At 38.5% G+C, this 72,089-nt stretch overlaps 2 protein-coding genes across 4 annotated transcripts; one reads left to right on the forward strand and one right to left on the reverse strand.

Annotated features, from left to right (window-relative positions):
• Nucleotides 1–14,482: 14,482 nt before the first annotated feature.
• On the reverse strand, nt 14,483–46,232 carry GALC (galactosylceramidase). Of its 2 annotated transcripts, none has more exons than XM_058829192.1 (17): nt 46,065–46,232; nt 45,093–45,161; nt 43,152–43,215; nt 41,019–41,132; nt 39,506–39,645; nt 37,342–37,380; nt 31,934–32,064; nt 29,611–29,766; nt 27,464–27,588; nt 26,154–26,281; nt 25,611–25,700; nt 24,286–24,375; nt 23,803–23,947; nt 22,948–23,128; nt 20,544–20,707; nt 18,854–18,930; nt 14,483–17,102 (listed from the first exon to the last, which is right to left on the reverse strand). In XM_058829192.1, exons 1-17 carry the CDS (start codon nt 46,230–46,232, stop codon nt 16,959–16,961), a joined length of 2,025 nt encoding a protein of 674 aa, XP_058685175.1. In that variant the 3' UTR covers nt 14,483–16,958. The 2 variants fall into 2 exon arrangements, with proteins under 2 accessions (XP_058685175.1, XP_058685176.1); XM_058829193.1 differs by lacking the exon at nt 31,934–32,064 and adding an exon at nt 34,045–34,172.
• A 3,963-nt stretch (nt 46,233–50,195) lies between these two features.
• On the forward strand, nt 50,196–57,817 carry GPR65 (G protein-coupled receptor 65). 2 transcript variants are annotated; one of them, XM_058829737.1, is made up of 3 exons: nt 50,196–50,272; nt 51,966–52,061; nt 54,935–57,817. In XM_058829737.1, the coding sequence occupies exon 3, from the start codon at nt 55,056–55,058 to the stop codon at nt 56,088–56,090; it is 1,035 nt and encodes a 344-aa protein (XP_058685720.1). In that variant the 5' UTR covers nt 50,196–50,272; nt 51,966–52,061; nt 54,935–55,055; the 3' UTR covers nt 56,091–57,817. The 2 variants fall into 2 exon arrangements, with proteins under 2 accessions (XP_058685720.1, XP_058685721.1); XM_058829738.1 differs by lacking the exon at nt 51,966–52,061 and having other exon boundaries at nt 50,207–50,272.
• The last annotated feature ends 14,272 nt before the right edge of the window (nt 57,818–72,089 follow it).

A 72,089-nucleotide genomic window follows, 5' to 3' on the forward strand; every position in this document is an offset into this window, starting at 1 on the left:
TGCAAAAAGCAACAGTTAAATCCTTACATCTCAATAGCTGAATTAAGTATGAATCCCCCAAGACAATATTTTGACATCAAAGAAAGGATGCACACCTGTAAAAGGGAGAGAGGCAGACACCAGTAAGGAAATTTACTTTTGTTTGAGGCCCCCAAGTACCAGGACAAGAAGTTCTGATACCTTGTGACTAGCAAAGCAAAAATGTGACATTTTGGGGTATTTTGGGGTAAGAATGTGATGGAAGGCTGATGGTGATTGACTTAGACAAGTACTAAATATAAGGCAAATACTTTCTGTTTGATTAATAAAGCAATAGCTCAGGCCCTAAAATAAAACTGAGCTGTCACATGCTCATTTTGTGGAGAAAAACTGAGTCAATAATAGCTTCAGGGAACTGGAGAGTTCAGTGAGGAGTAAGACACCAGGACAGACTGACCCAGAGGGCTGTCTGGCAATGAACCCACAGAGTCAGCTCAGATTTGATGGTCAGCAGGAGGGTGAGTAGGACATGATGTTTCTCTTCACAAGGAGTATGTGAAAAACGTTAGTACTGAGCACTGTTTTAATAGAGGGAGAGCTAGCAGGTGTGGATTTGACATTTCTGAGTATAAAGCTGGGAAGAGAAGCTTTCTTTGGGACAGCAAGTGGGAATTTCAGGTAGTGAGAGCTAAACATTTCACAAGCCCAACAGGAAAATATTTGAAAGAAAAATGACACAATAAATGTGGCATTTTATAGCCTCAAATAATGAGCAGGCTTCAGTACCTACTGCTCTAACATAATTGAAAACCAGAGCATTACTTAACCTATTTCTCATCAATATAGGTGTTTTATCCTCAAGTTTAATCTCCTTCCCTCATTTTTTCCACTTTGATTAGCCAAGAGTATTTCCTCCTTTGCAAGGCTGCTGAATTCTCTCCTCTGTAAAAAGCAGGACTATTGAATGGAATAACTATCCTTGGGATTTACTTCCATTCCTTGTTTTGATGGGTAAACACCAACTCCCAGTGACTTTTTCCCCTTTCTTCTGTGTCTATATAAAACACATGTACCACTTTTACAACAGCTATCAAAAGTAAAAAAATAAAAAAATAAAAAAAAAATTCCTACAGGCTTTGCAATAGTCCCATTTAGAATAAAAATAGATAAATAGGCAGAATAGACAAGCTAAAGGAGACAAAAGTGCAAGGCATCAGTTTGATGAAATGAAAATGGCACTCCTGTAAATATACATTGTTTTTCTGGGCAAGATGAGGTGTTTCCGGGGATTAATGATCAAAGAACCCAGCCATTTCACTGAGCAAAGCACACTCCAGAAAGCATACTGCCCATTCCTACAAAAGCCAAGACCAGGAGCAGGAAATGCAGCCACATCTGCAAAGTGAAGCAAAAGGAATTTACTTAAGTGTTGTGCAGAAAGTCTGTGGCCAAGAGCAGCTGCTTTGAGACCTGTCAATCCAACAGCTAAGACACAAGATGCTGCTTCCTCTGCAAGCCCAGTCCTGACAAACCTTCAGCTGGATTTTGAGCCTGTCATTTCACTTCACTTTCACTGCTAAAAGTAGTATCTCCCAGGAGGAAGAAAATATTTCTTTGCCTCTCTGAGGTGCCATGGCAATTAAGATGGGCATAACTTTTTAGGAAGCTACAGAAATGGAAGGCACTTAGAAGTTCAAAGCAATATTATTATATAGCTCAGAAAATGACACAATATGCTGACAGAAATTATGCAGTATACTGCTTAATAAACTTACAGCCAGCATAGTAAAAATTCTGTCAGTAATAAACTCCTTTCCCAGTTGACTGCAGTCTTGTGTTGCCAGAAATTATCACCTCCTTGAAGGTCCTATAGCACTCTACCTTCATACTCAGTTATATGGTACCCCAATGACATTGGCAGCCATATTATTTATTATCTACGGTAATTAAAAATACAAATAATTGACCTTGGAATTCTTGGGCTTACTGCTAAATTGACCCATTAAAAAAGTAATAATATTTTATGCACACTCAGGTGAATGTGTTTCCATCCAAGTGAGTATGCCATCAAGATGTGGATCTGCCTGTATTTAATATCTTGGAGGTAACCATTATTCCTTTTTACATTTCTCTTCCTTGCCGCCCCAGATGTAACTTACACTACGTCTTATTGCAGAATCACCTGGGCATCTGTTCTTGTGTCTCTGACTGGCCTACAAAGTAACCAACACACATCCTGAAAGCTTAAAAACAATACCAAACTACCATAAACCATTAGCTGATAATTGTTCTACTTTTAGCACAGCGTCAGATTTTCCTTTTATTTTAAAATAAGCATAAACAATGTCTTTGTGTACATGGGTGATCTGGGAGAAAAAATATGTCACCACACATGCCAGTGGCTAGTAATATCCATGGGACCATTTTGGAAGGCCTCTGATTTACAGCCATAAATGATCTGGACATTGATTATCTGATCAAAAACATCATCTTGTCCACTCAATTGTCAGCACTTTCTAAATGGAGAACAACACAATCTGAGAGTAATTTGTAAATAACAGAGCGAAAGCTGTTCACGTAAACAGATCGATGGACAAATGCATAAAGAGAATGGGGCCTCCTGACAGATTACTCATAAAAACAAGTTATTAAAATTCATTAAATAAGCATTACCCATTTACCAGCTTTAACTATCACACCGCAGCAGATGATGGATTTCAGAAGACATGGCTCAGTAGTCTGACCACAACATATTTGAAGTATTCGAATGCCCATGAACTACTGGTTTGAATCCAGGCATAAGGCATAACGTTTTGTCCCTTTATGGATGATAAGCCACATATTGGGTGTTTACTGAATGTAGATAAGAGTTAGAAAGCAGTCTTTCCTGCTGGGATAATAACAAGCACATATTAGCTTTTCATTAAAGGAAAAGAATTAGTCAACAGTGTCCTTAGTCAATCTCTTCAAGTCTGCTCATTGCCAAGCTTTGGAGAGCGGCTTTTTATTTTACACAAACCACACGTTTCTGTTTCTGTGTAGTCCCTTTCCTTGTAACACTGCTCTGAAAGCTTAGTGCAGACCACAGGAGCTACAGGTTCTGACTTTCCATTAGTAACATCACTAATGGACACAGAGTTAGTTTGCTATTGCCGTCCAAATCCAAAGATGAGCCATAAGTCAAATTCAGGTGAATTCTAAAATACATCCCATAGTCAAAACAAGTGACACACAGAAATTATGGGGTGGGGTGCAGTGGGAGGGGGAGAGGGGAACCCCTAGGACCCTCTGCCACTACGGTTGGAGTCTCTAGTCTCTACAAATAACTTCTGTTTCCAAGGCTGTTGATGCTGCATAATTTTTCCGAGGGACTGCAGCAGGATATGACGACAGAGTGCTTATCACATCCATGGGTGGGACATCCAGATTTGAGAGAAAGCTGCTGTCTGCACCATTTGATTCAAACTCAGCGGGGCAGGCAATGCTGACCATACCTGTAACTAGCCAAAGCTGAGTGCCAGAGTATGCCTGGCCAAACTGTATAAGTGGTGGATTGCAATTCATCACAGAGTACCAGCCGTGCAGCCAGAAAGATGCTATCACCAATGCTAGAGCCATAAATCTTTACCTGAATCCTACCAAAAGGTTTAAGCATCATCCTGATGACATTCTTCTTTTTTGCCTTTGCTATGAGAGAGCACTCATGACTTAAAACTGATCCAGAGAAAAATTATTGTGTGAAATGCACAAATTGTGAAATCAGCCTGGTTCCTTCTTGCACTAAAATTTGATTATGAATCCTTAAAAAAGCACACAAAAAAAAAAAAAAAATAAGGGAGAACTGTGCAAGTCATTTGGCAACAAATATAATGAAGAGGGAAGTGCTTTTCCAACCAGTAATGTCTCAAGAACAACACAGATTCGTTGTAGTGTGGGAAAAATCTAATTTTTTTTTATACATGTACAGTACTGTTATCCTGTGACATGTCTTCTAAGAGTGTGATGACCAAATGCCACAAGGCCTTCTCAGAAATAAATAAGCATAGACCTAATAAATCCATAAATAACCCAACATTTCTTTGACATTTATTGACTTCCCAGGGGCTCATGGAATATGAAAGACCAGAATTTTAAGCAGTGTTGTCTTCTGTAGTTGAAAAGCAAAAGATGGAGGGACATTGTTTACATGTAGTCTGAGATGGAGAGAGGGTATGAGAAGCTGAAAATGGAGAAGTAGCTACTGAGCTTGTTTTGAAGCCTGAGATAACATGGGTTTAGATCTCTGATACAGAGAGCAGAGAGCCCATAAATTAAACCTCATCTGTCAGAGTAAGCTAGGGTTGATGTTTAATATTCATACTCCATAAACGAAGAATTTAAGGTTGAGCACAGTTCAAGATGCCTTCTCATGTCAGAGTACCTGAGATTTCTCCTTTGTCCAGTCTATTAAGATATGGATACTGCCACAATCATTCAGTGCAGAACCAAGAAAAGGAGTTTTTACCCTATACTACTCAACCTTCCTCCCCAGCCAATCATCCATATCAGACACTGGTAAATGGGAAACATATTTTTCCATTATCCAGGTATTTAGTCTTTCTACAAGATGTTTCTTCCAAATGTGGCTTACAAGGTACTCAGTTTGGAAAAGAAGGAATGTACTGAGGAGGATTTTATGAAGCAAAACTAGCTTTATTGGTGATAGCTGATCCAATATTGTGTTGTTTGCTTAAAATGTATTGTTGCTGTAAGCAACACACTGAATTGCAAAACTATAACTGCAAATAGTTTATATGTCTGTGTGTGTACACATCAGCAACAAAGCAGAATGCAAAGATGTTAGAATAGCTCAAACTCTAATTCAGCTATCGTGCTTGCAGAGCTTGATTTACTGTTTTTAATAGGGTGTCTTCTCTGTGCTGGAGCTGTCTTAAGCATCATTAAAATACTAAAATTTGTTGCCAGCTAAGAACATACATATGTTTTTACAACAGCTCATTTCAAATATCATAACTCATCTGACAACAATTGTAAACTAGCATAAGATGAGGCTGAGTCCTGAGTCAAGCTTCATGTATCCCCTCCCAAAATAGCAATCAGCCTCAACATTATGGAAAAACGGACTGTCAGTTTAATTTCCAGGAGTAAAGCACAGAGAACAAGGGTCCAGATCCAGACCCACCAACTCAACTGCCAGGCTGCGTGTTGCTCTGGTGTGAGTTCTTCTTTCCTCTGTCCGAAAAATCCTGCTCTGCTCTGCTCTGGAATGGTAATATGTACTTCTAAAATCAGTATTACAAAGGGCTGCCCATGTCTACCATGAAATACTGATGGGAAGTCATGCCTGAAGTCACTTATTTTGGTGCTTTTGGTTGAACCTAAGACAGGAAGATGAGCCAGATGCACCCCATGGATTCAACAAAGAATCACAATGAAAAATTTCTGTTTTTAAGTTCTTATGCACCTCAAGCATAAGAAAATCTGGGAAAATTATCAGATTTTTTATCTTACTTTTGCACATTTTTTTGTGAACTAGTATGGCTTCTCAGTCTGAATTCTTCCCCAAGTGAGTTGTAAGGACAGATCGCACAAATGCAGCCTAACCAGAAATCATGGAACAATCTGCAGAAGGGCTCGGTACCCTCAGCTCCTGCTGAAGGTCACCCCTGCCTTCACTCCCCCTGGGAGTTAGCTCCATTCCCTCACTCAAAACACCCCACAGCTAGCAGAGGGCTGTTCCTCAGCCAGCTATTCCCAGGAGCCCCACCGCACTCCCCTTGGCCCAGGGGCTGACACAAGCTCTGCTCTTGTGGTGTTTCCCACATTACAGCCCTGCGATGCCTGTGCTCTGCTGAGCGTGGTGTACAGCCCTCTGAGGCACCTGTTCTCTCACTAGAACTCCTCCTCCTCAACTCCACCGCTCTGTGCTCTGCCTTACAGCACAGGGCAGCCCCAGCGCCCACTGGCACTGCAGCACCGTGCCCCAACAGCTGGGTTTGCATCAATGGTGGGGAATCCAGCAACAGGAGCAGCACCAGCAACTGGCAGGAACAGATTTACAGCAGCATCTCGCCCGGGCTCTGCCTTCTCTCTCAGGAGCTAAAGGCTCTGTCTTAAAAAATTCACTCACTAAATAATGCAGAAGGAGCTTTTCAAAATTACTCAAAACATTGCTAACAGGCTGCCAAGCTGCTTGCCTGCACTGGTTATATAAAGCACAGTCATCTTGGTGTTATCCTTCTGGCTGAGACAGGGCCCTATTATTCACCTGCTCCAAAGATAGATGCAAATAACCACTGTCCTCAACAGGCCACATGATATCTTGGGATCTCTCTTTCGGTTTCTTGCATATCCTTCACTTATCCAAGCACGTTTTTGGTAAGCGATTTGCCTTCAAAGAACTGTGGGTGAAAGGGAAAACCTGTCAAAGTTCAGTAACCACATTTCTTTCTCACTTTTGCACAGGAGACTAAAGTTATAGCAAGGAAAAGCAAAATGAAAACCTGAGATGTTCCTGAAGATCACTGTCTGTCAGAGCAAACAAGGAAAAGAGATCCAGAAGCACAGAGCACCTAAAGGCCTGTAAAAATAACCAGCACTCAGAGGAATTTCATAAAGAAAGCAGACCAAAAAATACACAGTGTTAAGATTATAAACCAATAAGCAAAATTTCTGTAGTTTTTAAAAAAGCATTACCTCTCATTAGACAGAGGGTCATGACACTCCTACAGAAAACAATCTTCTTCTCCCACAGAAACTCATGAAATATTGGTCTTATTAGCCACATAACGGAAATAAGCACCAAGTTCCTTGCCTTGTGCATCCTCCCCACCCCACAAATATCCACCCTTTAAGAGAATCAAACCTCATGGATGCCTTACATAAAAGCAGGGCTACAGAAAATCCCCACTTCAGTTTCACACATCCTCTAGGTATTGTAATAACCTCTGTCAAAATCAGAAACACTTCTCATTTTGTTTTACTGAAGAGAAGGCATAGCAGTACTTTTTCATGTCAGGCACGTCAGGATCTTGTGTCTTTGTTTTAGTTTACATAAAGACCTTCTGCTTCCTAGTCCCTGCATACATCCAGGTAGTCTCTTATTAGGATAACCAGGGAACCCATAACTAAGGATTTCCTTGAGTAAGGTGCTGCTGGAGAGGCTGAGCTGAGCTGGCCCACACTGATGTACAGAGCTGAGCTGCCTGACCGCGGCGGTCTGTGAGGGACAGGGAAGGACATCACCTCAGGAAGCCTGGGGCTTAATCCAGAGTGAAAGCAAATAGCTGGCTATTAACCTACAGCACATAAAGCTTTTGAAAACCTGGCATGAGGGAGTGAATTGCTTTCCCGGTAATCACTGCTCATTTACCTCTCCCATATTTCAGATTATGATGCTCTGAGACACTTGATAATGGACAAACCCATCCTCCCCTGCTTTCACACTCTTGACTTCTTTCTTTTCATGAGTTTCTCATCACCCTAAAGTCAGTTCCAATTTCAGACGTGATTTTTGTGTCCCACCTGCACATGTTTACAGGGGTACTGCTATTCCTTGTCTCCAGACCCCACTGAGTAAAGAACTGCCTTGTTGAAGTCTAAGCTGGATGACAATTCCTCTCAGTACAAATATGCTGCTTCCTTCTCACAGTGTCTCCATCCCTTGCAGCTGCCCAAGCTATCAATTTCAAATTTTAAAACTTCAGCAGAAAACATGAGCCCCACACCTCAGAAAACCTCAAACTGCTGGGAAATAACCATCTTGCAGCTGTAGACTGTAAAAAGCTCCTGCACAGCATTCTGCTTCGCTCGAGTCTGGGGTTTCACCCTGTGATCCCACCTGTGCACGAGCACAGCTCTCCCAGGCAGCCTCAGAGCAGATGCAGCTGCACGCGGCTCTCAGGGAGACCTTCTGATAGTGGGGCTGTGGCATGTCAGAAGATTTTAGGATATAGGCTGTAGCAGTGAAGAGCAAACTCATTGTACTCTAAAAATAATCACTGCAGATCCTTTCTTAGCTTGAACACAAGTTAAAAAATACCAAGACTCACACAAAACCTGCGCCACTGGCAGCAATTGGAAATTGGCTTTTTCTTCATTTAAGGGTTTTGATCCAGACAATCCACTGTAGGTAATAGATGCTTTACAAAGCATTTGGGTTTTCATAGGTTAATCTGCCTTAAGGAGATGCAAAATTATTAAAGGAGGAATTAGTATTCCTTGTAAGGGAAGCCTTGAGTTTTGTGCACAGACGGCCGCCCGTAGTCTCAACCTTATCTTTCTTCTCAAGTAAAGCTGCCTTCATTCCTTGTTTTTTCATGGCTCAGAGAAGCTGGCCCCAAAGCCAGCAAGACAGCTCTTTCCTTAGCCGTGCCTCCGCTGCCATCTAGTGCCGCCAGCACAGACCGCAAGGGCCTCTTTTGCTTTACCAACTTGTCACAAAAGATAAAAAGTCCTAAGGTTCATGTCAAACTTCAATTTTTCATTCGGAAACCAATCTTTGTGATACCACTATAGATTTTTTTAGTGGGTTTTTTTTTTTTTTTTTTCTGAGAACAGTTCAGACTTTCTGTAATGAGGTGGGGTTTTTTTGCAGCCTGAAGTATGAGCTACCCCTCCTGACTGTCTGGGCTGAGTGGTGATTTCAAATACTGTGTCAGTCACACTCAGTGAACCGGAATAGCAATGCTGTTAATCTGGTTTTGGTTAGGACTGAAAGACTTTTCACAGGGACTTGGGTCTCCAGAGGAGAAGAAGTGGCTATAGTCACACAATAATGTGAGCAGTTCTCATTAGCTTCAGGAAAACAGCACTGAGGAAAGGTGACTGCAGATAGAAATGTGGACTTGGCATTGCTTTTCTCTCCTACCGTTCTGCTCTTTTGCTGGGTACAATTTACATCATTTTTCTCACTAAAAAAATGGAGAGAGCCTGGACATGAGAGCATATTATGGACTCGGGCTTGTACAGATGCAATAATACTCCTCCTATCTTTTTAAATTGTTAAATACACAGGGACTGATCCAACCCTGAGAAGACACTATGTAAGCTTTACATCATTCCACTGCATGTTTCTGTATCGAACAAAGCTCTTTCCAACCCTGCTCATCTCCATTCTTCTGGCTCCTCAGAAAGGCAGCTCTGTGAAGTACAGCATGTTCCCTTACCTTTTCCAAGATCTCCTTGCAGGTAGTGGGCAGCTGTTAGTGATGTTATGTTTCAGCTCACTGACTCCACCACTCTTGCCTGTTTTTTCTCTACTGTCAGACTGTCAGACTGTGAACCCCCGCAGGATTCCAATGTACACTGAATCAATGGAGTCCTTTCCAAAACTCTGGGAAGAGATCCCCACACATACTGTGACTATCATTAGAGGTAGAGCATTATCCCTGTTCAATGCAGACACAAAGAGTAAAAAAGGCAGCATGTTCAGTGGCAGATTCAAATGAAAATAAAGTCATCCCCTCCAGTCCCCCACCACACCGGTAACGCAGAGCAGAAGCACACCCGCAGTGGCTTGTTCTCAGGGCAGTCATTTCCCTGCAATTTCAACAGGAGGTGACACCGAGCTTTCAATCAACGTTGTCCCCACTAAGGCATTAAGTCTTCTTAGGAAGGAAGTTACAGCAGCAGCTCTGTTTCAGGTCCACTAAGCAAGGGTGCTCAGTGCCATGGTATCCCTGTGTGTTTCCTCATGAGGAAAGTGAGGCATGTGAAGTGAACCCAGGAACAACATTACAATGTACTCCAAACCTCCATCCACCACTCATTTAAAGCTCTGGCAACTATATTAAATTTAATTATTAATTATTTAAACTATAGTGAATTTTAATATGGTGAATTTTTAAAAAGGACTATACACAGTGCTCCATAATCACTTAAAACCAGAAGAGTACATTTTGAAAACACAGTACAGGTTCATATGCAAATTCATTATATTCTGATTTCAGAGCACTGTGCCAACAGAGAAAACCTAGAAAGTCTCTAGAGCATCAGAAAAATGCAACATGCAACGCACATTTCTCTCATTTGCAGTAGAGGACACTGGTAATATTTGCATGGTGCCAAGGTCCTTGCAGATTAAAGCGCAATGTGGCCCACCATCTTTTGAAGTGGTAGAAATTGGAAGGAAAAGATATTTCAGTTACAAAATGCAAGGCAAAAAGATCAAAGGGCAGAAAACACCACCACACTTAGAATCAGAATATTACTGTAGCAGAAAATAACTACTTTTTCAGAGAAACTGCTTTCTGAAATGATTTAGCACAGATAACTAACCCCAGAAGAAGTCTTCAAAGGCATCTGAGGATGCAGTATATGCTCATCAGGGAGATTGCTAAACACAGAATTACTGTAATTAGGTTTGATGTAGTAAAACCAACCAAGCACCCTCTCTGCATCAGGCTTCTTGAAGAAAAAATAATAAATAAATAAATACCAAAGAAACATGGGTCAAAGGAAAAGAAAGAATCTCCTCCAGACTATTATATTCCTGTGCCTGATTACATAATAAAAGTGATCAAAAACCCACCTATATTACACACAAGAAAAAAACCCACCTTCAACCATTGAGAATGCTACCCAGGTAGCCACCCTATATGGCGCTGGAGAGCGTGTGGGAGAAATGAAAAATACAGGTAAGGTGACTTGTGTCTTGGGGACTAAAACACTAAAGAAATTTTAGATGCCTACATGGCCCTTCTGATGCTTCCTTGCATCAGATCTTGGCATAGATTAATTTTATTTATATATTTATTATAAACATCAAGCTTATAATAAGTGATAATATTCAGATTCAGCACAACAAAATATACTTAGCTGCAATACAGCGATAAAAAGATTCAATTGTTCAAAAGATGAAAATTGTTGCATTTTCATGTGGCTAAGCATTTGCTTGAGAAGGGCAACAGATATCTCTAAGTATTAACAATTTTAAAAGTGCAAACAGGAAAGGAGAATGAAACCAAGGTATGTACTGAATGTATTTACATATGGGGAGGCTGGAAATTTTTTTGTGGAGATCTACTAGAACTAATATTTAGAAAAAATATTTTTATCATACTATGGTATTTGAAATGAGTCTCCCATGTGAAGTAACACAGTAAGAGAAACTCCCACTGGCCTGGGGAGTGGGTGCTCACCGTTAATATATCTGTATGAAAGCATTTATGTAACCAAAGTACTTCATCTCTCAAGGTAGAGTCACAGGTGTTTCATGAAAGACTCAATCCATCCTACAAGTCAATACATACAAGATACATTCTGCAGTATCAATCTTGCTTTTTTCTTGAATTGGGAAGAAAAGCTGAATGATCTCCCTGCATCCCTTACACAGATCACAAACAAAAGCAATGATGCTGTTTGTTCCAAAATCCATAGAATAGCCACCTACAAAAGAGAAGTGGAAGCTCTCTCAGCCTTTTGTCTCAGCACTCTACTAAGGCAGGCCCTAAAAACTAATCTAGTTATTTTATATTTTATTTTTTATTTTATAATATATATTTATTAAATAATATAATACTTATATTTTATATTTTATAATCTAGATAGATACAGTCTATCTAGCAAGATGGGCTGAATGATCAACAGAGTATTCTCAGCCTCCTCCTTCTGGTACAGGCTTGCCCTCATGCACTGAGCACGTTTCGTATAATGCTGGCAAAACAATTTATTTAGGACAAAGAATCAGCTGAGCTCATAAGAAAGAAAAGCAAGAAAAAAATTCAGTTGTACCATTAAACAGCACTCTTAGACTGAACAGGAAATAGGCAGCTTATGCCAGAGACGTTGTGCATCCCAGCGAAGCTTTACAGATCTCTGCACTGAGCCATTTGTGTGCGCCTCCGTTCAGCACAAAACCCGCCGATCTCCTGCCAGTGAACACTCCCATTTATTGCTCCCACTACAAGAGCAATCACATCAGAAGGGAATATGGACATCCTTAACAGGATTTGCTGCTAGCCCTTGCCAGCTGCTCCTTCAAATGACTCTGTTAACACCACATAATCAAGGTAAGAGGCTACAGAGTCACTCCTGTGTGATCTTAGATTGGCCAATGTACACAAAACTTCCCAAAAACTTGGAAGGGGGGTGGCAGTAACAGAAATATTTGCCCTTCCCATAGAGCTCTGCTGCTATGTTCACGTGGAAGGAATCTTTTGCAAGCTGGAGCAGGAATGATTCACACATCACAGACATGCCTTTCAGCTGCATAACCTATTCTCATGTTTTCTAACCGTTTCTGATTCTACTGTTTTTGGGAAACAGCAGTGCCTATAATTAGATAAACATTTGCTTTTTAGCAACAATGAAGTCTTGTATTCTCTATAGGCACTTTAACTTTTTAACTGAATCATAGTCCATGGAAAAGAGTAAGGAAGATAGCTGTATTTTCCAGCAGAAACTGAATAAAGAATGCCAAGTTAAATACAGATTGTTCTTTACTTTTCCCTGTACTATTTGGGAGCATGTGTGCAGTTCGGGGTTTTTTTGTTGGTGATTTTTTTTTGGTTTTTCTAATATTCATTTTGGTGTTACCTCCTCTGTTTTAGACCATGAAGGATTCCCAGACCATGGCTGCATTAAATTAGAAGAATATTACACACTAGGTTCAGTTTCTTCCTACATACCTTCAAGTTCATTCTGTATTGAGCCCCACTCTACTACAGTATTGTCTTTGAAATGCATCTGTGAGCACAACAAAACCAAAAATTACTGTTTTCCTGCACTAAGTCAAGTCAAGCTCAGACAGGTACACTTGATACCAACAGAAAAAGCATTAAAAAAAATTAAAAAGTCAACACTCCAACAAATACTTTTAGCATACTTTCATCTCTGCTTTCCAGAGACATGTCCAGGTTTAACCTGGGGTACATAAAAGAGTCAGGTTTAATGCACTCATTGCAAAGGTACCAGGAGCCCCTGACAAAACTGGTGTTGGGTTGTGTCTCTGTTTCTAACCTTATCCAAATATGATTCCTTGAGGGGAAAAGCAGAGTTTCACAGTTGTTTTCTTAGCCATTATGAAAACCGCAGAGAAGTATCTTGGCACACAGAAAAAGCTTGGCAACGCTGCTGCAGCACACATTTTCCTCTGCTCAATTACTAGTGGGCGTTTTGGGCTTTTTTTAGAACACAAGTTCTAGAAACACAACCCTTATTGTTTCAGCGACACTTGGGCATAAATGGAAGGACCACAGCAAGAGGAATTTGCTCATGCTGACTTTTCAATGCACATTACTCTCAGTATTCTAAAAAAGCTACCTTGTGATTCCACTACCAGCCCAGGAAGTCTTCAAAACTAGAGGATTTTTACAACCTGCCTGTCTGCCACTCCCAGCATGTGCTAGACTTGTATGAATGTAGTACTTACAAAGGGTTTAAAAACAAACAAAAACAAACAAAAAAACACAAGCCAAAACCCACAAATGAACCAACAAAAGCCACACAAACAAACAAAAAACAAAGAAAAATACCAAAACATCAAAGAGAGGATAATAAAGTCTCCAAGCACTGTCTGTCTTTGGCCATACTGCTAAAATCATCAAAGACAGCTATAATTATGATGGTTAATTTCATAATACCCACTCCCCTTCAGAAAATGGACTCTGGATAGAAACTTCAGGTAAACCAATGGAAATTTATTAAGTGAAAACAACCTGTTGTTACGATGCAGTAAAACTGATCGTACAAGGCAAAAGCAAACCACTACCACTCAAATCTGGAAGTAGTTTTTTTTTTTTTATGCAAATACAAAGAGGCAGCTGCAAAAGAAGCCTAAAGAGTCTCCTGTAATTTTAAAGCAAAAGAGTCATAGTGTTTTGCAGGAGCAAAAAAAATCCCAACTGCTCATGTCTAACCTCAAAAGGTAGGGTGGCAGAGAAGGGACAGAATTGATTTTGATGCAGTGCTTGTGCAGGTGGTAGCATGTACCTGGTTACTGGAAGGCAATAATTCCTGGCTAAGTCATATCTACTGGCATGGTGGACTGGGAAACATAACTAGCTCTATGGAATTTCTCCTTGTAAAATTAAACCCTAAAATTTAGCTTAAAAAAAACAAAAATAGGGTGTTTGAAGATAGATTCAAAAGGATATTCAAAATAAAGTGGTCTTTAAACAATAGAAACACATCCTTACAACACTGTTTCCAAACCTGACTTTCAGCTAAATCTCATAAGACCTTAGTACTCAGCAGTTTTGTATCACTGGTCCTGAAATACAATTTAATTCCCTTTACTAAATTAAAAAAAAATATCCAAATCATGAAACCAGAAAGAAGCAAAATGTATATTGAGTGGTATAAGAAAATAATTTCATCAATAGCACAAGTCCTAATGCATATGGATTTTGAGATATTTTTAATAAGGACTGGTTAGCTATACTCTTCCAATTCAATTAAGTTAATGCCAAGCATAATTATCAGAAATCACAATGGAAAACTTGTCAGCTCTCTTGCTGAAGAAAACCAAGACCCATTTTACAGAAGCATTCTACACAAATAAAGCATTTTCAAGTGTTTTATTCGTCCATTTGGAATGATTAGCATTTATAATCAACAACATAAATCCACTCCTCAGTGAAAAACCCGACAGCTTGTTATTGCCAAACATATTACAGTCTACTGAAGGGTGAAGAATTACAGACATATAAAGATGAATAACATTATGTCACCATTAAATCACTTACTCTGTTCATAACACTTTAATCCTCAAACCTTGTAAATTAAGATTAGGGAAGAAAAAAAAATCAACATTTCCAGTGATAAAATACATTGTGTTTAGTACACAATATAATGGTACAGTTTATTACACTAGTGCATTAGAAGGTTAAAAAAACGGACAGCTCCTTTGGAATAACTACATCATTGCTGATCTCTCTGCTTGCAGCCACAGAAGCTACCAGGAAGACTCCAAGAAGCATCCAAATGAAAATCCTCACAGCTAAAATAAATTTATTCTCAGATTATTATATTACTTGAATATGAGGACCTAAAATTAGATTCCTTCACATGTGGAGTGACCAGTGACACTCCTTAGGAAATCAAGCAAGTAATGAATAGATCTGCATCCGTACTTGAAAATTATATGGAAAATTGTCTTTCACTTTTCACCCACTTAAGTAAACAGTTACTTCACATTTGGAAGCCTTCTGCTAGTTTTAAAGTTTAGTGGTTTAAACCATTTTCCAGGATTACTGTCATGTATGAAATTTCCAAGTATAAATAAGCAGTATCAATATAACAGCTAAAAGACACAACCATTTTTACTTACTAGAGATGGAATTTTAAGAACTCTTCTCTAAAAATGAAAACGGAAGATCAACTTTATAAAAATTTTCCAGGATTGATCTGTATAACATTAACTTTATATAAGATGACAACTTCAAAGACTGAAGTTAACAATTACTGGACTCAGCCTTCAAAATAAAGGGGATCAGAACAATAATCTCTGTAAATCAAAATACACTGTAAATCTTTTTCTCCAGATGTTGCCTGCTACAAAGGGCCTCATACAGCTAGAGTAGAGCCCTAGCAAGTATGTGGAACAACTTGCTTGTCAATTAAACAGGATGTGAATGCGAAAAGTAGATGGACACAGGAAGCATGTTTCATTATGGGAATAAACATCATCTTCATTCAAACTGAACAATAACAAACATGAAAAATTCTGGGGCTGACTGAACTGCAAATGTATGTGAGGAAAAACCCATTCAGTACTTCATATTCTCAATTAATCGGGTTTTTTTATAACACAGTAACTTGGGAAAAAAATTAAATGAAGCAATAGCTAAACAGAATCCCTCCAATTTCAAGGGTCTGAATTATCCTCTGAACTTCACTCCATGATGGCTAGGAAAAGTTTAAAAACAGACACTCTTGTGTCATTTCCACTGCTTGGCACACTAAACCATTCCCTCTGTGTCCACCATGTCACCTTATGATCAGGTTGCAAACTCTTAAAGGCCAAGACTGGATTTTGGTTTTTTTTTTTCAATTTCTTTTATAGGAAGTGATAGTATCCATATCTCCTGTGTGCCACAGTAATATAATAAACTAAATACCATTGTTAGGCTTTAATTGTTTTCTATTCAAAGCTCTAAAACCATCAAAAGAGAGAGATGTTTGCCCAAGTTTCTAGGAACAAAAGGCCAGTTTCCTGACATGAAAATATCCATGATGCAATGTTTTCACTCTTTGCACTATGCAAAAAACCCCACAATATTATCATCAACAACCTCTAAGTTATAGTATCTTTTCATCCATTTCAACCCTTTCAGTGGAAAGAGGAGGTAGATTAGAAATAAGCCACATCCTGCACTCCCTGATCAGTCATAAGGCACATTTCCATTCCACTGAAAATAGGATATATTTTAGGGCTGCAACGGAAGTTGAAAGAAGTAATCAAATGCACTAGGAGTACTGTAATGTCTAGTCACAGACTGCACCAAAAAAACAGACAAAACATCTTTTTTTTACTATAGGAAATCTAGGTACTTTATCCAAATGAAATTTGAGAATGATAGACCTACAAAAGTATGGGGCCCACTGGCTCATAAGGCTTACTGGCATTTAATTCTTTCTTTCACAGTGAAAGCAATGGACATAACAGTGGAAGTGTTAAAAAATGCAGCTTAAGATGCATCTGTCTTCTGTTAACTTCTAAAGTTATCTTAGAAGTGAGCTGGTAAGTTAAGATGTTGTTATTAAAAGATATCTAAATCCAAGAATTTGTTTTCATCATTACCTTGAACTAAAATTTACCCCTAAAAACTGAAGGGCAAAAATCCCACAGCAATAGGGGATAAAGCTACAATCATGTTGATATCTACTCAAGTAAACCTTTAACAAATAACACGGACTGAATCCAGACTCTTTGCCAAGAGATCAATCACAGTTTGGCAGTCAGCTCTCCTCCAAGTTTGACTTGGCTCTTTTTCAAAGTAACATGAGAACCAGGTTCTCCAAATGCCAAAGCCACCTCAGCAAGCTTCAACCTGGAAGTTGTCAAACTGTGCCAACTCAAACGAGCGAGTTCCGAGAGCAGCCCAGCCGTTCTGCGGTTTAGAAATGGTGACATTCTCCCAGAGTGGATAACCATTTAACAGTCCTGAGGCGGAGTTGCCCTGTTACAAAAAAGAAAATGTTAGCTTTGTTTTCCAGGGTCTGTGTATACACTGAGCCTGCTCACATGGGAGACAAGACAAAGCAGAAGGATGTCAAGTCAACTTTCAACTACATTTCACACATTTTTCATGCAGAGATGCATCTAAATATTGCATAGAATCCTCTGGTGTCTATCAGCTCTTTGAAATAGATCTAATGCCTTCACAGTGAATACATTAAAGGCTCCTCTTCTCCTACTCACAGCTTTGCTAACTCAGTGTAGAACCTGAAGGGTAAACTGGTTTTCTTATTCCTTATATCAGACACTTTCAAAACAGCCCAACTTTCTTAAGGTGATATGATACACTTGGCACTGATTCTGCAGAATTAGGCAGAAGTCAAAAGTCAAGAAAGATGTAATTTAGTCATTAAGCCAAAAGAAAGGGGAGATAGCAGAACCTTCAAGTATCACTCAAGCCACTTCGAGATGTAGAAATTAAAAGCAGTTTCAGGAAAAATTACAGTTTATCTTTTGTGTGTTCCACTAAATAGTATTTAGGAAAAAGTACTTCAGTTTACCTGTATTTCCTCATCTGAAAGACAATTACAGACACAGGTAAAAGCCAAGAATGTCTTTCAAGGACTCAGTGTGTGAATTATAAAGATGGCTCTGTACTTCACTCATTACATCAAAGGCATCCTAGGTACAAAATACTTTAACAACACTGATGAAGTTTTGAAGCACTGTGATTTTAAAATTCCCAACACTGTTTTAAGCGATTAATGTTCATCTTCAGTAACCCAGTATCTTGGCCCATTTTACAGATGGAAAGCACTGTCATAAATGTAGGTGTACCAAAGCCAAAACTGAACTACATCCATTCCAGTGAATGCCTTAGGCACAAGTGTCCCTTTGTCTACAAAAGTGATAGTACAAGAGACAAAAATCAGCTTCTAATACTCAGTGGCATTTTAGCGTGAGGGACTCAGTGCATAACTTTAAAAGTGTTACCTTCCGTAGTAAATCTCCCCAGCTAGGATTCAAGCTTCCCCACATTTCAAGTCAGTTGCAGTTGCAAAGGTTACATTAGACAAAGGCATTCAGAAGAGGAACTTAAAGCCTTTTAGGTGCTTGCACCAGTGTCACACCCATCAAATCGCACAGGGATATTTAAAGTACAGTTCGGGGCTACTTTCCTCCCCAAGTCACTGTGGTCAAAAAGGGTGGAGAGGGAGGGAAGGAAAAAAATGCAGACAGGTTTCTCATGAACTGCAGCCCACCTATACAATAACATAATGCCTGTGTTCTTCCACCACAGCAGAGAAGGAACTCAGTTTACCTGAGTTTCCCAGTCCTTTACTAGCTCCCCATACATGGCCTTAGCCTGGAAAGGGAACTGGTGGGAGACAGATTTGTAACACAGGCTACCTTAGTAATTTACTCATTGTCCTTAGAACAGGAAGCCAGGCCATCATCTTTCCATCAAATTAAATGAGACTTGCTTCTCTCACCCTTCTACCTCTAGCTTTCAATTCAGTTTTCCAGTTATTTTCTGTACCTCCTACAAATTCTCAAGATCTCTTTTAAAATACAGGCAGCAGAACTTGGTATGGTATTTTAGCATTGGTTTAATATAACAGATATTGCTTATATTTTTGATAGGGTAAACTAATGCAAAGCCATCATCAATAGTATAGCACAGTGTTGTGTAAACCATTTAAGATTGGAAGTGTCATAACTGGTTTTCTAGCTTTTTGCCTGAGTCCTTACCTGAATGTTGAGAGTAAGTGTGTGCCATGCATTATCCCGGACACCAGCAAGTCCTTTCATTAATATTTCCTCTCCAGCTGCAAAACATGCTTAAGTTAGCAAAGTGTAACTTCAGCCCTTTGCTGAAACTGATAAATACCAAGCCAGTGAAAGGATAATACTATCTATTTTTCAGAAGTTTTCAGGATTGACATTTTACCAGTTTGGAAGGCTAACATGTAAACCTGGACTCTGCATTATTAGTACATTCTCCTGTTTTGCCAGCACTGTTTTTTTACTGAAATCTCAATGCTCTTAGCAATTTGGCATGAGATGAGGATTCACTCTATGGAGAGTACAGGTTCACAAAGTGTGACAGTAGCTATCACTGCTTGTTCTATAGATCTTCTTGTTTATGTATTGTTTGAAACTATTTTAAATCACAGGGTTTGAGTTGCCACACTGTCATGTTGCTTAGCTCAAAATTTAAGCTAAGCAAAAGTGGGGTGTGAATGACACCTGGAGGTAAGATGAAGACCTGAAAAAAATTAAGTGCCACAAGTCCTCATTTATTCAGTAGACAGTTTTTGCTGCAAGATATTTAACATTCAGGCTCCCTTCTAGAAAAAAATAAAGATGACTGAAAATAACTTTACAGAAAAAATTATCATATTGTGTAACAAGAGTCTCAGCCTGAAATAACAGGATGGTTGATCAAAATCTACTCATTTCATCCAGGAAAACTTATTTCTGACAGCCTGAGAAACTAATCAGGTAATGTTGCTAGGTCTTATTACAAATAAAAAATTGAGTCGATCCTAAACACAAGTATGTATTTTCATACAGCTGAAACTTAAGTTTTTATGGAATTACACACTGTAAAGTTTCCATAGGGAGCACTGGTACATTAAGAGAAGCTATGTAAAACCTTCTTTATGCTACCTCTCCATGGTAAAAGTGGAAAGGAACACAGACACACACACAAAAAAGAAGTATATGATCAGATATACTGTAGATCTGGAAGTTACAGTTGACTCATAAGAAACCATTGAAAATTTTAATTTATACTCATGAAATGACAGGAAATGCATTTAAACAACTAAATATGCCACTATGCCAAAACAAATTGAAAAGAACTTTTAGTTATTGATGAAGTATTATCATACACTCTTCCATGTGCATGTGAAGTGCTCTACAGTTAAGCACATAAGAACGTTAGCATCACAAGTAGAACATGTGCTCGCTCCACTGAGCTACACTAAGAGGAGGATGCATAATTTGAGGAAAAAGGAGGCCACTTATGATCATCACTTAAGCCAGATGTAAGATGAACTGCTCTCTAAGAAAAGCCATTTCATGTCAATCGGGATTTTTTTTTATGTGTAGTTTAAGAATACAGATCAAATATTTCTGTAATTAATATTGTATCAGAGTATTTATGAAAAGCAAAATACCTCATATTTGCTAGTGTAAAACAGACTTTGTTAGTGGAAAAACAAAAACTCCAGAAAGCTGAGCCTGAGAAATGGGCCAGCCAGTAGCCTCCAGATGCTTTCTCTGCATATGAAAAGTGACCATCATTAGAACACAACTGGTTAAATTCATAGTCATGACAAATGAACTATAAAATCTGAATGTTACCCATTTTTATCCAAGTTATCAAAATGACATGTCCATATGCCAGTATCCACTTTTACAAAGCACTGCTTACCTAGGTCACCAGTGACTCTGTAGGTGCCATCTGCAAAAACCCAGAAGAAAACTCCTTTGGTACGTCGCACATATATCCCACCATTGTCAACTCTTCCTGCAATAAACACGCCTCCATCACGAGGTTTTTCTATGTAGATGTCACAAGTGACTGTCATGTTTACCCTGTAAGAGAAGTTTAGTGTTTTAACAAGGAAGGAATCCATTTTTTTGAGTAGGCAGAACACAGAAATTATTTGATTTCCTGAGACTATACTCCAACTCAACAGTAAAGCACTGCATTATGCATGCAGTGTGAGTTGTAAAGAAGAATAAAGTGAAATAATATCAGAACCATCAAATTGCACCTAGAAAATTTACACAACTTCCTCCTCCCCGGAGTTGCACTACAAGGCTCTTAACCATAAAAATTCTCTCCCTCTATTAATTGATCCACATCCCATGTCTGAAGGCACTTCTAATACAAACACAGCCACAAGGGCACTTAGTTAAGCAATAACTATCCATAATTATTTACAGAATATGAAAAGACTTTCTTTGACAGCAGCTCAGCTGATAACTGAATCAGAGAATATCTATTCTAGTAACTTTTCTTCTCACCTCTAACATAGTAGTAAGAATGACCTGAGTTTTAATTCTAATGTAATGCTCCATATTCTTGAATATAGCCACTACACAAACAGGATTACTTTCTTGCCTCCCCATATATCAAAAAAGAGACCCCCCCACATTTTCCTTAAACCATTATAAAGAGACTCATAGCAATACAGAAATAATTACATAGTAATACTTTCAGAATATACCTAGGTTCAATAAAACCATCAGAGAAAAACACTAACAAATCAAGGATAAGAGAGTAAAAAGCTTTCACATTCACAAGTTTAAAATTCAAACTAAAACCAACTAAACAATCCTGAAATTGAACCACGATAAAGTGCTATTGACAACTGAAGTACCATCCCACAGAGAAATCTAACGCAAGATTGGCTTGGAATTTCAGTAGCAGGTGCTCATTGTTGAAAATATCTGCCAGGGACAAGTTGTCCCAGAGTCTTAAACTGAGGATGAAGCAAACAAACTTGAGGGCCTGAAATTGAGGACTAGCATTATGAAAAGTTACAGGCCAGTAAAACTTGAATAATAAACTGAATATTCAGGAAGCAAACTTGGTTTTGAAAGCAAGATGAAGACTCAAAGAAACAGAACTAAAATAAAATAATAGGAAGTTTTTATGAATCTCAGTACAGTAAGTTTAGAATATGTCCTATGTAGCTGTTATAGGAATCACTGAGTATGATTTACTCAACGAGGGATAGTTGATTATAGGGGGAATGTGAGATTTTTCTTAACAGAGGGCTGCAAAAGAAAACATCTGAAAACTGAAGAACAACCTCCAAGTACAAGAGGGTGTTACTTTTCCAGGTTTTGGACCAAAGTGATTCAATCACGACTCCAGGCCTGAAATTAGAAGTGTGAAATATGTTCTGAAAAAGCATTTGCCAGATCAATAATCTAATTAAAGTGAAAAAAACCTGACAGAATGGCTATTTTAAAGAACATATCAAAACAATTTAGGCTAGACTTCTAAGCAGAAGAGAAAGCTTTAAGTATGAAGTTTATTATTACTATTAAAAGCAAAATTAGTTAACAGGATCTTTTCCAAATGCTTATTAATTTTAAATAAACATTATTCTAAAATATGATGCTTGGTTCTGAATGACCGTCATTGTAGTGCCTAGCAATTTTTTAGCTCCTAAAAAGAATTGCAACTGTAACCATACTTTTATCAAAAGAGTAAACCACAGTTACTTTCACCCAGAAATAAGAGTTTGAAGTAGCATTGGCGTCAAATCCATACAATTCAAGGAACTGCTCAGAAGATGGCAGTCTGCAACAAATATATCTGAATTAACAACTAAATAGTCTGAGAGTTATGACACTGATCAAACTAACAAATAACTCTAAATTATATAATTCAAAATTAATCCTTTTCTTAGTCCAGTTTAAGAAATAAGAAACTCAGGGCACACATTGGTGTTTCTAGTATGCCAACTCAGATCCATTAGTGTAAAAAATTAGCTTGAACAAATATGCCCAGCAGGACATAAGCGAAAAGAAACATTCTAAGACACTGCAGCATTAGACTAAACAACCAAGAATAGTGGTGGATTCTCCATCCTTTAAGAGTCATTTAGACAGACACAGTTGACCTTTGGCCCTGAGCAGGGCTCTGACTTTTTGAAGTGCTTGAATCATCATTCCTACATGACTACAGAGAATCTGGAGGCAAAAGCAAAAGGCCTCTGTCCAAGAGAAATGAGACTTGAGACAGATTAACTGATCATTACTCACACTGGTGAGGAAGACATTTCCCCAAATGCCGCTACAAAATAGTATCTACATACCACTTAAAATTTCCTATGACACTGATGGTCTGGTCTGCATCAGAAACCCAAGTGATGGGCCGCTGAACCACCACCTGGCGGAGTGTGAACACATGATCTCCAGGGTCAGAAGCATTTACAAAGTATTCAAATACACCTGTCTGATCTGCAAAATTTGGGGCTTCACTGAAAGGTGGATTACCTGTTCAGAAAATAAAATACACATCAACTCTAAGACATTATTTTTCTTTAGTGTACTTGTTCTCAAAAATTTCCCCTGAAAATTTTCTCCACATTTCTGACTTGCTGTATCAAAGCAATCCCCAAAATGGAAGTTTTTATGCACTGGTTTTGCAAACACATGAACACCATATAAGATATTACATTAAATACACTTCATTGCAAGTGTAAGGTTGTCGCTGTAAGAGTTAAGCCTTCTGATCTTGTTTTCATAGTTTCTAGACATTTTCCCAGGAAAGTAACTATAAACATAGATGCTTACAGATTCCATTGAAGAAATGTCTTTGATGGACATTTCTCACGACCAGTGTGGTTGAGAAGGTGGTAACCTAACTATCCAATCCCTGGTCGTTGTCAAGAATCTATAAATACTGGAATCACTGAATAAATCACTCTCTTTTTCTTATCACACATTGAGCTGTGTCTGTGTGAATCATTTTGTGTCAAACAGCGACATAAGGTGTACAGTCATACAGGTATAAATTGTTGGAAAAACAGATATAAATAAACAAAAAACAAAATAGATCTTCGGGCTACCTCATGTAGAGGATTCAAATAACATAACTTACTACCTTCCTACATTACAATTATATCTGTGTGTGAATTAAGTTTTTGGATAAGAGAATTATGGCTTACGTATATTGAAATCATCTTTGTAATTTGAAGGAAAGGGCTGAGGAGGAGGCGGCTCTGGGCAACCATATTTCCGTCCTGTCTTGAGTGTGGTTAAAGTGTAGACTTCATCCACATTTAGATCTAATGAAAATCTTCCCTTCCATACCTGCAATTGAAGAAAGCTCAAGCTGCAAAGGTTAACCACTAAATGACAAAATACCAAGTTACAGAAGTAAAGAAGATCCTCTGAAGTTCTGATTTAAGGAAAAAATCCCATCTTCTTGCCACAGCATTTAAATATCTCTGGGCTATTTTTAGAACTCGTTTTCCCCAAACTCTTTATTACCTCCAGGTAGTCTTGTATATAGCCAGTAAAACTGCACTCAAACAGCATTAAAACATGCCCTAAATATGCAGCTTAAGCATGAAATTAGAGGACTTTCACCAAAGAGGAAAGACACATCTGAAACTGCAGAGGGACTGTAATTAAAACTATCAACTTACCTTTACAGGACGGAGTTTCTGGAAAAGACTGGAGTGTCCAGATTCAAAATCAAGTCTAGAGTGCCACACTTGAAGGGTTTCCACCATATACTACAATGGAACATACCATACAGTTTAAAACACAACAACAGCAAAATAAACAACCTTGAATACTCAACCTGAGAAATACCAGTCCTCTATAAGTGTCTAATTTTTGTTATTTTAAGGCTGTTGATCACATTAGAGGCCACAATTCTATTCAGCTAATCATTACATATGCCTTACATTTTTATAGATTATTCATTGATAAAGCATTGTCCTAATATGCCCTGATGTTGCTTATAAAGACAGAAAGCACTGCAAACACTGACACAATCTTTAGCTTCTCTTTCACCAACAATACACCTTGGATACAAGCTCTCCTCCAAGAAGTACCTGGACTGAAAAAATATCCCAATAGTTTCAGTTTCATGAGGCCTTCAGTCTAGTTGCTAGTTCTTTGATTTTAATTTTTGAGCAAAGTATTTTGTTTACATGTCTCCATCCTTCTGCATTAATACTCTATCAACCATATATAACCCCCATAATTTCTTTTCAGTTACCAACATCAACAACAAAGCAAGAGACCTAGAGTTTGGTTTGGATGAGCCATCTGATACTTCCCCAAAAGGGAGCTGTGTATCCAAATTGACACTCAACTACTTTTCCTAAGTGAACTATTTTGCTGCCAAAAGTATCATCCAAATTATCTCCTCCTAAAGGAAATTACTGATGCCAAAAAATAAAAATCAAATCCAAATAAGTAACTGTCAACTTCTGAGAAGGAATCATCCAAATCAACTAACAATGACTCCCTCCAGTTTACACTGTGGAAATATTAGAGGGAAATTTACTTTAGCAAGATTAAAAAAAGAGAATAAACAAATCAACAACTGGGAGATTCTCAAATATCTCTTCACAGGATGCAACAGCAAAATCTGCAGTATAAAACCAACTACAGCTATTATGAAAATGATAGCTATACTATAAAAAGACCATGGCTGTGCTGGCCCAACGAACTGTATCAACATGTCAGAGCACCCAGCCTTGGAATAAATTCTAAAGAAAAATTCAGTTGCATTTCTCTCCTATAAAATTTCTTCAGAAGAAGAAATTCTACAATTTCAGATATGACATTGCATCTCATGGTAAAACCGAACCAGAATGCTTAAAACGTCACCAGGTGTGAAACAGCCTCCAGTACTGGAGACTGTTAATTTCTTGCTAACCGGTGATATTGACTTGTATGTATTTGATTAAGAATGGCAATTCATTTTACAAGGCTGATCAAATGTAGGTCTACTTACAAATGACCCTCTGAGGTAGAAAGTTGCTCTCTGAGGTATGACATTAAAATTTGGCAATGGAGGCCTGATACATTTAGAGTGATTATGACTCTGAAAAAAAAAAATAAATGTAACAGAAGAGACACACATTACTGGAATGCAACAAGTGGAAAAAATCATGAAAAACCAACAGCATAGAATTAAAATTAAAAGAGCAATAATTTGTTTCTCTGTTAGCTTAATAGCTGCAATTACAGTAGTTTAATAATTTTATTATGAATACAGAGTTTAAGAAAGCACATGACATAACTTCCTCCCAGGGTGTCATCCAATTAAAGATAATGTGTAATAAAAAGATAAAGATGGCATATATATTGGCCTCCAGGAAGTCTCAACTAGGCATTTGAAGTTCAGATAGAAAAAATGACCTCTAGTGAACTCATTAATAAAGCTACAAGTATCAAAGAACATTCACAGATACTGAATAACAGATCAAAACAGGCTCTTCATAATAAAACATTTCCTGTAACTTTTCTAGTCCACTGGAATTGCTGATGAACATACCATAGTTTCAATTATGATGGTAAGGTTCCCTAGGCCATCTGTCAGGGCTACAAAGCTGCCACCTCCTTCTAAGTGTCCATCCACTTGCAAGTATGACCAGCCTGGTTGAGTAAATTGTGTGGTGTGTGCTGAGACAAAAATCAGAATACAATAATTAAGACTTAATAAAAATGGTACCATTTGTAGGCTTAATTAAATTTCTTTCTCATACATGCTGACAAAACTGAAACCTGATTTGGGGAAGAAAGTAACAGAACTTCCAAAACAAAATTTACCTATATAAGAGGAAAGATTAAAGAATTATACTACAGCAAAATTAAAAATATCAACACTGTAGCAGACAAAACAGTTAAGATGATAGTAATTATAATTATTTAGTCATTAAGTACAAACTATATAAGGTAATCATGTCCATTCAATTTGAATATTCATCACAGTTTAGATTTTCCCTTTTTTTTTTTCTCTTTAAATAAAGGAAACATTTAGGGCAGCGAAAGCACAGATGGGCAACTCCATGAGAAATAACTAAATAAGCAGGGTTTTCAGAAAGTAAGTGAAACTATCCAAGAATATGACCCAGATCGTGAAAATCCTGAGCAATATGGACACAGGAACAACTGCTCAGCTGTTCTGCACATGGGAAAACCAGCCATTTTTCCTTTAATGCTTTTACATTTATAGGTAACTAGAAGAACAAAAATTAAAGAATTTGTCTGGTTCCTCCTTCATGGCACTGCAGAGTTGCTCTACAGAACTGTGGCAAAGGCAGTAAAATATTACAGGACTACAGAGTAGCCAGTGAATCCGTGTGGCCACGGACACCATGTGAACATGCTTCCCTTTCCCCAAGCTCAAGGAAATGGTGATTTACCCAAGCCAAGAATGTCAAGCAGGAAAAGAATACAGAGGTTCTTTGTTCCATTTTCGCAAATTGAGAAGTACCAAATGGAATTGATTGACACTCAAAGATTAAAAATAAAAAAGGGAAAGGAAACAGGAAAGCACATTAACCTTTATGGGCACTTCAGATTTAAATATTTTAATAGTAACAACTACAAAGGCAGTAGCTTTTCCATTTTTGATACAGCTAAACATCAAGTATAAATATTTCCCTTATTATATATTTTTCTGCCTCTTATTGAAATTTGATTATTTTCTTCTTTTTTAATGTATTCACAAAACTTTCCAGAAATCTACCTCAATTTGGTACAAAAAATAATGCACATAAAACCGCTAAATAAATAAAGGCCTTGGAAAGTACAGCGATGTTTGGTGTCAGATCACCAACTTATTAAGTGCAAAATTTTCACCTGTAATCCAGATAGGAGATTCAACTTTATAGTGGCCACTCCATGGCTCCTGTGCTGTCATTAATCCACATCGACCAAAGGGCAACTCCTCATAATAACTGGCCACCAGGTTCCATGCGATTGTTCTAGAAGAAAAATAGGTGTTTTCTTCATTCATATGGACAGTATTGAATTAACTTAGTACAAGAATCCATTCCTCCTTTTTCTCCAGCATACAATGGAAACAATTTGGGGGGTGGAAGGAATATCTGTCTAGCTAAAAGGAAAAAGAAACCCCATAGAAGAAGCAAATAAAGCAAATTCAGCTTCCAGTGTTGAGAATTTACTCCAAAACTGGTGATAAATTCTCTGACTATAACACCACAAAAAGTTGTACATTAAAAGAAACATGTATTGAGGGTAAAGACTCCATTTGTTTGGGGTTTTTCCTGTTCTGATGGGAAAAAAGTTTGTTAGTGAAGTCCGCAGCTTTTTGCTGGATGTTGTTCAGTTCAGGTCTCTGTGATTGCTTGGTTATTTCTGTGCATGGTGGTAGTTGTTTTGGTGGAGTTTTTTAGGGAAGCAGTTAAGTACCATCACTAAAAAAAGATCTTATCTTTATCCATGTAAGTAACAAACAGAAAACAACTTTAACCAGCCATCCTCAAGGAGTTGTTCTGTCCTGACAAGGATAATCACTTCACACACTTTGATTTGAGCTTCACTGGAAATACTCTGCAGAGACTTTAAACTTAAGACCTCTGGGCTTTAAATACGGAAATATAGCTTAACAGAGCAGTTAAGCAGAAGGCAAAAGCTGTCAATCTGTTTTGCTATTGTGCACAGGTGAGTACAAAGACCTCATTCTAAAGTCACTGCCACGGGCTTATCACACTATACATACGCACAGAAGAGATCCTGGAATTCTACAAAAACATGATCATAAAATAAACAACTCTTGAATTGTAAACTCAGCTTGCTCACATCAAACTTGTTCTGTTGATTTCAAACTTAGAAAGAAAAGTAGGAAATTCAACTTCAAAGGAAACAAACTTAGCAGAAAGATAAGCTGCCTTTCGTCAGAAAGATTTTGTTTTCAGTATAGAAGCCAAGACAACTTCACTGTTGGACACCTGGACTTGGAAATATTCTACAATAATTTCTAAATGTGCCTAGCTGTCAGGCTGTGAAAGAAACGGGGCATATATAATTTGAAAGGACTTGGAAAAATAGAAAAGCAATGGGAAAAGAAGGATCCCAAATAAAGATATTAAAGTATATGGGGATTAAGAAGGAAGCAGAATGATCAGGAATTCAAGCAAGAAATATTCATCTCTTTGAAAAGTTCAGCTTGCAGAGAAGATAAAATATCTGTAGAAACCAGGTGACTAAAAAAATTTCCCTTTAAAATATCACTCCAGCACTCCACTTGAAGCAACAGACTAGAAGATTTCTCTTTATTTTTCCAGAAAGAAGTTATAAAGAATCTGAAAGATTTGAACAATTTTGCTTACATCTTGATGCCTACCTTTTCTTTAATCAAACCTTTTCTTTCAGATTACCAGTTGTTGCACCAGAAACAAACTGTACTTTCTATTCTTTTCTAAGACTAAATTATGTAATTTCCCAGTAGAGAGAACATTTTTTTACAGATTTCAGTTTGGAAAGAAAATGTGCAGAAAACAGTAAATTTATCAAAATACTACAGCATGTTAAAGAATTGATTCTGAGGAAGAAGTTGTATGGAAAAACTAGATAACTACATCTGTAATTCTCTGTTTAACTGAAGACATACAATCTGATAAAGACCTTAAGAAAAATATGATAAATTAGTTTTATTGTTATTTTCCTCCAATGTTTTCAACTGTTAGCTCTTCTTAAGAACATTCTCTTTTTAATAATTATCATCAGTCTCAAAGGCATCTGAAATTAACTGCATAAATCACTGAGTACTGGGTACAAGAGTACATTGAAACTTGTGGAACTTCTACCTCAGAAAGAGGTCAGAACAGCAGACTTCCTATCTTACTATATTTCAATTTAGACCACATTGGGGTGACTTTCAGTTTGGCTGTTTTCTCACCAGAGCAGATGGATGTGTTATACAGTACTTTAAATAATTCTTACACTTCAAGTTGTGAAAGCGTGCAACAGTGCCCAACACTTACGAGGTCATGTTTCCGTTCACGTAGTTTTGGTTCAGGATCCGAGCCCAGCATCCTGCACCAACATCATCATTGAAAGTACTGTAATCTTCTGACGACCACAGTTTCTTCCCAGTTAATATAGCATTTTGCACTGTTTTTGTCCCGGGATAGTGAGCCCTACACAATATTTTGAAAAGGAAGAGCATTTAGTACAAAGAGAAAGTCAAATTTTGGAAGTACATATAGCAGTAATGATTCACTTCCTTCAAACTGAAAATGAAAAATAAAATTTCTTTGGAATACCACAAGTGGAAAACAAGAAAATTGAACAAGGGGGAGCTGTAACATTCTAGAGCTTATTGTATTTACATCAGTAGATTATTTCTTCTGCTACATGATAGCACATAGATAAGCTTAGCTCTGTCCTGAAATTGAGCTAGATGATGGTCATTACCATAATGCGCTGAATAGAGAAAATACATGCTAATTCATACTATCTTAAACAAAACCATAAATAATGTAAAACCAACAGTAAGGTACAGCACTAGACATTATGCTAAGAATTTACCTGCATTAATGTCTTAGAACAAAACATGAACTTGACTGATTTTGTACATCTTTATTAATAAACTCAGGTTTCAAAAAAACATGCTAGTTGGACTAGAGAAATTACAAAGGTATAAACTGATAATACTCAAAACATATAATGAGAGCTAATTTTCTTTTCAAGATCTTCCTTAATATGAGGACAGATCCTTTCACCCAATGGAGACTTTGATTATACTAAATCAAGACACTGACCCACCAAATGGAGTGCAAGGTTTGCTGACTGAAATAAAACCTTTCAAACCACTTGCAGAAAACAGGATTGTGATTCTCCTCACTTAGCACATTCATTGAACACACTTAATGCGTACACTAAAATGAAACTATTTCCTTTACTATTAGCCTGCAACTTGATAAATTGATACATTTGTGGCAGGAATACAAGAAACGCCAGTTTTTCTAGGCTGACTGTTGGGTCTTTTTCCAATATTTTCCCTCTAGTGGACAATGAGCCATTTCCCAGTGTTGCAGTCCTTCATACATAGCTTCACTAATGGAAATGTAACAGATATTAGCGATTTTAGCAACATTTTGCTCTCCTGTACGGTTTACTGTGTATTTCCCCTTTGGCTTGGAAACCTAGGTATTGCCTTAGTACCAAGCAAAAGGTTTTTGTAATGGCATAAATGGCACAGCTTTCAAAAACAAAGCAAAGAAGGAACAATTTGTCTTTCTACGCTCCTGAAAATGTGTTTAAGTGCCAATATCCCAATAAAAGCTGAAATACACAAGAGAGTGTAATAATTTCCCTGTTAAGATTGAATTAGAGTAGGGATGTAAAACTTAGACTTATTAGTTAAGCAAATACAGCTTACTTAGACAGTGTAAAAACCATTGAGTTTCATCCAGACATGATCCAAGACTCCACCTATGAAAAACTGCCAGGATACTGTTCATGTTCAGAATGAGGGGAGAGACTGATTGTAAGGGTAGATTACACTGACTGCCTATCTGTATTTGCAGAAAAAGCATTCATTTCTACTCCTCCTATGGTTCAGATATATAAAGATGAATGGAAAAGATTCAAATTGACGCAAGGAACTGACACATTTTAAGCATGTGGTTGGGTCAGGCAAGTTTATGGCACCTAGTCATTAAAGTTTAGTGCAACTGTAAAAAGAAAAGTTAATGAATGTTTTGTATACACACTTCCATTCAGCCAACAAGTCAGTAGTCAATCTCAAATTTAGTCTACTAGTAAAATATTACTATGACAAAACCCAGAACTAGTAAAACAAGTCAGCTGGTTGCATCTTTTCCAAATACAAATTTGTCATCAAAACAAAATGGGAACTAAGAATCAAACCATTGTAACTCAAAGAATCACAGCCCAAATTCATTTCTGCATAACAAACATTTCAGTAACAAACCAGTGGAAATTACAAGGCTGTGTACTAAGTTGTAAAGCTAAAGCACTTTCTGCATACCAGTTAGAGGAACCAAAACTCTCAGAATAAACAGTGCTGTCCAAAAAACCTTCAATCCCTCAAAAGGGCAACCACTCCCAACACGAATCTTCAACATGATAGAAGACTCCTGATTCAATGAAAGGTTGAGGCTGTTACTGGGACAAGAGCTGTGTGATTTGATGTGGGTTAGTAAGAAAGTTTTATAGTATCAATCCTTTCCTTTCAGGTAAGAGTACAGAGAGGTAAAGCTTTGGCTGTGTTAGTTATAAATAAGATGAAGACAAACTATAAACAAACCACCAAGAAGAAGAACAGAGAGAACCCCCTACCCAATCACATCGACCACTCCGTGGAGCTCAGAGTCAATCATCATGACAAAGGAAATGGGCTCCCACAGTCTATCGCTGGCTATGATCCTCACCTGCTCCAGACCATGCTTATCCAATGTGTACCTCAACAGCTTGGAAAAAAAAAGGAGAGCAAAGAACAGAGAGAAGGGACAAATAAAAAAATTGTTTTTCAAATTGTCAAAACTTTATATTTGGAAAGGCAGCATCTTCTTCAGCACTAGCTGAAAAAACTACTATGCTTCAGTTCAGGTTTTTGCAACTTGGACAACTGTTACACCAAACAATACATACAAGATTGTCAAATACAAAATGACTTCAAAGGATACCTTCTTCTACCATACTGAATTCCAAAATACATAAGAAAAGGAAAAATTAAAAACATTTTGTTCTTACAGACATGAAAGTACAGATTAAGACAAAGCATATCACATTTCATGCAGTATACTCTATTTGCAGATTAGCCACTTAGATGTTACAGGGCTGATGGCTAAACTACAAGATGTTTATGAACTTTCTGAACCTGAGCATTAGAAGGACAGACATCTAAATACTATTATCTTTCAATAGGTCAGCAGAACTCTCTGGGGTAGGTAGTACCTTAAATTCAGCATTGATTGAGAAACATGGTGTTCTCGTATCTATCAAGAAATCCCTAATTTCTTGATAGATAACAAAACCACAGCACAGGAAAAACCTAACTGTTCATTTTTTGTGATCAGTGGTGGAGGGGGAGTTGAGGAAAAATCTGTATGACATTGAAGAAAAACCTCTGACAAACAGAGCTTACATTTTAAACAACAACTAAAACATGTCTGTGGTTCTAAAGACACAATCATAAACAAGTACTTCTATCCTTGATTCTGCCAAGTTCCTAAAGAAACAAGAGCTGTACACAGTCATTCTTTAAGCTGTACTGTCTTGGAAATCATTGCTAAAACATTTCCTAATGCACCTGCTCAGCTGCAAGTCTTGCCTAACCTAAGAAAGTTTTTTTTAAGTCTATTTTAAACCAAATGAGTTACTCAGTACTGACACTATAATTGGCATTTCTCAGGCAGCCACTTTCAGGTGATTGGTGTTTACAAGCTCAATAAATACAAAAGCAGTTTCTTTATAAAATCCCTGCTGAACTGACCTGCTATAACCTTTGAACCACGCATTCATATAAACTATGATGAGCATATCATGCTTCCTTACATACATAGGATAAACAGTACGCGAGTGACCACAAGAATGTTCTTATCACAGTAAGGTTAACAATAGAGATAAATAAGTTAACAAATGTAACACAAGTGAACAATTTGTATCTGTACACAACATTTCCACTGGGAACATGTAATTTTTTAAAAACTATGTATAATTTTGAGAAACCAGAGATTAGAAAGAGAACAAGACCAGCAGAATAAATTGCCAAAATCAAGTAATAAAGTGTATTATGGAACAAGAGTGAAGGCAAACAGTTGAGTTGACATTTGCTGAAACACCTACAGAAGGCATTCCCAGCTGCCAAAATTGAGATAGGCTGTATTAGTTTACAAACTTTGGGTGCTTGATGTTACTTCTATATTACTGTCAGTGCATGCATTTCTAAAATTATCTGTTATCAGATACAAGCAAGAAAAAGAAACTTCTAGCTCTAGCTCTTCTAGCTCTGACCAGAAAAATCTCAGCTGCAGCCACAGAAAAGCCCACGGTGATAAGTTCCACTCTGAAAGTTCAAGTTCAACCGAAATGAAAACCAGTTGCAGACCAAGAATTCAATCCTAAGGCTTTTCTGACTTGGAACATGCACATGCAGATTAGTTAGAAGTTTCCTGTCATTTGCTATTGCTAAGAAGCCTAAAACACAGCTCCTAAATGGACCCTTTAAAGAAATGATGGAAGAGTGACAAGGTCAGCTTACACATGTACTAAACTGAAAGAAGAGAGAAAGACAAGAAAAATCCATTACCACTGGACAAAATGATGGAAAAAACGGAAACAGCTAGGAAGTATGAAATAAGAATATATGACTCTTGAAACTGGAGATGGAGACTTATCAATAGGAAGCAACAGCAATGTTTAAAATGCCTCCCTTCTCCCACACTTACCCGACTACCTCAATAGCATCATTAAGATAGGGATCAGCTATCATCTCTTTTGAGATGTCCCAATTTCCATCCGCAGCGATGATGCCAACGTTCCAGAGACCCAGTCTGTCCAAATAATGTCGAAGCACCTTAGTAACAGATAACACCACTTAAAATACAGCCTTCATCAATGAGGCAACATGAAATTCCAGACTGAAAACAAGAACTTTGGAAGGAGTCAGTGAAAGCCTCTGTTTACAGACCAGGATGGATAAGAAAAGTTCTCACTTCTCAAACAAGAGCTATGGTGGCAACTAAGACAAAGTAAATGGAAAGTATTTTTTAAACTGGAGTGTTCTCATTGACACTGAGATAGTCATTACACAAAAATGAGCTTCTCAGCACCTGGATAACTTTTGACACCACATGTGCACACATATACTCCACTTGGACAGTCTCAGCATACTGACTCCCTGGCACGTATGTAATTCATTACACAAAAGTAATGGATTTTTCATAAAGTCAGTCATGTTAAGCTAATCTAAAAATGAGAGCTGGCTGAATTATGGAAGTGGACATACCTCCCTAAGTGATCAGAAGCAAAAGTTAACCTGATCCCAAAAAAAGTATATTGAAAAAACAGGGATTGAAGTTTTAAAATAGAAAAGACCTATCCCTGCAGCTTTCTACAAGAACAGAAATCTCTGCCAAACACCAGTCCTGTTCAAATGAAGAGCGCCAAAACATTTTTTTCACTGCCTATTTCACTGAACAAAAAAAAAAAATCCCTGATGTTTTAAGTGTTTAATATTTAAGTTTACCCACTACTTGGTTCTCATGTTTCACTGACTTTCAAGGAAAGCAATGAATAAACGTAGAATTGCATATTTACAACAAAACTGAGGGCCACCAACTTTGAATTCAAACATGCCAGTAGAAAAGGATTCCTGTCTTTCCAGTTTCTCTTTACTATTTCACTGTTAAAGATGATAAACAGCTCACATTTGTCCATGGAACTTCTTAGATAAAATATATCCACACAAAACATACTCAGCCTTAATAGTTAAGAATGAACAATGCTTATAGAGGGCTGGTTCTATCTAAAAACTCAAACCAGAAATTTTTAAAAAAAGAGAAAAATTAAAAAACATATTTTCAGCAGCTTGCACATAGAGCTGCATCTGGAAAAAAAACCAATCCACAGTCTAAAATGCTTTTTTCAATTTTAAAGAATGATGAACCGTGTGTATGCATGCATATAAGATTTTTCAATTTGATTCAAAGATCAGTAGGCATGAACCCTTAAATATTTTCTTGTAATAGCCCTCTGGCAATGTGAAGATAAATAGGGAGCATTTCCATTTTTCATGTAATCAAATAGGGACAGAAATCAAAGTCTAAGTGTTGATGACAATCAAAGCCTAGATCTAAAACTAATTAAGACATAAAACTTACAAAGAAAAGTGGCAATGAAGTTCTGTTCAGCTGTTTGAAACCTTTGAAACACAAAGTCTACCAAAAGAAAAATTCATAATACTAGAAGGTCCTTGTAATTTAAAGCATTGTAGCTACCTAGATACTCAGAAAAATTGCCTAACCACAGAGACAGCTCAGAAGAAAAAACTGAATGGCTGCACAATTTCCATGCTGAAAGGGAAGTACCAAGGGCACAGAACTGCATGCACCCAAAATGCACTCCACAATAACACACGCAGAAGCTCTCTCATACCCAGTATTCATATAGCTAAAAGAACAGGGTCTTCTTGAAGAATTTAGAAGCATTAGAACCTCCTTTTTTTTTTTTTTTTTTTTTTTTTTTTTTACTTATTAACAAACATAACTAGCACCTTAGTGGATGAAGTATCTAGAATAACATCACACAACTAAAAATTTAGCCAGATAACTAAGAGCTTATCTGTGATTTACTTAACAGGAATCACAAAAAATGTTTGGTGTGTAGCAGTACATTTCAGTGTATTGACCTCTTGTGAAATGGCAGAGTGCAAACAGAACTATTGTGCTGATGAGAGAAGTGGTGCCAAGTGACACTGTAAGAGAATAAATGGTAAAATAGGTGTTTAATGAAAAACCTCTTATCAGCTAACATACAGTAGAAGGAAGGCCAAAACTTTTCATTAAATATTTGGGTGATTTTAAGGTCAAATTTTAAACTAAATATTCAGCTCTAGAAGCCAAATGCTCAGTCCCAATTCAACAGTATTCAAAAAGCTATAAAGTAGAATGTTGCCCCTAGACTCAACAGTTTGTTCATATTCTTTCTCTCCACATGAGGAAGCCAAGACAAGCAGAAGAGAAAGCCTCATGGTGACATGACACAGATTTGGGATTGTTCAGCCTGAAGAAGAGATGGTTTTGGGGTGACTTAATTGCTGCCTTCCAGTACCTGAATGGAGACTACAAGAAGAGATGGAGAGGAACTTTTTACAAAAGCATGTAATGATAGGACAAGGGGGAATGGATGGGAATGCTCCATCCCTGGAAGTGTTTAAGACCAGGCTGGATGAGGTTTTGAGCAACGTGGTCTAGTGGAAGGTGTCTGACCATGGCAGGAGGACGGGAACTGGATGATCTTTAAGGTCCCTTACAACTCAAGCCATTCTATGATTCTCTGAGTCTTGTTTGCTTTTAAGAAGAGGTAATGCCATTGTGTCTTAGCCTCAAAGCAACAACAAGGTAAGGAAGAAAGCAGGAGCTTGTGCTTAAGATTTCACTGCAAGACAATGTAACAAACAGAAGGGAGTTTTCAAAGCAGGGCTGGGGGGCTGAAGGAACATTCAGTAGTGAAAAATATTAGAGCTCTCTCAAGGTTGATTATGTGAAATACTGTGTTCTTACAGCTTTTTCAAACAAAAAAGTTAAAAACACAGAGCCTTTACTGTGGTTTAATAGCAGTATTTAAGGGCACTGTAATCACAGAACTTAGCAACAGAATTTCAAGCAATTCTAGATCTTCTAGCTTCTAGATATATCCAAGCCAGTATAAAGATGACTTGAGTTTGTATGATAGTAGAATCAACTAGCTTTCATTAAAGCTTCCACTAACATTTAGAAGTCCTAGCATTTAGCATACACTGACGTGCCCAAAATAATAGTCCAAAATAACAGTTTCAGATACACAAAATAAACAATCTAAATATCGGAACATGTTATCTTTCCATGCATGCAACCACAAGAAACAGAGTTCAGTAAGTGATATAGTTGCAGAATTAAGGTCCCTTTCCTACGCAAATTCAGAAAAGCTAATTGTTTGCACACAGTAGGACAAGCACTCCACAGAAATAAGAAAATAATACATACCTTAATGTATTTGCTATTAAATGCCCTTTCATTCCATATCTATAGAGAGAAAGTAAAATCCATTTAGAAAAATCAGGATATGTCAGTGGAGAATTAAAGATTTCATTTATATATATATATATCTGTAAGATTATAGAATCCATTAATCAACTCCACGGTTTCCGTGTGCTAGAGGGAAGTGCTGGTTGGTTTTGTTATCGGCTTTTCTGGGGAAAACTCTTTATGAAAGTTCATAGTAGGTGCTTGTTAATCTTTCTCTATGGTCCCCTGATTTCCTTCTCACTGACAAGAATGCTAGAGCTGCTTGAGCTCTACAATGGCAGCAGTGTTACATTACCAATGGCCCTATGGTTTGTTAGAAATCATTGAGAAATTCATTGCGGCTTCAAGGCGTGGCCTAATGAATGGGCCCCTGTTGCAATACATGGGCATATGAGTGCGAGAGTAACTCACACACTGAACAAATCGATAAAGATAACTGTTCTTTCTAATTTACACAGGACTACATCCAAGCTTGAACACAAAAGAGATGCAGCATATTTTAAGTAAACAGACACAAAATTAACTAATTATGAAATTTTCATCTCTTATGGAAAGAGAGTTTAAACAAAACACAGCTCAAAATTCAAAAGCAGGAACACTGGTCTTTCTTTCTACCAAAAACACATAGGCAGAAATCTTGTTGCTTTCTTTTCCAACCACAGCATGAACACTGTGACTCACATGCACCAGTAAAGGTTTAGATTACCCAGTGAGGTACAAGCACTTTCCTATAGATAGGGTAAGTAATATCGATTTTGATATTTCTATATCTTTCTATAAATGCTAACATGAAACTTCAGAAATCAGCCAATCAAAACATTACTTAAGGAAAGGCTCATCTCATCATAAAGCAAATAGTGATACAGAACATATACTTACAGCAGAAAGAGTGGTAAAGGCTAACCATGTACAACCATAATAGCATTGAAATTGTTTTGATAGCTTCTGAGCCTTCACAGACCTCTCACTGATTCCCTGTATTTCAGATTTATTTTCAGATCCACAAAGAAATGAGACAATATCTGGATAAGCCAAAATTCCCTTTTCTTACAAGGAGAAAATTTAGAACGCTAATCACTGTGAAGTAACAACACCGAAGTCAACATTACTCAAATACATGAAGTGCAGAACTTACATTCTACTAGAAGAACACAGGGCAGAGAAAAATGTAACAGCAATTGCTCTCCCTGTCCCCACAGCTGAATTGCTGAAGTATCACTATGTTACCCACAGTGCAAGACTGATCTAACTGAAATAAGCTACCAACCTCAAGAGGGATGCATTCCTGAGGAATTACTAGTGAGAAACACCTTCCCACATTGCAGCAGAAAGGTCAGACTTCTGAGGGATAGGAACCACAGTTTTTGAAGCTTTGTTCTGGACTGCTAAAGTGATTTTCAGCTTTTCTGCAGCTAAACTTCTCATATCAAGACATTTAAGAGTCAAAAATAAGTGTCCAGTAAGTACAGGATTGATTTTAGAGGAATCCTAGACACCTAGACACACTTTCTTGCTCAAATAATGAACTTGAAGGGTTTTTTCAGATTGTCTGCTTCTCTATCTCATCTCCAATTTATGACATTTTTTCTCATTCATTCACTACTTCCATATATTGCACTATAGGACAACACAGTAGTTGTACTGTAAAACACGCACTTTTATCTACTATAAATAATGCAGGTAATAATGGAAGAAGTTGTAAAAGATTGCTCCTCTGCAAAACAACAACCATGTTTTATGCTAAGTCATGTTAGCTGACTTTCAAACTGTGTTAATTGATGTTTTTTGTCATCTGATAAGTGCTGAAACACAAGCAGAACAAACAAGGTAGAAAAGGTAAAAGAACTCTCAAATTCTTTGGTAACTGTTTTGAAACTGGGAAGGTAGGAACCATTTGACACTTGTTCTGCTTTAACAGCCATAATTTCAGGAAGACTGTAAACTAACACAACTACTGCCTCTCCCCTAGAAACAGTACAAGCCAAAACTGCGATTACAAAAAAAATCCTGCCATCCTCCTCCTCTTCCTCCAGTCATCAATAAAGAAAGGCAAGACCAAGATTTTAGGAGTGAAGATAGATAAAATGTACATAAAATATACAGGAGATTTTGCTTTACTGACCCCAATATAATCAATGTCCAGATCATGATACTGTTTTGCTCCTAATATCCAAGAAACAATATAGTAAGCAGTGATATCTGGATAGTCATAGGGCCAATTTTCACCCTTCCCTATCCATCCTGGAAATGCCCAAGGTAATCCTGGAAAGAGAGAAGAAAACCAAATGAATAAGGTAAGTGGTTGGTCTACATTATTCAAAAAGCTTCAAGAGCAAGCTGTAATTTTCTCTACCTAAAATGAAGGAACAGATATGCACTTGAAACTTGCTTGGTTCCAGTGAAGACAATGAAATGTAACTCATCTAACTGCAGAGTATGGTCTAATACAAATTATGATCAGGCAATTAATAGCTACTTTTGTTTTCTGAGCTAGGAAACATTTGTTATTAGAGAACAACTGACTACATATAATCTGTCAATTTTATGGTACTAGCTCTAAGAGGTTTAAAAATCCAAAGATTTTAGGATATAAATTTACAAAGCTAAAGACAAAGGGTCAATCCAGAACATGAAAAATTGTTTATCTCCTAAAGTTGAATTTCAGAAGACATGATGATCTGATCATACAGAGGAAGGAAGATTAGGATCATGAAAAAGCATTTCCAAGTCTCAGCTGTTCACTGGATCTTGCAGTAAATAAGAAAAACAAATTAATCTAACCAGATGCTGCTATGTGTCCAGCCAACTTGTATATGATACCATAGGCTAATTCAAAAGTAAATCATCCTTCCTTTGTTGAGAAGTTGATGTAAGGGAAGAGGGATATTATTAATAATCACAATTAGTCATAAATGGTAGGCTTAACAGAACCTGACTGGCAAATCCTGCACCAAGCTTTGCTTCATGGCTGGATATGGTAAAGCCCACTGGACATTGGGGAAATTAGACATCTTTTAACCAACAGATTTCTTACCTTGTCTCGTGTGAAATACATTTTGTATTTCCAAAATACAAAAAAACAACCTGAGGTTCCACATTTGCATTGTCACAGCACACACACAACTCACAATCAAAACAGGAAGAAAGGAAACTCCTCTTACAACTTAACTACAGATGCAGGACAAATCAGAAGACCAGAATCACTACAGTAAAGAGGAAGAGTTTGATTGATTTGTAATAAGAACATTTAATCAAATGCAGTGTGTGTAAGATTTACACATTTATACTTGCAGTAACTTTACTTTATCCCTCCCAAATTTTTTTACTCAATTATTTGGAAATTCATCTCTCACGATAAATCAATCATGTTCATTGCTGTGATACACTAAAAGCTTTAGTTACTTAATACAAACAAATTATTAGATATTTGTTATGCTTCTTGTCAGGATGTTGTACTATTGTAACAGGGTAAAACACAGTAAGCATCAAGACAAGCTTAACAAATATTAGAGATTCTACTTTGTCTACTGCAAAATCAAAACATCTCCCAATTAAAATGTTAACTAAGGGACAGATAGGTAATTTAGTCAGGGGAATAAAAAGCCATTTAAATCTAAAAGCTCAAAATAACTTACCAATCAGTTTAATTTTGGGGTTTCTCTTTTTAGCTTCTTTCATCAGCCACCATTCATAGCCCCGGAAGTAGTTCTCATCATTTTCATAGTGCATATGGGAGGGTTCAGTACCATCTAGGAAGGAAAGAGACAGGTAGCTCACAATTATCTTCTGTGTCATAAGCTGTTACACATCATGAAGTTTTCTGCACTGCTCATTAACATAGTATGCAAGCACATATCTCCAACATGGTTCACAAGTTCCTTGGTATGTATTTCAAAGCCAAGGGAATAGTGGGACATAAATGCAATACCCTTCATTCTTAGCATATTAACTTAGGATAATTTTAATATTTTTATTTTGAAGTGTTTTTGCTGGCTTTTAACATCAGATGTGGTTAGCTATTACGCATTTTCTATCTCTAGCTATGATAACACTAAATTTCTATTTGCTATTGTCTCATATCTTGGTATTAACAACCACTATGAATGTTACAGCATTAAGATTGAGAGGAAAAGAAATCATTATACAAGCAAGTTATCTCTAAACCAAAAAACAAATAAAAGAAGGTTATAGCTTGTTTCTTCCGCACAAGGCAAATCCAGGGAAAGAAAAGACAGAACTACCATGATTTTTTTCAATTACAGGAAAGAGGGTGTGTGGTTTTTTATTTTTACAGTAAAATATGTAGTTTACAACTTTCAGACTGTTCTGTGACTGCAGGAAAAGTTTTTTCGAACTGAATGCTATGTGCTGAATTTCCTCAGGCAAAGGTAAACAAACTAGAAAGGCGCAAAAGATCCAGTGTTGCATGGGAAGTCCTTACACACAAAAGTCAAGTTGCAACTTGTGTACATGACTGCAACAACTATGCAACTGATGTTACATTGCATGCAGAGAGCTCTTCTAGTGAGATTTTGTTTTAAATGAAGCCTGCTGAAACAGCACATTTCATTACAGAAAATAGCATGCATTTTTTTACCTTACCAACACTTGGCTATATGTAAGTTTGTCAGGGACATGAAACAATTAGATTCCAAATTTAGGCTCTGTATCACATTTTTCAAATGAACTCCTGATCACACCTGTGAGGCCAGAAGAAGAGCTGCAGTCTAGTGCACTGAGATATGTCTATCTTATTGTTCTCCTTTTCAAAACTGGAAACCATCACACAAGTATGTGACACTCTCCTTAGCCAGCAGCAAGAGTGTTTGAAGAGGTCTGTGCATGCCTGAAGATGATTTCACTACCCCCACCCAGCAATTCATGGCCAAGCTCTTAAACCCAGTAGAGTACTTTTCATCATGTCAATTTTTGTGAAATAAACACAAGAATGAAAAACAGTATCTAATTTTACAAAACATAGACATTATAGGGGAAAAATATATATATATATATATATATATATATATACATACAAGTATATATACACAGATATATATATATATATATATACACATATGTAACAACACAAAATCAGATTCTATGCTTTCTTTTTATTAACTGTGTCTGGTTTTAAGTCTGTTCCTGATGTTCCTAAGTAGGAATGAAAATCATTCCTACTTAATGATTTTAAGTCTGGCCAGATCTACTTTGAGAAAAAGATACACAAAAAAAATAAAAATAAAACCCAAGCTGCAGTCTCTGCTCCTCAGTTTTTGGTCACAACCAGTTACTAGTTTCTCCTGTATGTAAATGTAGTAGGTAGGCTAGGCAAATTACATCAAGACATTTCATCTGCAACCCTTCCTTGGAAGAAAAAAAATACTGCCTACTGCCAGCCAATGCCACTCCAGTGAAATGTTGCAGCTAATTAAACAAAAGAAATCTAACTGCTTCTGACCAGATGCCTTTGCATTTCATGCTTTTAAGACAAAGTAGCTGGTATTGCAAAACTTGTGTGTGAGAAATGCTCAGAAACCTACTATGGTAGGGGGAAAAAAAAGAACTCATTTGCTTTAGAATGAAACCTATTAACCATATGATAGTGAGAACTGCTTCCAGAATGTTGGTGTAAATCTCTCTTGTACAAGGCATTATGGTTTATTGCAATTCAGTTCAGCTATCTCCATGCCTCAGCTCCATGTGCAGCACACCTTACTTACCTCATCACTGAAATGAACAGTTAAATGCTGCTCATGCAAAATCCATACCTGTTGACTGGGCATCACCTCCAATCTCTACCTTGAGAATATGTAAAGAAGCACCAAAATTTGGCTGTGGAAAAAAGAGACAGAAGAACAGATAGAATCCTGCTGTTAACAAGAAGAATGAGAAAAGTGTACAATTTTGAGCATGCTGAAATTGCAATTGTTTTACTTTTTTAAACACCCATTATAAATGTAATGAGAGATTATATAAATTTCTGCTTTTTAAAAGAAAATCCACCGGGATAAATAGTACACTCGTCTTTCAACAATTTCATTGACTCTTGCACCATTAACAACACTTCTCCACAACCATGCAGATTTTAAATAGGCTATGCTCAAGAAAATACCAAAGTACTATGAAAGCAGAACAGAATATATGAGGAACGCAGCAGTATTTTAATGATATTAGAAGTCAAACTTGTTTCCTTTTAAAGTCAAATTGTTGAAGTCGGTATTTTTTATTCATTTTTTTAAAGTGTTACACAGTTTATGTGAAAGAGCATACATAACAGATCAGGAATAATCTGGAAACTACAAACAGGCAAGAGAGGAAAAAACTCATCACTGGAAAACAATTGGCTATTCCACTATCCCCCTCCCCTGGCATCTGACTGGTGAAGCCAAATACAAAATTCATGCTCATACAAGTGATTCTACTGCCAATATGTTCTTCTAGCCATTAGTGGCTTAAGAGTTGCTCAAGTCAGAACTTACAATTAATCATTATTTTAATAACCACTAATTAGCTGGCCTCCTGCATGGAATGACCCAAGTATAATTTTGGTATCTAAAAAAATGTTTTAAGACATAAGAATGCAATTTGATTTTAAAAAAATGCTGCATAGATAACATGTCTTTTGACTTAAAAGTTGGGATTTTTGTTTGCTTTTTACAGCGAAATAAGTATTTCCAATTTACCGTTCCTCTTTTTGACATTTTTTGTTTTAAACTTCTAACACATTTGTTCTCCCATCACGAATGATGACTGACACTAAAAGATAAGGAGACAGAGGCAAGGTACACCCCTCCCAGACATGACAGTTTAAGAGGTTTTGGTAAAAGAGCGCATCAAAAATTCTTTGAAAATCATGATCTCTCTAGATTTTCTTTTACCACATGCCTAATCAGAACATTCATATTAGTAACACACAGCTTTAGTCTCAAAAAAAACAGCTTTGATTCCCCAGGCACATATTATGCCTTACTCTACCATTGAAAATTAATTCTTTAAACTGCATGGTAAATTATTCCCCTCCAGCCATCTGGATTGCATTACTTGAAAGTGACATGACATCCTCTTCCAGCAGAGTAATTTACAGTGCCAAAAGCAAAACAAGCTATTAATGTCCAGTGCAATAATCTTACCATATATTAAGTTGGGTAACTCCACAGGTTGTACTTGCTAACTAACACAGCTTACAAACCAATGAACTTCCTATACCTTATAAAGCCACTGCAGTTGTTCTCAAGACTAGTTTGGAATAGATTTGCTGTTACAAACCTGCAGTCTGCACCGTCATTTTTATGCTAAGTTCATCTATCTGTACACCAAAAAAATCCAAACTGTCTCTAAGACCCCCTTGCTTTCAATCACTACAAACAACTAAATCCCCCATTTTAGTCACAGAAAAGACTTATGATTTAGCCCACACAGATGATCAAATATATGGTTAAACACATTTTTGAAAACATATTTTCAAACCACATTGTGAAAACACAAAAGGAATTTTCACAACAATATGAAGAAAGTCTCCTGAACAAAATCCTGAACAAAACACCTAAAATTTAAGGTTCTGATAACAATCAACATTAAAACAGATGCTTTGCAAGATGGGATTTTGTCTCATTTCAGCAGCATTGAATATACTATAGAAGTTCCAATATTACACAGTAAGAAATTCTGCATGAAATTAAACGTTGTTGTAGCAGTGAAACCAACTCTACCTTGAACAGGTAATCTAAAATCTGGGAGCGATACGGTTCTTGGTAGTTCACCAAGAGTCTAGATGTGGCCTAAAATGGAAAGAAAACGTGAAAATGTGGAAACACAACTTTCAAACCTTTAAGTACATCCCAGCTTTTCAGTCTATGCCTTTCACAGAGCTAATAAGCCTACAAAAATAATTATAGCACCAGGAACCCAGCTAAGCCCCGACATAACTTGTCTCTAAACCTTCAGCTGTGCATTTCTGGTTTCACAGGTTGCAACTTCCTTCTACTCCAGTTATATCTGGAATTTACTGCCAACAGTCCAAAGAACAGAGAAACAAAGAGATCATACGGCTTTTATGACAAGCAAAAGGCAGCTCCCTCCCAGCAGGACATCTCCTGCTCTACTCAACTCTCCCTGCTCACCATACGCCAAAGCAAGGGGAGATCGCAGGGCACACAGGCAGGAGGCTAAAGAAAGCATCTCAGCAGGTCGAAGAGGGGGTAAAAGTTGCGGGAATCTCACGGCTCTGATGCCTGGACCACATGAAAGATGACAAGCGGCTGCGGCTCGTCCAGCATTTTAAAACACAGGGCAGCGTAAAACTAAGACCCTCTACCTAAAAATCCACCCTGGCTTAGCTCTCCTCCACCAGCACCCAAGACACGGCTGGCCCTGGGCACCCCGAAAAGCCCCCGCGCAGGCGGCCGGAGGGCTGGCGCAGAGCGGAGCAGGGCTCCATCTCCCCCGCAGCCGGACCACTGCCCGCACCGCTCCCCTCAGCGCCTCCAGGCCTCCCGCGCCGAGCCCCGCTCCCGCCGTGTGCGTGTCCCCCCACCCCGCCAGTCCTCAGGGCTCCCCTCCGCGACACCCCCGGCCCAGGCCCCACCGAAGCCACCACACGCTCCCCGTGACAGGATGCTCAGCCCAGGAGCCCCTTGCTGCGCCGAGGGTACCAGCACGGCAGCCCCGGAGGAGCCGCTCACCCCGCCGCCGCTGACTGCCCCGATCCCGTCGAACTCCCTGCCCAGCCCGTTGGCATCGTCCAGCACGTAGGTGGCTGCCAAGAGCGGAGCAGCACCGACCCTGGGGGGCCCCGGGCCGCAGCTGCAGGCAAGCAGGATCGTGCCCCAGAGCAGAGCCGCGCAGCCCATCCCGGTGCAGCTGCGCTCTCACCGCGCCCCGCGGCCGCCCCGTCCCTGCAGCGCCTCCGCACTGCCCGGCAACGCGCGGCACGTGACCGCGGCGGGGCGGGGCGGCAGCGCCCGGCGCCACCATGCTGCTCCAGGGAGAGGAGGGCAGGAAGGCTTCCCAGCCTTTACGGGCAGCCCCGCCCGCTGAACTCGAGCTGCCATTTTGAGAAAGGGCAAGGCAAGCTGGTGAGGCGCGTGTCGCCATGCTGGAGTCGGGCACAGAGCAGCGAGTGAAGCTCTCGCGGGGCCATCCTGAGTGTGGGAAAGCGGCGTGGCTGTGAGGCGAGGCGGGGTTTGTGTGGGAGCGCGACAGGAATGGAGTTCAGTGCAGTGTGAGCAGGCGCGCGTAGAGGCTGAGTCAAGCTGTCTTTTTCGGAGCTTCTGACTCTTTTTTGGGTCTCTGGCAAGGCACGATGCTTGTCCCGGGCGAAGAACGGCGTTTCCTAATGCGTCTTTCATTTCCAGGCCCTCCCAGCACCTAGCAGCCAGTTTCTTGGTTTTTGCGCCGCTCTCAGGCTGCCACCAAACTCCCTGAAGAGTCGGCAGGAAGCGGCGCTTTGAAGGAGCGCGCTCCCGCGCGCCCTGAGGAGGATCTTTAATCGCCGCAGGGGCAGATGCTGGGAGCCGTCCCGGGCCCGCACAGGCCCTGCACGCAGAGGTTGCTGCCAGCCCCGCGCCCTTCCCGGGGAATCCCTGTTGGGATTAGATCCGTAAACTGTGTCAGCAGGACCCAAGAGAGAGATGCTGAAAGTAGAGTTTATGATGGGCTGAACGAGCTTGTTTACGCCTTCAGGGGTGCGCTTGTAGGGCGGCCACATCAAAATGAGAGCGGCCGAGGTGGTGCTAAGCCGCACGCCAAAAATTTCCGTGAGGATTGTCGGGGTGTGCCCTCAGACTCCAGCTCCTACAAGCATTCGGCTCGGAGGAAAAGTAACCCGGAGATCGGCAATCAGTTTAATTATCGTGTAAAAAATCCTAATCGGGAACTGTCTTGTCTGTTGACCTCAGTATTTCATAGAGATGCTTCATGCGCCTAAAGGAGGAATGAGCCATGAGGAGATGCAGTGGCTAATGTCCTGCGTTGTGTAAGACCTGTGAAAAAGCCCCGGTTTTGCACGTTTCTAACCATAAAGAATGCTGTTTTTCGAGCCTCGGTCACTCATTGTCATTGTGTGTCTACCACTGTCATTGAGGGATCTAATGTCTCACTGATGACATTACCTGACTGACGTTTCCTGTTTATTTCTTTTTAAATAACAATACGAAGCACTCGCAAAACATTTTGCACTTTACAGCAATATCAAGTATTAACTAATGAACCTGCTCACACCCAAATGAGCTATATGATAGCATTATTACATGCAGACAGTCAGAGTGACTTCCTCAGGGCTACTGTGAGTCAGTGACACAGGTAGCATTATATTCCAGGTCCTATTTCACATTCATTCTAGCAGACTGTACAGCTTTGCACACCTGGAAGGTTTGCAAAATCATGAATTATTGTTTGTTTCATCATTCACTTTTGATAGTTTCATTGATCAGTGCATCAATTTATTTCATGTAAAAGGCTCCAACTGTGAAAATCAGTCTCTCATTCACTCATGGGATCCTAAAACTGTCATTTTTCAAAACTTAAATTTGCAATCCTGTGATGTGCTGAGTGCCCACCCTTTACAGTTGGTACAGAAAAATGTTATCAGAATCTGCTTTGGTGGAAGGAAAAGGATATTTCCTTTCAGCATTCTGCATCTTGACCTTGTGCTGAACCATTTTTTTCTTTACACTGAATGAGAAAGAGGTGTCTTTACACACAAATTCTGGGCCTGATGGTAGATAAGGCCAGATATGAAGTATGAAGAGGTGAAAGAAGCAGTGGGGGAGAACCATAAATTCCATAGGAATTCCACTAATTGACAGACTGCTACTCAAGACTGTGCTACCTGTCTGGATTTAGAGAAAGAGAACAGAGACACAAGGAAAAAGAAAAACCGGGGCGGGGTATACATTAGGAGGGGGTATTAGGTGTTTCAGGAAGCTTGTACCTCTCAAGTACCTCAGCCAGTAGGGAAAGAGAGAGGGAAATGTGGTGGGAATACAAGGATAAAAAGTCCCCTAAAAATTTTGAGAGACCCCATGGGGAATACCCCATGTCCTCTCCCTTTATTCAAATAAAGTTACAGGACTTCTCTGTCCTCTTTTTGAACATAAACCTCTGGTGTGTGTGTATTAATTTTCCTGACAACACCTTTGTTCATGGATCCTTTGTAAACCCAAATTTAACCAATAAATATATTGAGGACTTACTGCTTCTTTTCTAGGTAATTAATGCTTTTCTGTTTCAGGGCTTGGGGTTTTTTTCCTCAGCAAACATTAATAACACAATAATGTTGTTCTTGGATGACTGATCTGAGATACTGTGTATGTCCAGATCTCACAAAAACTCTGGAAAATTGTGCTGCTTACATCAGAAATTAAATTTTGCATATGGATATAATTAAGAATTTATTTTAATATACAGCTTTACTTCCAGAACTCATAAAAGGCATCATCTCCTCTCTTGCTTCCTTTGATCTTTCAGTTCTGCTGTCATCACAGCAAAGAACTGTAGATGTTTCTTTATTTCTAATAATGATAAGAAGTGGGTTTTTTTCTTCAGCAAAGTATAGAAATGCTCAACAAAATACCAGAACCAGCATACTGGACACTTAGTAGGTACCATGTTAGGAAAAGGCATGTGTAAAGTTATGAAAGCAGATCTTCGTCTAATGACTTTAAGTGAAAATGAAAGTGTGACTGAAATTTATTTTAGAAATTTATCTAAGCAAATGATCTTCCATTCACCAAACAGGAAGGGGCTCTTATAACAGTTTGAGAATGGCCACAAGTATTTGATAGTTTAGGCTTTGTATAACAATCAGATCAGTAGTTAAAAATCAGTGGATTAAAAGGTCACACTGACTAAAAAAGAAAAAAAGGGAACCAAATCTCTGAATACAGTAGTTTAATATTATAGAGCTGCCTGGTATTCTCAAGGAAGTCACTATGCCCCTATTTTAGAACTTTTCCATTTGTTCTCTTTCATTTCTCCTTAGCATCTGAATCATCAAACCGGTCAGTTTTGGTGTTACCCGACAGATGGACATATCAAGTGAAATTGTACCCAGTTTCTTAAAGCAGAATTGTATTGTTCTAAGCAGAATTTAAGAAAAATACACACAATAAAGTATTCTGATCACAGGGGGGGAAGAGAAGTATGCTCATGTAACAACTTTTCACCAGTCTAATTGAATAGAACTATCTGTTAAAAGAATCACCTCTCTGAAAACTGCATCCAACCTCAGGTTATATAAAAATACATAAATATTTAACCTTTCACAGTGCATAAAATATTGTTATCCTTTGTTAACTAGAACTGTTCATGGACTTCTCGTAAATTATGAAAATAATTATTTTTCCACAAACTCCTAAAGTCATTGTAAAACATTTTTCACCTCTTCTCAGGTGAATTCTTATTTGATTCTGTGATCAATTTGTAGAGAAAAGCAGGTGAGATCCTTCAGTCAACAGAAAACATACACATTTTGAATTTACACATGTAAACACAAATAAAACACAGCATTTTATTTCTGTGAATTGTTTTCTCTGCAGAATATAATGTCTCCTAGATAAGAGGTGTATAATATACTAGGTTCATATAATTAGGCAATATTGTAAATTAAACTTTTATAAAGTCTCTAAAAGTATTCTTATATCTACTGAGGTTGCTTCCACCCTTTGTTCATCATCTTTTTTCTCTCATGGATAAGCTTAGTTCAATAAGGAATTGGGGACAGAAAAAAAAAGGAAGCAAAACCAAGAGATGTGTGAACTGCTGCCTGTTTATCTAACAGCAGCTTCCTGTATCTGATCAAGCAGAAGCAGACACTTTTCTTAGAGGCAGATGCAGGTTACGCTGCCAATGGTGCAGCAGGAGCCACTGCAGGGGACACGCGGCTGCCAAGGTAAGCGCTCGGGATCCAAGGAGCCAGGGACACAACGCCGTTCTGGGACAGGTTTCAACCTAGCTCTCCCCAATGGCATGCTGACATCACACATCTGAAAGAAGGGGCACAAAAGGGGCTGGAAAAGATTGCTTTGGGAGAAGGATTATTTCAATCCCAGCACAACCAAAACATGGACTAAGGTTAAAGACATCAAAAGATTGAGTTAGGAAAGACGTGCCTAGGAATAGGAAAGAAAGCTTGATTCATTTTTTGTTGTAATGGCATTGCCATGATCAAAATACTGTTGATTACAAAAGGGGAAAGAATGGAGAAGAACTGTGTTTGGGGGTGAATTTTTAACATTTTGAGCTGTCCCTCACTTCACTGCAAGAAGTACCTCAGGCCTCACAAACACATCCAGTAACTCTTTTATTTGTGTTCTTCAGTATTTTCAGACATTGGCAAGATACCCAGTGCTATTTATATGAATATGCAGAATGCTTAAAACTTAGCAGAAAAATAAGCTCTGGTATAAGTAGCTTCTTAGAATGCCAAATATCATGTATGTGAAAATATACTGTACATTTCTGTATGCATAGAAGAAAACATTATACACTTAATGATACAGCAAAATAATGCCTGCTTACATGGCCTACATTGTATAAAACCTGTATTTTTTTTTTCTATTTTCTCACATTAAATGAATGTTTATGCTTAATGAAACAGTCCGTAAAGTATATCTTAAAGTTAAAAAGCCCTTTTAGACCTGTTTGAATCTCTACAGAATCTCATGGACACCTGTGGGTGAAACTTAATGTTGCATGAGGAAAAATGCTGTTAATTTTAAGCAAAAAATGCCATATTTCTGAAAGGTGTATTTCAACTCTCCTAAACTGTGAAGTCTTTCAGAATTGACTTTGGAGATCTTGTTAGGTAAAAAGAATTATCTATGGAACATCCTCTGTACTTGAAGAACTCAACTTGGCTATAGAACTTATTTTGAGAACACAAAGCAAACTACTTGTCAAAATTTCTAAAAGAGAAAAAGGAAAACAATATGACTTTCCATCTTACAATTGATATACAGTATCACCAGTACCGCAGCTACTGCTCTAGCTCGCACAGCATTGTTTCTTTCTTCCCCTACAAAGTTTTTTACAGATAAGAGTATGGAATATCCTTTTGTATTTATATTTATGAAAGTTTAGCTTTGTACTTTGCGACTTTCAAAATGTCATAAAAGGAGAGACCACATAAAGCTCTCTGTGAACCTGAAGAAGATGCTGTAGAAATGTATTGATACAAGTACAGTATATAATGACTACTTTTCTCTAGAAAATCTCACAAGGGTCCTTGGCAGGATTGTTTGCATACAGTACTTGAAGCGTAACATTTGCTAGTTCATTTCTCTAAAATTTATGTCTCACTGACTCTTCAGAATTCTTGTCCAGTGGATTTTCTGTAGCAAAATGACAGAGACAGGAACTATGATAATAAATTAATAATGTGACTAAAAGAAAAAATTACTGTTGAGAATTTATTTCTTTTATTTGAAACATCTAATCCGAAAACAAGTCTATAAAATAAGTCACAAGTATATGGAATTAGTCATAGTAGTTTTGGACCATGAGAATCAAATCATTAAACCAAAATTCCTTGATGGTTAAAAAAAATATATCATTGGGCAAAATTATCAAATATTGTTTTTTAGGATAGCTGTAAGCCAATACCAGCCTCCTAGGCAAAACCAGCAGGTGTACTCAGTAGCAGAGAGAAAACCTGGGAATGCTTCAGGTCATGCATTCAGGTAAGAATAATCATCTTGCATTACAAAGTCCTAATTATCAGCAAAACAACTCAGCAAGAAAGTGTGATGTGGACTACTTCCTCTGAAATAAGGCCTCAAGCAATTTGAGTGAAATGTGTTGTAATCAGGTCAAAGTGGTACTTTCTGCTTTTATATTTCTGTGCAAGAAACTGCAGCATGCATTGTGGTAAGCTTCATTTGCTGGCTCTTTGACATACTTAAGTATAGGTCATCAATACGTACCAGAATGACACACTTCTCGTTATTTCCATCATTGAAAGCATGTCCTCATGTAAGTGCCATCAATGTGTCATCAAGGTTCGGACATGGATCACCTGGGGAATGCTACACAACCTCCAGGGCTGCGTTCATAGGAACTAATGAACATACTGGTTAAGAAGGGAAGGCAGTGGGATACAGTGACTTGTGAGTATGAAGGACAGAAAAAACTTTCTGAGCTGAAAATTTTCATGTTGTCTCAACTCACTTCTTTGAATTTCATTTTTAGCGTCCCATCCTGCCATTAGCCATTAGCCGATTACGCCTTCAGACATTAGTTCCTTAAAGCAGATGGCAGACGAGCAAAGCAAAGAACATGTGTTTTATTCAGAGAAGAGCAATATAAGGACAAGTGTTCTACCTTATAATCAGTAAGATTAACAGAGCAAAACTCTCAGAAACAGTGAGATAAAATTAAAAAGCTGAAAAAACCCCAGGTGGTATGAGGAAATTGGTATGTTGATCTAAGAGTAGATACAAAAGAAGCTGTTGTGAGTAATAAGAGAGAAGTTGGGAGCTTATAAGGATGGCAAGTCTGTAATACAACAAGTTAACAAAAGAGAAAGAGTTTATGGGGGAGGGAGAAGGAATTCCAATTTCTCAGTCATGAGACTAGGAAACACTGCCTCATACACTTGCTGCATTACACACATGCTTCTGAAAGGGCACGTTTCCCTCTCAGACATGAAGAGACCTGTCATAGGAAAAGTGTGATTAGGAGAAGAGGTAGGTATTTTATCTTTGATTCATCTGGTCTGTCTGCATACATTTGATTTCATTTTGTTGAGAAGTGGGTCATAATACCCTGGGATCCAATTTCTAGAGCTAGATTTTTATCTTGTGGTACTTACATATACTGATAAGCTTATACCGCCCAATTTACTGTGTGGTTTTATGAAACCAAGCTGAAATGCAGACATCTTATGTTTATCTTATATATAGACATGGCATTTTTTTTTAATTAGTCATCATGTTGATAAAGTCCGTCAATGGACCAAACTGGCAAGTCCTTCTCAGGAGTTTTCCTTGACTTTCAAGCTTGTGAATGAGTTTAGCTCTAGCTCTGAAGTTACACACTTGATCAAATAAAGCATTGGCAGGTAAAATTGAATATGTGCTTTCTGGGTAGTTTTGTCACTGCTCCTCTTTTTTTATGAATAATAATGAAAGGGGCTTTTTGTGGACAAGAGATCCATATAATAAACTCTCAGCACAGGCAATAAACCTGTTTGGGTTTTTCTGATAAACCCACAAACACATCAAGCCTACAAAAGGATGAATTTTTCTTACCACATATTTTAGAAAGTTTCTGCAGAAAATATGTATTCCATTGGAGTTCTTTTCCATGTGGAACAGCTGTAGATGTGCTATTTTGCAACCTACTCATTCTTCAGACTCTTCACCTCCTCTGCTGCAGTCCAGGCTCTAAGCACAGATGAGCTATCACAGCAGTCTCTCAAGCAGTTGGCATATTTGGCAGTGTAAGTGAACTGCAACCAATATTTTCCATTCTTGTGTTTCCTGAACGTAACAATTAGATGTTCTCTAGAGAAGGGAGCTGCTGAATATCAGAGCTGTGACGCAATCAGTGAGTACCAGCTGTCTCACCACTACGGCTGTACACCCTTTCTTACTGAAAGGTCAGCTCTTCTTTGTGTTTCTAAGGCTCACACACACAACTCCTCCAGTCCCACTGCTTTAGTCAGGCCTGCCATTTTACTGATATTTTCATGTTGAAGCTGTTGATAACCACAGTCCTGGAAGTGACTAAGAAAAGTTTAATTGCTAATGGCTTGATAAGCTCATGCATCACAGCTGCAATTTTTAGAGGGAAGAAATGAAAATGAAAAACTGTACTCAGTCTCCACCTCACTTGTTCAACCCAGCAGATTGTCATGTGCAGGCAGGAACTCAGTAGCCTGGCAGTTTTCACACCAGGGTTTCTGGTACATGCAGTAAGTCGTGCTAGAACAGCACAGTTGATGGCAAGTTCATGTGGGATCACATACAAAGGAGGAGAGAGGAAGCAGGGATGTGTGAAGATGCAAACAAGACAAGAGTGATTTGCAAAAGGGAAATATACCAGGTACACATTTTCCTCTTCTGAGCAGATCCCGACATCCAGTGGTACCCGAATCCCTGTATTTCTATCTTTGTCTCTCCATTGCCTTGGAGGGGAGGAGGTGATTTGGGATAAGAAATCTACCATATTCATATTACCAAAACAGTGCTTACCAGGAAAATAGAAAGTGCACATCTATTATTTTATTTGTGGTCCACTTTGTGATCTCCTTTAACTCTCTCACAGGAGAGACCCAGGATTGCAGGACACCACGCCAGTCCTAGAAGAAGTGTCTTAACTATTCATCCTGCTTCTGCTGTAGAAGCTTCCATCTAACTGACCTTGACAACCTTAGATTTTGGGTTCCTCTTCCTATGCAATCCTAACTCTGGGAGCATTAACATCCTCTGATCTCCTAAAAGCACAGTTTCTTTCTTCTAAAAAAAAAAAAAAAAAAAAAAAGACACACACCAAGAATCCCCATAAAAACAACAGAAATGTTATAGCTGACATTTTTTCTTTTTGGTAACAGAGGCCTGGAATCTTGTCAATCAGGTCCTGAAGAACTAACAGATGACAACCCATTGGACTACAACAAGGGGTTTTATTGCACCCAAGCTGGAATTATCTCAGGTTTACTACTGGGGTGGACAATGAACAGCACTGAGTGCCATGATGATCACACCCTGGATAAGTATTTGTTTCCATTTGTGTACAGCACTGTGATGATGATCAGTATTCCCATCAACTGCATATCCCTGTATGTATCTTGCATTCAGGTGAGGAAGAAGAATGAGTTAGCAGTCTATATCTTTAGCTTGTCCCTGGCTGACCTTTCGTACTCTTTGATTCTGCCTCTGTGGATTGATTATGCCTGGCATGGAGATGACTGGAGGCTCTCTGCCTTGCTTTGTCAAATTTTTGCCTTCCTTATGTATATGAATTTCTACACCAGCACTGCGTTCCTTGCTTGCATCTCTCTTGACAGGTACCTGGCATTAGTTCACCCCTTGAAGCTCCAGTACCTGCGCACAAGAAGATTTTCATTGGTTGTCAGCATAATTGTTTGGCTTCTAGAAAGCATCTTTAATTCAGTCATATTGGTGTACAAAGAAGTATTCAATGATCCTTGCAATTTCACTAATCATACATTATGCTATGATAACTACCCCCTGGAAAGGTGGCAGGCAAACATAAATTTATTCCGGATATGCTCAGGGTACGTGGTCCCTTTGGTAATCATTATGTTTTGCTACCATAAAATCTACCAAGTGGTGAGGTATAACCAAGCCACAGCAGATGAAGAAAAGAAAAAAGTGAGGAAACTTATTCTGAACATCATGGTTACTTACCTTGTTTGCTTCACTCCTTATCACGTTGTATTGCTTATCCGCAGCATCAAAGAACCTTCCACCTCTGACCCACACCTTTTGTTGTTGATGTATAAGGTTTACAGAATCACACAGGCCTTAGCAAGTTTGAACTGCATTGCGGATCCCATTCTGTACTGCTTTGTGAGTGAAACTGCACGAACAGACATAGTGAATTTGCTCAGGTGTTGCTTGTGCCTGCGAAAGCGTGAGGAAGACCAAGCCAAAGAATATGCTCTGTGCAGTTCTGCTACAAAAAACACTGCACTGACCACCTACAGAACTTCCTGTGAAACACAGTCTGTCAAAAATTCCTGAATGAGCACATGCAAAAGAAAACTGGATAACCTGAAAGGAAAAGAAAGAAAAATTCCTCTCCAGTCTGTACCTAGGAAATGCCCCAAAACTCAGAGATACCAGTCTAAGCAAAACCTGTAGCTGGAGCCAATAAGAACTTCATATAGGGTCGATGAAAACAATGGAGTATCAACACATATGTTTAAATCACATATGGTACATAAATCAGTGATAAGGAACAAATGCACAGTCAAGAAGGATGGCTGTGACATGCTGACAGAATTACTGAGGATCCCCCACAGAACTGTCTCACCCCAGGACACTGCAATGTACTAAGCCAGAGGAAGGCTGGCATCCTCTTTGTCCTGATTAGCAAAGGAGCAGACAGAGGGAGCGTGGTAAATTTCTCTGTAATTTCATGGTGTTATTTATGCTGCTGTGATGGTCCTTGTGTTTCATTAAAGATTCAAATTCTTCTTTAGCATACCCCTGAGAGCAGACACTTCTCAAAAAAAAATTTACCTCCTGTGTGCAGGCACTTACCTGCCCTTAAGCTTTTGTTTTCCTTGAAAAATATATGTTCTAATGTATAACTGTATGTGATGCAGTGTCATTACAATACCAGTATTGGGTTTCAGGCAGTTGAAGATTCATTAATTCAAGTGCCCATAAAGAAGCAAATTCTAGCCACGACCACTTTAACTTGGATGAAACTTTCCCTGATACATGCAGAGGAGGAAGATAAAGATAGAAAAGTGAGGTTTCACATCTCGGTAATGTAAAGGGACAGCCTTTAGAGTTGCTTATTATGACTGAAATCTGGGGTGTGGTTCCGTTTTCAGACTCAATAAATTAAGGTTTGCATCCATTTACTTAACTGCACATGGAGGCCTCAGCTAGAGGTTCCAGGGCTCTCAGTCTGCCAGTTTTAAAAAAATTAAACAAGCCAGACAGCAATACTGGCAAACCAGCAAAGAACATGAATGTACCAAGAAACAGTAAGAATGGAAGCAAAAGAACCCACATTTTGAGAGAGTTGATGTTAGCACAAATCAGAAGAGCAGCTGTTAACTCAGGGACCTGTTCATGCGCAGGCCCCAGAAACAGCTGCCTGGCCTCCTGGTTCCCTGTCCCATCCAGACACATGACCCTCTGAAAAAAATTAAAACATTACATTTTTTTCTTCTCTCACAACTTTTTTACTTTTTCTCAATTCCCAGAAAAAAATATTTGGTTATCATGGGTTTTTTTATTTCATAGGGAAAGAATTTTTCTTTTCGTAAAAAAAAAAATTGCCCTCTAGCCATTTGTGTGGTGGAAAGACACAAATTTAGCACCTTTTTAAGTCTGATATTATGTATGGAGGATGTACATAAAATGGTCACAAACAATAAGATATTTCTTATGAGAATATCCCTCTGTGTGTAAATTAAAAATTTCTCCATTGCAAAGAGCATTTCCATTGTTTTCATGAGTTGCTGTGTGTGTCTGTACAAATGGGACCTTGCCAGGGTGTGCAAGTTGGGCTTGTTCAGCCTGGAGAAGAGAAGACTTTGGGGGACTTAATGGCAGCTTTGAAATCCTGCAAAGAGGGTACTGAGAAGATGGAGCCAAGCTCTTCACAAGAGCTCATATGATATGTTTTAAGACTGGCTGGAAATAAGGGACCCTGCAACCACTCGCTCAACGCCCTTCTGTCTCTCCACAGACAAGTGGAATGGAAAAGAGAATCAATGTAAAACTTGTAAGCTGAGATAAAAACAGTTTTATAATCAAAAATAAATTTAAAATGTAGTAATAATGGTCAATCATAATAACAATGATAATAATAGGAGAAAAAACAAGTGACACACAACACAATTGCTCACCACCCACTGACCAATTCCAGACCCCATTTCCTGAGCCCAGATCAGCCACCCTTCTGGGTGACTTCCCCCATGTTATATACTGGGCATGACATTTTATTATGTGGAATATCCCTTTGGCCAGTTTGGATCACCTGTCCCAGCTATGCCCTCTCCCAGTTCTTTTGCAAACCTCCTCACTGGCAGAGCATGAGGCAAGTCCTTTACTTACGACAAACACTTAACAAAACCCAAAACACATCAGTGTGTTATCAACACACATTCTGAATTCAAGACACTGTAACAGCTATTGAGAGAAACTTAGCCTTACCTGTGCTGAAACTAGGACAAGGAGAGACAAGAAATCACATATATAACTTGAAGCAAGGGTCAGGGTTGATATAAGGAAGAGTTTCTGAGCTATGAAGAACTGACAAGCAGTGGAGCAGGTTACACCAAGATGTTCTGTGTGCTCCATCCTCAGTGGTTTCCAATACCCAACTCATCAAAGCTTGAGCAACATCTGACCTTGTAGCTGACCTTCCCTTTAGCAGAAGGTTGCGCTTGAGATACCCTGAGGTCCCTTCAAACCAAAATTTTTCTGTGATCCTGTAGGTAGTCTTTATTCTGGCTGTTGCCTTCCTCTCTAGAAAATGATGTTCCCTTCTCTTTTTTGTTTCCATTTACTGGATTTTGTTTTGATGTGGATTTGTGTTTATGATTTAGGGTTTTTTTTCTGTAGTTCCTTCTTATATATTATGAAGGAAGAATTATGCAAGCAGTGGTGCAAGTTACTTCATTGTGAATTTTTTCCACTGCTGACCTATGCATTTTGCAACAGAATGTGAAATTTCACAGTAGCATTGAAATAAAAGCAGAACCAAAATTCAGTGTAACTTCATGGAACAAAATAACTCAGAGGTTGATTTTTAAATCTTTCACATGCCATAAGGGTTGGAAAGTCAATTCTATTTGGGCTTTTAATTTAAGGAATTTAAGAATTCATTTCAAAAATAATGAAAATGAAAGCTAGACAACAAAACTGAGTCTAATTTAACCTCTGTGTCAGGGAGTAGTGAGAGCTGGCAGCTCTGAAAGGGGCAGTGAGCCAGGAGCTGAGTGTGACAGCCAGGCAGACTGGGCAGCATTGTCACTGACAAGTCACAGTCCCATGGCACCCCAGCAAGGCAGAAGAGCAGGTCTGGCCAGCTGTTCTCTGATCACCAGACAAACCTCTGGTGACAAGGCAGGTCTGAGGTCAGCTGGGAAGCCAAGTCAGGAAGGCAACGTTGGGATCAGCAGAGGTACAAGGCTGGACACGGCAGCACCATGTCAGCATTGGCCTGTGCACAGGCAGTTCATTCCTAATGTAGTAGGAGATCACAGACTCTGTTGGTAAAGTGACCCTTAGCCTCTGCAAAAATCTTAATTTCCACAAAATTTCACCCTGAGATTTTATGTTCTTTAATATTCCACCAAAGGTCATGAAAGCATGGACCAGCTTTCATGGGTATCTGTGGATGTTTTTCATAGCATCATTTCCTATGGTACCTCCCTGCATAGGATATGGAAAATGTCATCCAGGTTCCAAAATGTCATCCATGCTATATATTATTGTTATTGAATATTCCACTTAGAATTCCTGATGGCTCTGCAGGTAAAAAACAAATGCTAATCCACAGGAGCTCTTCCCAAAGAAATGACATTCCTTGCACAAATGAGTTTATGAAATTCACTGGCTATTTAATAGCAAGAAGAAAGGCATGCATTCAAATTCCATTTTCCTCACAGACAATGCCTACAAACATTAGTGTACAGTCTGAGTGAGTCACCATAGTTCCTATCTCACTTCAAATCAATATAATAAGAATATGGATAATTAAAAGGGCTGTGATGGTAATTTAATTAATATCCACAGGGCATGAAATGTCAGTGCCAAAGAATATTGCTGTCAGCTTAATAGCAGCAGGGGTGAATTTGTCTATCAATAATTCTCTTAAAACAGAACCTGTCTGCCAAAATTTCAGCAAATATATAGCTCAGCTTCATAAGTTGAGGGATTTTCAGTGAACTGTGATGACCTAGCTGGTAGAATTCCAGACATATTTAATCTGGTTTTTTTTCAGAATCTTAGAATCATTAAGGTTGGAAAAGAGCATTAAGATAATCTAGTCCAACTATCAGCCACAACCTGCATCCCTGCAGATCATTATTCTGTTCTGAAATAGCTACACATAAGCTTCACTTTGTTAATATCAGTGCAGCCAGTCCTGACTCACAAGGTCTCTGACAGAGACACCTGCCTAGCCTGTGGCTTTTTTCCTTTTTTCCTTTTTTCCTTTTTTCCTTTTTTCTTTTTTTTTGAATGTCTAACACAGCTAACTGCAAAACTAGTGAAAAAGATGAAGTATGAATGTGAGCTATAAAGATGATATATTGCACTTCCTGTTAGGATTCGCAGAGAATGACGCTACTGAAATCATTCTGATAAGTCTAGTGACAAGTCTTCAGTGATGTCACTCTTGATTAAATACCAGTAGAGAAGAGAGCAGTGGGCCATAGTTTAGTCATGTGCCAATTTCCATACTACCAGTTTCATCATTGAGTCTAGTTCTCTGTTTTCTAACATGGTAAAGAACCAAGCTATTCATTTGGTCCCACCTCCACACAGCAGAGAGTATAAGTATATAACATGTATGGGAGTATAAGATGGTTGGCACCATCAGGACCACAGTGGCAGAAAACCAGCTTGCCCAGAGCAAGGCTGCAGGGAAGGAGAGTGAAGCACAGCGCTGAGCTCAGCAGGAGCCAGGGCAGCTGCTGCACCCACAGGCCACTGCTGCCAGTTGCCAGGGCTCTCCTGGTGGTCTCCAAGCCCTGTGAGATGGCAGCTTGTCCCTGCCCAAGGCCACCAACTCCTCTGCACCTGCAGGGTCCCCAGTGGGGCTGATCCAAGGCAGCATCTGATAAGTGATGCATAAGTACTGATAAGAGGAAAAATCGAAACACATTGTGCATGTGTTTTTCAGAAAGATTTTTTATTTAACAGCTGCACCACAGTGGCTGTGTTGCTAACAAGTTGCTAGCCTAAGCTGACAGGGAATTTTTGGCTGTTCAGCTATGAATTAAAAGTAACCAAGCTATTTCTCCTAAATCCTTTAATACCCTAGAAAGACACATAAAGTATGTTCTGAACTGGAACTTCAGAAAAGAGAAACAGAAACTAATGAAAAAAAAAAAAAAAAAAAAGAAGAAAACATTAAGGAGAAGACTGCATTAGATGATATGTAAAAGGCCTGATCCAGGTGAATTACAAAGATACTGCACAAGAGAGTCAGATTCTCATCTCTGCCAGGCTAGAGGTATTGTCAGCAGAGTATAACTTACAGCCTGTATCCAGCCTCTGTAGAGCAGTGTGTGTCCTACAGCATCTCACTGAATATCAGAGTACACACATCATATCACTAATGTGGCATTGAAGCGCTAAAACAGTGGGAGGTGCAAAAAAAGTGGGAAAATAGATCAATCCCTTTTTTTTTTTTTTTTTCTTTTCAAAATTAACTTTGAATATTTTGGTGATGGGAGCACAGACTCACAGCTTCTTTAAACGGAGTGTGAGAGAAATTGAAAAATATAAAAGATGAAGTCTCAAGAGCAAAGGTAGCTGTTACTTTGAACTCAGCATTTTGAGAAATGCTATTGCTATAGCAACTGCTAGAGGTTCAATACAGAGATAAAAGATTCTTTTGTTTAATTTTCCTGGTAAAGTCAATATCTGTTGCTGGATGAAAAACAGAGCTGATGACAGATTGGGTAGAAGCACTGTACCAGTGCCCAATCCTATATAACCTTGTGGGGTGCTGGTGGGTGAGGGGCTGGACATGACGCTGCAGTGTGCACTCACAGCCCAGAAAACCAATCCTATTCTGCATCCAAAGCAGTGAGGGCAGCAGGGCAAGGCAGCAGATTTTGCCCCTCTGCTCTCCCTGCTCTGCACTGGTGAGACCCCACCTGAAGTGCTGCATCCAGCTCTGGAGTCCCCAGCACAGGAAGGACATGGATCTGTGGGAGTGAGTCCAGAGGAGGGTCTTCAAGGTGATTAGAAGAATGGAGCAGCTCTCCTATGAAGAAAGGCTGAGAATTTTGGGTTTGTTCAGCCTGGCAAAGAGGAGGCTTCAGGATGATCTAATTGTGGCCTCCCAGAACCTGAAGGGGACCTGTGAGAAAGATGGAGAGGGACTTCTACAAGGGCATGTAGGGACAGGACAAGGGAGAAAGTAGGTTTAGATTAGATACTGGGAAGAAACTCTTTACTGTGAGGGTGGTAAAGCACTGGAACAGGTTGCTCAAAGAAGTGGTGGATGCCCCATCCCTGGAGGTGTTCAAGGCCAGGTTGGATGGGGCTTGGAGTGACCTGGTCTGGTGGAAACTTTCCCTGCCCATGGCAGAGGGGTTGGAACCAGGCGATCTTTGAGGTGCCTTCCAGCCCAAGCCATTCTATGATTCTGTGATGAGTCTTCAGATTTACATATGTCATGTTGCCTTTCAAATGACTTACTGAAGTTCACTTAACATAAACATTGATTTGCACAAGCTTTTCACGAGAAGTCGTCCTGATATCCCTAAATTTGTGCTTTATTTCATACCAGCTGCAGCTTTATTTTGATTTCTTATAGAATCTTAGCCTTACCTGCCATTTCTGCCTGTTTAAAAAAAATCTTCCTTTAAACAACAGAATAATGTTGGCTGTTTTTCTGAACCCACATGAAGAACTACACCCAGGAAAAATTTTATTTCAAATTTCTAGCATTTTAGCATGGAGGTTTTTTCACCTCAATCCTAATCATATCTCAGGCCTATCTTGAACAGCTGGAGAAATTGTCACCCCAGTTTCCTTCATCTGATAGCTGGTACCTTACCAGATGTCCCAACAGGTACTAAATCCAGAAAGTTACAATCTAAAGGAGAAATCTGTACACTGTGTTCTGTTTCACATGCTTAATTACATGTGTGAGGAAACACTGAGGAAAATGCTGTTGATCCTGTAAATCAGGAATTCCTTAGACTCACATCCTTAAATGAAATGAAGTGGTGAGACTGAGGTGAGTATCCTAATTTGAGGTACCAGGTCTCCCATGTGTGAAAAGGTGGTCTGGTTTATGGTAATTCCTCTTCTTAATTATCATTTCACCACAGGATACCCAAGGACTCTTAAACAAAAAAGGAAGTTCTTAATGGGCAAAAGGAACTTTTAACTCTGCTAAATACCTACCAAGCAATTCCTGAGAATCATTGTGTTCTCAGAATGAGAGCATAAACTCGTGGCTTCACTGTCTTTGCTTATCCTCATTCAGTACAACACAATAAATAATCCACAGTAAACCAAAGTTTCTGCTCATTCTCCTTCTGTATTGTGGCAGAAAAAAAAAAAAAAAAAAAAAGCAGAAAAGATCAGACTATTGAGGACAGCTGATTTATTCGTGGTAATCCCATGCAAACACGTGAGCTCTCCTTCCTGGCATGCAGAGAACAAGCACATGTCACTGTCTGGCAGCTCAGTGTATGTGAACCTAATATAGGTTCTGTGGAGCACAACCAAAGTAGGAAAAAGCTCCATCCTGAGATGTTTCACAGGGAAACAATGCTGCAGTCACATTTGTTACAGAGTTTGTGCCAGAAATGTGTGAAGTACAGGATATAAATTCTTAGACACATTTCTGGTGTGATCAGTGCCAGTCTTCCTCCCCCATTTGATGGCTCACAATGCAGGGTCTCTGCACCGTTCATGTGTGACTCGGCCCTCATAACATAACAGAAGGAGGAAGATACTGCAGTGTATTGGGAAGTGCACTGTGACTCCACATTAACTTTGCACTGAATTTTGCATCTGTGAAAATTCCCCATGCTCTATTTGAGAAGGCCATTTTATCATGAAGTCTAGTGTTCAAACTTAGAGGATGATTTACTTCTGTGGAAAGCAGGAAATAAATTTAGGGAATAGCATTTAGCAGTTTAAAATTAGACCTGTTTGGGGAGAGAAAAAAAAAATCCTGAAGGTTTTTTTAATCCTTAGTACACTGCTACTAGATAAAATTTTGATTTTATATAAGCCTGACATATGCAGTTTCAAAAAGATCTAGAAATATTCATCAGCAGTAAGCACCATAACTCTATCTCTACCAAAGCAAGTCAAGGAAAATAACTTTCTATGAGTGAAAAAAACACTGATTCTTCCTGTCTCACTGTTGTTTATACTCATGATTTCTTCATAATTCTTTCATGTGGTTATCTGAAAGTCACAGATCTTGTATGTGGAAGTTCATGCGTGTTTTCCCTTACTTTTTCTTGTGTCTTTACAATTTTAATTTTAAAAGACTAAAACTAGGACAGGAAAAATAATCTAAAATATAGTATATTTAACTGTAACTGATTTTTAAATGAAATCTTAAGAGTGATTTGCTATGCATTTTTTTTAACATTGTCATTTTATTTCTTCAGTGTACCAGGAAACAACTTGCATATGATGTGTCATGGTGGAAATAATAGAAAAGTGTCTTGATCACTCAGATCAAGCAAAAGAAACGTGCAAAATGAATTTAGCTGGAAGCCTTTCAAAAACTTCCCAAGTACATATAGGTACATATAGGTTTATCTTTTCTTTGCTGCACATTCAATTCAGTATGGACATACTAAAAGTGAAACCACATCTGGATACTTTTGGTTTTAGCCAGTTCTGGAGTTTATTTTTAGCAGTTCATTCAGAGAAACCAGGATCAGAGACCTTTTGAAGCACTACCTGTGCAGGGTGCATAAGACGCCCAATGCAGATATTAAATCAGGCTCTTCACTCAAGATTCCTGTAAATACATTGTGAAGACAATAAAGTGAGTGCCTAATGATTGCAGTGAGAGGTGATAGGAACACGTGTGCTTAGATATATATTATTTTATGAAAAATACCTGTGTTCCTGTCACTTCAGCAAATACGTTTTTCCTTAAATTCTTGGGGTTTTTCTTGTAAAATATAATTATCACTCAAACTTAAATTCAGTGGAATATTATGATTAATTCAGTTGTATTTACAAAAGCCTTGTGTAAAATGAGTGAGCTGAGAGCCTGTCCTCACTAGGTGGCGATTTTGGTCTGTTTAGGCAGGTTTTGTGGAAAGGCATTAAAGCATCCCTAGTTTAAAGCTGTGTTTCTAAAACAGAAGAAAAGGAAGTTTAGGGACGGAGCTGCCCCGAGCTCGCAGGAGGCTGCAATGAGCCACCATGGTCCTTCCAACCTCTGCCTTGAGCTCCAGCGAGCTGTCAGGCTGTCAATCATCACACCCAGGAGCAAAACACAAAAGGCCCAACAGTGAGCCTTGAGAGCTGGCTACAGTGGTACACCATCAACTCTCATTTTTCTGCTTCAGCCATGTGTATCTAAACATTATATTTAACAAAGAAAAATGTTCAGTGTTATGCTGAGCAAGTCCATCCAGTGTGAAGCCTTAGATTTCTCTCCTTCCTTTTTCTTTTGCCTCCATTTCACTAGTCCTTACATTCATTTGCTTCTTTTTTCTTTCTCCAGAGTTCATTCCTCTATATTGCTCCACCCTGGTCCATTATATGTCCTGAAGAATATTTATAAAAAAATCTATGCTCATCTCCTCACATCTTTATTACTAACATAAGCAACCCTGAGCCATGGCACAGTACATGGAACTGTCATGGTTTTGGGGAAGGAAAAAAAACTCACTAGGTATCAGTATTTTGGCTAGGTCAGAAAGGATGTATTTATCACAATGGCAGCCACAAACAGGATTCAGCAGAATTTTCTTGGAGCTAAAATGCACTCAAGGGCCAACTACCATGAAGTTTCATATGAATGTGATGGCAAAATGAACGGATGTGCAACCCAGGTTCCTTGTTACTTCAATCTTCTGTGCTCTTCCCCTTCCACCCCCTTTTTTTTCTCTTTCCCTTTTATTTGGGCTATTTTGGAATATTTTTGTCCCTGTTAGTTACTTCTCTGAAGAGCTCTTTAGAAGAGCTTCTTTCTGAAGACAAACTGAAGTAACTTAGAAAGATACTAAAGTTTCAAAATTAAAAGTTGTTTGCTAAAATAAGCATCATGTCTTTACCTTATAATACTATGAGCATGACATGATCTAAACTCATACTGAATTTCAAGAAATTACTACAGACAGATAAATCAGCTTGATCAGAAAAGAGAATAAGAGGAAGAATCTTGCTGAGTTCTTGCATCATATTAATAATTATATGCAAATAAACACAGAATAACTGTAGAGTGCTATGTTGGGCAGGAATAACAACTACTTATTTAAACAAGATGATTTTTCCTCTTACAATGAAAAGTAGGGAAGAAAGAAATTTTCTCCATATTCTCAGATATGCGTAGCAAGGAGAGAAGTATTAAATGTCTTTATTTGCTTTAAAATGTTTTGTAGATATATAAGCTTTGCAATGAAGTGCTCAAATAACGATATGCTCTGTACCCATTTAAATGGTCTCCCAGCTATTGACCATGGAGCTTCATACAAGACACACAAAAAGCCTTTTAATTCTTCTCTTTTGCAACCTTGGAACAGTTGTGATGTGCAGAGCTGAATGCAGGAAGGATTCCTGCTCTCACCTCTATTAGTATTGACTCTGTTGTGGTCTGCTGTTGTCAACAATGCCAACAATGCTTATCAACAACAAAAATAGAACTAATCAATAATGTGTCATGAGGACCAGCTGGGAATATAAATCCTTGTCAAGAAAGCGTGATTTCAGCTTCAAGCTCTGTAACTTCAAGAATTGTTGAAGTGTTAGAAACAGATTTTAATTTCAGAATATATTTTGATAATGTTTTCAGTAGTTCCCACCAACATTATTACTATTATTATTGTTAATCATAATAATAATAATTATTATTATTATTTCCCACTTACACAATCTTTTTCAAGAAAAAATGGTTGTGTAACTTACCAAAAGAATAACACATCTCAATAATTCTCACTCTATGCCATTCAAGACAGAACAAGAAAATATGTTCCCAAAAGCTTTAACAATAAGGAAGGTATCTGAAACTTTTGGATCTGTGGGAGCACGATCATATGAAACAGATACTAAAGGAACAGAGAGCTCTGATAATGAGCTGTCTGCTAGGCTAGAGTCACTATGCCCACACTGTCCCCTCTCCTGCCACGCTGCCATCCTGGGATGTTGTTTTGCTTTTTTCTTGTGTTGGGAATGGCATTTCTCCTGGAGGGCACAGTGCATGCATCCAGCAGGGGAGCAGCATGTGTGCAGGTATGCATGTGCACTCACAGACATCTACAACTGCTGGAAAATGGCTTTGCAGAGAATCACTGCAGCCTAGAAAGTACCCTTCCTGGAATTATGGCAAACAGTGATGCTGTATTGCATGGCCACTCCTACCTAACCAGTATTATGTCATCTTAAACATACATCACCTGCACAGTCCCTATTTTCTAATAATTTAAAAGCAGAGATTTAATGGCTGTTATTTTCAAAATAGCATTATTTTTTTATTATTTTTTTTTCTATATTAACTACTAGCAAACTGCTACTACCAATAGCATTTGTCTTACTGGTGACTGTGCCAGACAGTGAAAAAAGGCTATGGCTGAGCTGGTCAGCCACCACACCTGGATCTAAATCTCCCACAGCAAAGATGTAAATAAGATCAGAGTCTGAATACAGTGCAGCTCAGATTCTGAATACAAGTGCAGAGAGTAGTCCAATTATATGTGCTATATATGTCATGCACATATCAAGTGTTATAAAAAACTGATGCTAAGCAGACAATACAGAGCTCTAAAAATAATTTCTTTGTCCTGAGATAATTATATTTCTTCCTTGCTGTCAGCTATTTTTGGAAAAGTATTGAATTTCATATGAGGTGCTAAACCACAAAGATTCCTATAAGGAGGATATTAAAGAAGTCATCATCTCAGCCCAGAATGGAAGAACTCCCTTGTCTCCAACGTGGCTCTCATTTTTCTATCTATGGCACTTTAGAATTCACATAAAATACGCAGTGATTAGAAATTACATGTATATGCTGACTTTTAGCTATAGAATGCACCAAATCAATAAATTAATTCAGCTAAATGTAAAAATAAAATTGTTTCCCTTGGGTATGGCAGCAGTGAAGGCAAGCACCTTGGCAAGGTATATTACTTATTTTTCTTTCTCATCATCTTGGCTCACCTTGTTAATGTTTTGTTCATGCAGCAGCTTTCTTTCCAAAATTACTATGAGTGTACAAAAACCATAAGCTAACTCCTGACAGATTGTGTGAAAAGATTCCTAGGGAGTTTGGTGAGCTCTGAGCTATGTTCTATTTCATCAAATGAGTAGCACATATGATATTAGTAATGGCAAGTTCAAATTTTAAATAGAAATTAGTATTTAATCAGGGTGATTCATTTTTCCAAAACAGTGTCATTACTAAAGAGTTCATTTGGTTAGGCTGCTTTTATAGAGCATCACAAGTATTAATACATTGTTTGAAAACACTATATTGTGAGTGAAACGATGATCACTAACATTACCAAGAACTGCCTTCTTCAATCAAATTCTGGCATTTCTGTGCTTATCACCATTTCAGGAGAAGAGATGATGCAGTACATTCTGCTGTCAATGTGCTTGTCACTTCACTGTCACTGACTAGCAACTGTGGGCATCTGGGGAGCCCTGTCAGTCAAGCCCCAATACACTCAGACACGATCACGAGTCATACCTGAACACCTTATGTGGTTTCTCGCTCTGGCATTCTCTTCTGAAAGCAAAATACTGCCCTTGGCTATTCCCGTGCAGCTGCTGTGGCGGTGCTTGCGCTGGGGTAAGCAGCACTGTGAGCACGCCTGCCTCCTCAGCGGAATTATTTTGGTATCTGCTGGTAAATGCTACAAGTGCACATTGCAGGCTGTTCCTGCTGGCAAGAAATTAGCCCCAGTGCTCTGTCCCAGTGTAAACCAGCTCGTGAGACATGAACCACACCCAGATCCATCTGCTCGGATCCATCTCTTCCCATCTGCCACTATGCTCTATCCTTTCCATAGGACATTGCCTCAGAATTGTGAATCATCCTCTCCAGATATCCTGCTGTAACAGATGGGCATGACATACATTCCATAATAACCACACTGGATATTAGCTGCCCTTTGTTACGTTAATGAGTTAAAAAGGAAAGAGCCAACTAGCTGGCATTACTAAATTACTGACCTGTCAGGTAAAAATGCTGAAATCCAAATTTGCTTTAGTAACCCCAGAGAAGGCACACCTGTGAAATAATGCATTTCTTCTTGGTTTGCCTGGGAATCAACACATGAGGTATAATCCAAGTCTTTGTTAGTACCACTAACTATGGCAGAGAAATTCCTAGAAAGATTTAGCGGTGTCTTATGAGCAGCACTAAGGCTAAATAAATGTAATGTTCAACACTTATGACATTTGGCAATACATCAGTGAAGAGAAATAAATATTTGTTAAGAGTGAAGCAAAGATGAGCCCATAATAGGAGAGAAGCATCTCCCTGCTGGTTGTTTTGTATGATAAAATCTTATGTGCATGCCAATTTTTAAAAGATGTGAGTTGCTTTCTGCTGCATGGTCTAGATTTCACAAAAGAGGATCCAGGGACTAGAAAAACCTATTGCATGTCTCAAGGATTCAAGATATTTGATCACCCAAGAAGAAAGCTGAGGAGTAATTTGATCATTGTCTTACATGTTTAGACTTTGAAAAGGTGTGTGTGACAGGAGGAGGTTATCTACCTGCCTACCCAGAAAGGATCACAGGTCCAAGTGGCTCTGAAGGGGCAGTCTGACATATGGAAAAGACCATTTCCTTACAACAGTGGTATTTAAACCCACTCCAAGGCAAGGTAAGCTCCAAGGCAGCAGCACTGTCACTTGGAGTCTCTAAAATTAGGCAAGGATAGATAAGCAGTACAGACTGTGATGGCCCATGAGTGACTGAATCCTTGCCACTTACCCTGAATGCAAGAGATTTTCTACAGTGGCTGAAGGAGCTACAGCTGCCCATCCTCCTGCACAGCTAGCACAGGAATGTGATTTATCTGCTCTGTGCAGCATGAAGGGGGAACCGACTGTGCCTTGAAGTTTCATTCCTGCTGCTCCCTCAATATCTCTGCAGCCGCTAGTGCTGAAATCAGTAACTCAATACCAAGGACAGGGACAAAAATACACAGGAGCATGAGGCCAGTGTGTGCAGTCTGTGATTTTAAACAGTATTTATGATAGGAGATAGTTGGAGAAACATTATTTTAAGAGCTATGGGGTCTTTTTGGTTTTTTGTTGGGTTTCTTTTTGGTAACACATTATAAGCAAACATACAGAATTTCTGGGGAATTTCAGAATCAAAGAGCACAGAGGGATCTTCAGGCCTCTCACTATGAAAATCTCTGAGTTTCCATTTATCCAGCAACAGTGGCAGGGACTGGTTCCCATTGGGCTATCAGGTTTTCTCTTATTGTTTCCACTGGATGTGAGGGATGGGGGTGTGGGGTGTGGAGGTATTCAGATGGGTCACCAGAATACAGCAAATGGTTTCCAGTTCTCATGGGGATAAGCATTTCTTCAGCTATTTTGTAGATATCTTCTTTGGTGATGGGATTTTTTCATCAACACCTCAGGACTTCCAAAGGAAACAGTTACTGTATAAATGCAATTGGTGGTGCACATGACACTTTAGTGGTGAAAGTGAGAAAGCCAGGCTGCATTTCACATAAACACATCATTTTTGAAGATGGTTGCACATCTAACTTCAGAGGATGGAGGGCACAGCTAAATGAGACGTATATTTACTGATGGCATCTTCATCAGAGTCTTCTGTCCTGGGCCCTTGCTTCCAGGCAAATACAAAGCTGACTTGCTCTTAATATTGAAAACCTGGAATAAAATGTGCATTTGTGCTATAGCTGTGGTAAAACCTAAAGTCAATTAATTTATTATTCTTAATACGTGACAGAATTAATTCTCATAATTTAACAGGTTTTATCTAAGCATTTTACTTTGTTCTCAGCAATCTTTTATTTGTGTTCAATTCCACAGTGGCTAATTAAGATTTATAAGCAAATCCAAAAATCAGACAAATTCAGCAGAATTAACTGATATAACAACCATAATACACATAGTTATAATGCAGATTTCTACTTACAAATATCCCTTAGACTCTGTAATTTCAGGCTATATAAAAAGTGCTCTCCCTGCATTTATTTAAGATTTGTACTAATGGCTCTAAGCATGGTATCATCATTAATAACAATAATAATTGGATTCATTAATCATTAAAGGAGCTATATCTGCATCATTTCATGCTGTTCTTTCACCTGTAAAATCTATTTTTCTCTTACATTGCTGAGGGAAGGAATCCACCTGTGATTTGCCGTTGATGGCCAGTAGCAGTGTTTGCAGATAAAGCAAACCCAGTACACAATTTTTGGCTGAGTCATCAGAGGAAGTGTGCCCTGTGATAGGAACTAGCTTGTAAGGGACCTCCCTTGCTGTGAGATTGCTCTTGGTGTCACTCTGGCACAGAGAGTACACCTTTTTTAAAGCTATTTTGACATCATATAGGAAAAGGGCATATACTGCCAAAAAAAAATCTCTCTTATTAATAGCACTTTCTCCTCATAATCCATCTATTAGGACAAAGAAAGAAGCAGCTGATTACCATGACTGATATACTAAAGGAAAAAAAAAACTGTCTTTGCCACTATTCCCATTGCATGCCATTGCCACTCTGTAAGTGCATTGCACTTTTGCAGAAGATAATTGATCTTCATCTTGTTTCTAGGGAATAACTTTCAAAGTTTCTCTGGAAACAGCACTATCGTGATGGATTCATTTATTGAATAACCATGAGACACCCAATGTTTCAATTAAAAACAATTCCTCAACCTGCATTTCTCCATTCTTCTTGAAAAATGCAATTAAACACCTTTTGATAGAAATGATGTAGTTTCTTACACATATGCACACATCCATCCAACATTTGGTTCAAGATCACCATCAGTTAAACTATGGCAGACGTCAAAGAAATATAAGAGCCGGTTTCAGACTTGCTGTAATGAGATGTAAATCCAGATCCTATTTATTCATGATCTTTTCTCGAATTGAATTAATTTTCATTAATT

Source organism: Poecile atricapillus, chromosome 1 (genome assembly GCF_030490865.1).
Source record: "Poecile atricapillus isolate bPoeAtr1 chromosome 1, bPoeAtr1.hap1, whole genome shotgun sequence".
Taxonomy (NCBI): domain Eukaryota; kingdom Metazoa; phylum Chordata; class Aves; order Passeriformes; family Paridae; genus Poecile; species Poecile atricapillus.

Bases quoted from the DNA above. Each gene is read 5' to 3' on its own strand.
- GPR65 (XM_058829737.1), top strand. From the start codon at position 55,056: ATGAACAGCACTGAGTGCCATGATGATCACACCCTGGATAAGTATTTG.
- GALC (XM_058829192.1), bottom strand. From the start codon at position 46,232: ATGGGCTGCGCGGCTCTGCTCTGGGGCACGATCCTGCTTGCCTGCAGC. The intron at 39,646-41,018 runs GTAAGTTATTTT...CTCTCTTTCCAG, and splicing joins CCCCAAAATTAAACTGATTG to GATTACCTTGGGCATTTCCA. The intron at 20,708-22,947 runs GTATGTAGATAC...CTTCTCTTACAG, and splicing joins GTCATAGGAAATTTTAAGTG to GGTAAACATGACAGTCACTT.